A 71,702-nucleotide genomic window follows, 5' to 3' on the forward strand; every position below is an offset into this window, starting at 1 on the left:
GACAACAAGTGAACGCTACGTCAGCTGCCTGCTGGTGATAACATTATTGTGATCCTACTACAAATCTACCACTGCGGACTGATTGGAACTTATCACTCGGAAATTATACAGGGAACAACTGATTAAATTGTGGGCGTGTTTCTGAATCCCATCAGTTCCTGCTGCCTGCTACATATTTGGGTCACATGATTCAGTATCTGTCCATGACGTAAACATGCATATGCTCAGCGCAAGGCTTTTTGTGTGTGTGGATACATCTATATTAAATGGCCACATTCTATGTTGCTGTTATTTCTGCCATAAATTCTTTCAAGATTTAAGAAATTATACGACTGAGCAGTGCTTTTCTTGTTTATTTTTTGTGTACATTTGTTTATTTGTACAAGTTTTTCATGTAAAGCCACTCCTAAACCTAAAACAAATAGACTTTGACTGATAAAAACATGTACATTTTGACTATTTCTATATGAAAACAGATACATTGTGTCTCAACACCTTTCAATGGCAATAACAGAAAATCTTTGACTCATTTTGCAGTTGGTCAGAAATGCTTTGTTGCATGTGGTTGAGGGTGGTTATGCAGTGAAAATACACCTTTGTGGGAGCAGCCTCCATAAAGCAACAGTTCCACAAAAACAGCATGAGTGTAAAAACCTGCTTTAAACACAACAAATGAAAATACAATATTCATGTACGGTTAGACAAATTGAATCTCTTTCAAACAACAATGTTTTTCTGTTCCCAAAACAACATTATAATCATGTCATGGTAACATGCAGAACAATATTAAATCTGAAATAATAGCGAGAAAATATGCACTAGTCTCATATTGTAATATATGTGGAATTAATTGCAAAATTAGCTTATTTGAAGAACTTAGAGTCCTAATAATACTATAACATATTCTTAGTAGATTCTGTTCAAGGTAAAATAATCAATGGAGACATAAAAAATGCAAAGTTCTGGACAGACTGAGATGGGGATTAATCCAATAAATAAAGTGATTATCTCATAATATCATCTAACTTCCAGAAAAAAATTATTTCTGTATCATTATCTCCCAAAGCACTGACTGACCATTTTATTATTGAAACATATTTAAACTGTGAGGAATCTGACTTCTCTGTTTCACTGAATATCATCTTACAGTGATTGCGACAGCGTAACATGTTCCTCAGGTACATGGATAGTCAGAATCTAGTAGCTTCTGGTATCAGCTGGAAACGTTTCGATTACATAACAGATCTGAAAGTGTGACACACTGCCATCCTCTGGTGAGACGGAGGCATTAACGCCCACGTTGAACCTAAGACTTCCACAGTAGTCTTCTGCCCTACACATGCTTAAGTTTGACCTTTAGAAATTTTCTGCAATTCTGGGGTGTATCCACCTCTCCTGATGCTTCATAAATGCACTGCATGTTTAGTATAGATATAATGATGTGTAAATATGACAGCATTCCATTGGTTTCCTGTCCAGCCTTCTCACACCTGTGAGCCAGAATTTCTGCTTGACTGACACAGTGTAAAGCCAGTCCAGTCACATTTTTGTTAACTCAGAAATACTGTCATAAGATCAGTTCTACATTTCATGACACTGAATAATGCTCGATACATTACTGCAGTGCATGTCCAGATTGTACGGTATGTTTTGGCCCACGCTGCTTCAAGAACAATCCAGTTTTAACATCATGTTAATAGTCTGAACCCCAGAGTAGGGCCTATATGGCCAAACTATTGAATCTATACTGTCCCTCGTATTGTCTCTGTGAACCATAGAAAGGCAAATATCCCACAAAATAAGCAATAATTTAACAACAAGACATTTCATGGTCACTGATTCTGTTTGCAAACACAATTGACCAATGATAGCATTCAGATGCAACTGAAAGGTCCAGAAAGTTCTAGTAAGTGGACTGTGTTCGGAGTTTTATTTTTTGGGTACGATAATAAAGTAAAGAAAACAGTAAATGAAAGTGTGGTAAAAACTCTAAAAGACAAAGTTCATGTTAGTTCAGTTTTATTTATATAGCAACAATTCACAGCAGAAGTCACCTCAGGTCTAAATCTTACGGTATCATATTACCAATTACCATTATCAATCAATCAAATAGACTTTATTTAGAGGTAAATACACCTTGAAGCGCTTTGTGGATAAATGATTGTGTTATTTATTATAAAGACAAACCATGTGTTTCTTTTCCCAGTGAGTCTTTTAATTGGCATATTGACTTTTCTGAGATGCACATGAGTTACAATGATCAGTGCAGCTGCTAAAATAGGCAAAATCTCAAGATTCACTCCAATCTGTCATGCCAAAAAAGACATAGGCCTGCTATCCATAGGAAGCTCTGTTGAATTCCTCCTGTGTCCAACTCCACAGCAGCTGATAGCAACAGTAATGCACAACTGTGAAGCTTAAATGGGGGGGGGGGGCTATCAGGAAATCTCTCGATGTGAGTGACAGACACTCCTTGTGACTCTGTAGCCCTATAAGGGCACATAAACCTTAGGGCTCTGGTGTCGAACTCGCCACCCCTTCTGGGCCTTTCCTTCGCGGGCACCCTCCCCTCACTGTAGTGAACGTATCTTCTGGAAGCTTCTGAATGGGGGCTTCGAGTAACCACCCCAGAAGTATAAAAAGACGCTGGCATGCTGTGGGGGCTGCATAGAGCCAAACGGCACTCAGGGTACTGCCCTCAGCAGCAGCAGTGAAGCACATTTGGAGCTCTTCAAGAAAAGAAGAGAAGCTCTGAGATTCATTTAACCATTTTCTACAAGAAGTGACAGAAGACAAAGATCAGACTCAAGGTAAGACTGGAAAAAATTTTAGTGGTTTTTGCAGAACAAAGGAAAACTTTACAGGACATGAGGTGCTTAAAGAACAATAAGAATAACTTACAAAATAACTACACAAAGACAAAGTGACTCATGTTTAGTATCATTTTTTAGTAGAATGGCAGAATAGCCTGTTCTTTACCACCAGGACCTTAATGATACTGTAACACAGACGAAGCACATGGCAGGAGGGGTGACCCTGAGAATGGGAGCAATGGCAGATGAGCAGGAAAACCAGCTGGCGCAAATGGGAGATGCAGCAAATTCATATTATATTACAATAAAATCACAATCCTAAAGGCAGTGTTTAAACATGAGTCAGCTTTCGTCGTCTATTTGAAGGCCCCACTGAACAAATGTTAGTACAAGGCCAAATAATTTAGTGCTAAATACATGCCTCACACATGAAACGGTTAAAAGATCTGGTGAAAAAACAAAGTGAGTTATTTTTTTCATGTTTTAATTGCAAACTACTATTCATTCCTTTAACTAAATCGTGTGAAATGACACATGCTGAAGCCACTGGGGGCTGGGAGAGCATCAGAGCTCCACCCATTCTCCAAATGCCAAGTCTTTGATTGACAGAAGGAACATGTGGTCATCAGCCATCACTGCCCCCCTTAAGCCATGTGGCTGTCCTAGCAAGAAGGAGATTTACACTTTAAGATGAAGAAAATCCAAACTGCATAGCAAATAAAAAGAGAATACAAACATGCATCAAATTATAAAACATAACATAATATGTGCTTTATTTTAGATGCCTGAGAAAGCTGGACACGTTATGGAGGAGGAGGTGGAGACCTTTGCCTTCCAGGCTGAGATCGCTCAGCTTATGTCTCTGATCATCAACACTTTCTATTCAAACAAAGAGATCTTCCTCAGAGAGCTTATTTCCAACTCCTCAGATGTAAGTAAAGTCAACACTTTGACACCATATGATCTCTCTCTTTAAAAAAAAAAGCATTCCTAATGGTTACACAAACATTTTATCCCCCTCTGGACAGGCCTTGGACAAAATCAGATATGAAAGCTTGACAGATCCTAGCAGACTTGAATCCTGCAAGGACCTGAAGATTGAAATCCTGCCTGATCTGCACGCTCGCACCCTGACCCTGATCGACACAGGTATTGGCATGACCAAGGCCGATCTGATCAACAACCTCGGCACTATCGCCAAATCTGGCACCAAGGCTTTTATGGAGGCTCTGCAGGCTGGGGCAGACATCTCCATGATCGGTCAGTTCGGTGTGGGTTTCTACTCCGCCTACTTGGTGGCTGAGAAGGTGACTGTCATCACCAAGCACAACGATGACGAGCAATACATCTGGGAGTCTGCAGCTGGAGGCTCATTCACAGTCAGACCTGACACCGGTACATTTCCTATTACTCTAATCGATAATTTCTGTATGAATATATTTGATTCAGTACCTGACACTGCTCCTTTGTTGAATTGATTGCCACTTTTAGGAGAGTCTATTGGCAGAGGCACCAAAGTGATCCTTCACCTCAAAGAAGATCAGACAGAGTACTGCGAGGAGAAACGTATCAAGGAAGTCGTGAAGAAGCACTCACAGTTCATTGGCTACCCTATTACACTCTTTGTAAGTTTATAATAAGTAACAATAGCAAGTAATTCCCAAGATTAAAAAAATCTTCTGATGGTACAGTAGAACCAAAACTCACAACCATTTTCTTATATTCAAGGTAGAGAAGACAAGAGAGAAAGAGGTAGATCTTGATGAGGGAGAAAAGGAAGAGGAGGTTGAGAAAGACGCTGCTGCGGACAAGGACAAACCCAAGATCGAGGATGTCGGCTCCGATGAGGACGAAGATTCAAAGGACGGCAAGAACAAGAGGAAGAAGAAGGTCAAGGAGAAGTACATTGACGCTCAGGAGCTCAACAAGACCAAGCCCATCTGGACCCGTAACCCAGACGACATTACTAATGAAGAGTACGGAGAGTTCTACAAGAGCCTCACCAATGACTGGGAGGACCACCTGGCTGTCAAGGTGAGCAAAAATCCATCAATATATATACTAAAACAACAAGTTCCTGAGCTGAGTTCTTTTGAGTTAACAAAATGTCCAATGCCAATGTCCCCGCAGCATTTCTCAGTGGAGGGTCAACTGGAGTTCCGTGCTTTGCTGTTTGTGCCCAGAAGAGCTGCATTTGACCTCTTTGAAAACAAGAAAAAGAGAAACAACATCAAGCTTTATGTGCGCAGAGTCTTCATCATGGACAACTGCGAGGAGCTGATCCCAGAATATCTCAGTAAGTAACACATTATTAATCCTTTCTGAGATGTCAATAGCCTGTAATTCATAATCACTGTCTTGTAAAATCAGAAATTCAGTGGTTCACTGAGCAGTTCTTACCTTCTCTATGTAGATTTCATCAAGGGTGTGGTGGACTCTGAGGATCTGCCCCTGAACATCTCCAGAGAGATGTTGCAGCAGAGCAAGATCCTGAAGGTCATCCGCAAGAACCTGGTCAAGAAATGCCTGGAACTTTTCACAGAGCTGTCCGAGGACAAGGACAACTACAAGAAGTACTACGAGCAGTTCTCCAAGAACATCAAGGTACGCTAATCCATCTAAATTAAGTTCTTTAATCTCAAATCTTCAGATGATACATGCAGGTTTAATTCAGAATCATGAAGTAACACATCATTTTATGTTTCAGCTTGGCATCCATGAAGACTCCCAGAACAGAAAGAAGCTGTCTGAGCTGCTGCGATATTACACCTCAGCCTCTGGAGATGAGATGGTTTCCTTGAAGGACTACGTCTCTCGCATGAAGGATAACCAGAAGCACATCTACTACATCACCGGTAACTTTTTGGACTACCATTCTTGTAGTTTTCACTTTGATTTAAACTGGTTTATCTAAACAGCATTGATTAAATGAATTCAAAACAATTTTCAAAGGTGAGACCAAAGACCAAGTAGCCAACTCCGCCTTCGTGGAGCGCCTCCGCAAAGCCGGCCTCGAGGTCATCTACATGATTGAGCCCATTGATGAGTACTGTGTGCAGCAGCTGAAGGAATATGATGGCAAGAACTTGGTTTCAGTCACCAAGGAGGGCCTGGAGCTGCCCGAGGATGAGGAGGAGAAGAAGAAGCAGGATGAGCTCAAAAACAAGTTTGAGAACCTTTGCAAGATTATGAAGGACATCCTCGACAAAAAGATTGAGAAGGTAATCCCTCTCCTTGTGGAAATGTCATATGATTTTAAACAATATTCTGATAAAGTTGGTTTGACCATGTTCAACCATGATAATAACACTGAATTTAATTACTTACAGGTTGTAGTTTCCAATCGCTTGGTCGCTTCCCCCTGCTGCATTGTCACTAGCACCTACGGCTGGACGGCCAACATGGAGAGGATCATGAAGTCCCAGGCCCTGAGAGACAACTCCACCATGGGCTACATGACCGCCAAGAAGCACCTCGAGATCAACCCCTTGCACCCAATCATCGAGACCTTGAGGGTGAAGGCAGAGGCTGACAAGAACGACAAGGCTGTGAAAGACCTGGTCATCCTCCTGTTTGAGACCTCTCTGCTGTCCTCAGGATTCACACTGGAGGACCCACAGACACATGCCAATCGCATCTACAGAATGATCAAGCTTGGTCTTGGTAAGTTTGACTCTCCAAACATTACATGAATTAGTTTGTTTTATAGATCAATAAATGAAAGTATTTGAATGTTAATGAATGAACTCTTTTTCACAGGAATCGATGATGATGATTCTGCAGTTGAGGACCTCATTCAGCCCGCTGATGAAGATATGCCAGTGTTGGAAGGCGATGACGACACGTCAAGAATGGAGGAAGTTGACTAAAACACTTAGTAGACTATCTATAATTATATTTTTGTAAGTTATATTGCTTCTTCCAAATGGACTTCTCATTTCCACACAACTCCTCTTTCTAAATAGTATTACCTATTCAATATCTACAGGTAAACCTAATTAATGCAGACCATAGGGTGGCTTTATTCGATATAAATTGTATAAGCTGCTTCTATAAAACTACTGACAACCATTAAGAGTAATATAAAGTCACTGGAGATTTGACTTATGCCTCTTTTTGTAACATTTTTTATGAAAAGTATTCAAATTTGTAATAAAATATATTTAGAAAAAATAAATGCAGTCTTTCTTTTGTCTATTGCATGTTTAATTTGATCAATTTTGCTGATTCTTACAAAAAAAATCAAATTATCAATATACATTACTCACAGGGGAGCACAACACAGCTATAATAATAACTTATTTTAGGATTTATTCGCTTATTCCATTATGTTAATGGCTGTTCTGGAATTTTAATTGAACACCGTATGGTTCATTCCACTTCCTCACTCCCTGCTTAAGTGCCGCCCCTCTTTGCCATGATAGGGCAGAGAGGCGCGCATCCAACAGGATCGACAGCTGAGCGGACCTGTCAGAGACCTCAGTGGGGAAGATTCCAGATGGTTCTGGAAGCTCGGGTCAGGATTTCTCGAAGGCTCGGTAAGGCTACAAAAGCTTCACAGCCACCGTGTCTCTCCGGTGGAAACCATACTAGTCAGGCTGTGTCAGACTTCGCAACGACCTCCACGCTTCTCACTCCGGGGTGTTCGATTCACTGAGGACCAAGGTAAACGGACGGTATTTATATAGCATTACAGCTGCTGAAATAATTACTAATATCGGTTTGACATTCATGGTTAACGGTAGCTGATGTTAGCTTAGTTGTCTTAGCGTAGCTGCTTCCCATCGAAGCTAATATTTGATAACTTGTAGATGATGATTAAATATTCTAATATCCTTGCCTGCACAGAAATAGTGATGACTTTGGTGAAACTGGCGTTAAATGTTGATAACGTACTTGGTGTTATAAATATTGTTACATTACGGTAAGTATATGTTAATGATATTCATACTAAGGCTTATAACGGTCGTGAGATAGATTGCTCTTGGCATTTTAGCTCATCTCTCAACTTTTTGTCACACTATCTTGACATTCACTCCTCCCACATCCCCATACTTGGTACTATACTCATACTGGGGAGACACCAGCCACATGGCAATCAGAGTGCACTGATTAGGACGGATTTAAAGAACTTAATTAATTAAATTCCCTGCGCAAGAGGGATTTCTTTTCCCCCTCAGGTTTTCAGTGCATCCATTCAATGCAATATCAATGAGGCACAGGGCGATCATTCACAGATTCTCTTCAGATGCCCGAGAGGAGGAGCTTTGGATTCCTATGGAAACTGCTAGAGAGTTCTATATTCCTCTCTTGGTACGTTCTAGAAACTTGCATTTCATCCGGGAAACCGACAGGTGGAGGCATTTCAGCCGATACTCGTATGGAATTCAAGCCATGTGCTCCTCTCCAATCGATCAATTACCAAGGGTAACACTGTATGTACCTGGAGTGGCATGCAGTTATGGAATCTAAAATTACAAATTCTTCCTAACTCCTGAATAAAATCATACTTCTGCACTTAACCACGTGTACATTTCAATGTATTTGTGCCTCTCTGAAAAAGTTGCTTGAATGCAGAAGCCAGTGGATTTGTCTTATTTGCCAAAGATGGATTATAGAGCAGGTGGAGCAGTGAGCAGGGCTGTACAGTCTGTCACACCACCTGCCAGAACAAGCATTATATGCCCTTGCATAATATATCATATTGGTACTTTAAAAGTATTACAAATGGACTGATGTTAAAGAATTTTTTGACAATATCAAACACAGATGATATACAATATTTACTGTATAACTTAAAAGCCATGAGGCACGGATGCAACTAAATGGTAGGTGTTGAAAGTAACACATTGTGGTGTGTTGACGGTGCTGCAAATTCCAATATTTAGTAGGTATAGAGTCTGTTGGAGGCATTGATTTCACTATAAATTGTTTGTTGAGATTAATAGTGTGGTTAAGTCCATTACATAATATTAACAATCCTTAATAAGGATAAGGAGTAACTGGGACACATTACTTGTAGGGAATTGGCAGTGTTTGGTGCAGGTCTGCCAGTGTACTATGTTATTGTGTTGGAACTGAACACAAGATAGTATTATCTATGTAGATAAAATGCAGGGTTTTTTCTGCACAGTGTTTTTTTTTGGCTTTTAGCCATCACTTTAAGGGAAAATCACCAGTTCCAAAATATTAATCAATCCAGCTTTGTATGTTTGAGTTATTTAAGCATAATGAACATTTTTGTTGAAGAGGGTCAGAAGTAATGATAAAATGCGCAGATCTGTGTAAAATAAGGTAAGACAGACTTATTGCTTTCACGCTACACAGACTGATCATGCGTGTTGCCATGCAGTGTCTTCCCCCAAAAAGACCGCCCTTATCCTGGAAAAACCCTGAACTGCAAAGATGAAATTAAAACAAACTCATGGTCAAATTCAATGTTACGAAAGCATGCAACAACATTTTCTTGCAGCAGGTCAGTCAATTCTGTAATCTCTGGCAAATATTTGTGTGCCAGTGTACATTGTGCATTTATTTTGTGTGTACACGTGTAATCCATGAGACATCCTTTTCCTAAAAACCAATCAATTTGTGTGTCTCCTCTGCTTAGATGCCTGAATCACATGACCAACCGATGGAGGAGGAGGCTGAGACCTTTGCATTCCAGGCTGAGATCGCTCAGCTTATGTCCTTGATCATCAACACTTTCTATTCCAACAAAGAGATCTTCCTTAGAGAGCTTATCTCCAACTCCTCAGATGTAAGTTTGCCATAGTATTAGGCTGTGTTCCTAATATAAATGTGCTTATTGAGTTGAGTTGTTTTAAGGCGAGCATTCTTATATAATGTGGCTGTATAACAGCAATATGCTGATAGTTATCGAATCGAAAATGATTAATAGTAAAAACTGTGCATTTCTGTGAAAATATATTTGCTAATGGGGTTTTTTTGTTTTCTTCTGTCAGGCACTGGACAAAATCCGCTATGAGAGTCTCACTGACCCCTCCAAGCTGGACAGTGGCAAGGACCTCAAAATTGAAATCATTCCCAACAAAGAGGAACGCACCCTTACCTTGATCGACACTGGTATTGGCATGACCAAGGCCGATCTGATCAACAACCTGGGTACAATTGCCAAGTCTGGCACCAAGGCTTTCATGGAGGCTCTGCAGGCTGGAGCCGACATCTCCATGATTGGTCAGTTCGGTGTGGGGTTCTACTCTGCCTACCTGGTGGCTGAGAAGGTGACCGTCGTCACCAAGCACAACGATGACGAGCAGTATGCCTGGGAATCCTCTGCTGGAGGCTCATTCACAGTCAAAGTAGACAACTGTAAGTAATATAAACATAAAAGAAACAATGCTGTAGTTATTTAATGTATGATTACACTGACATGTTTTTTCTTCTATGTAGCTGAACCAATGGGGCGTGGAACTAAGGTGATCCTCCACCTGAAAGAAGACCAGACAGAATACCTTGAGGAGCGAAGGGTCAAAGAGATTGTGAAGAAGCACTCACAGTTCATTGGCTACCCCATCACACTCTTTGTAAGTACCAGGACTTTAAATTGCACAGAAGACTAGTCTTTAGAATACAGAACATTTATTTCACAAATGTATTGATGCGACAATGGAGCTTTAACAATTAGTTGTAAAATATTAAAGTAAACGCCAACTACTTTGATATTTCATTGATTTTACTGATTCTTAAGAAAACAAAATAATCATATTGTACCTCTTCAGTTTGAATATTTTCTAATTTCTTTCCTCCTGTGACTGTACATGTAATTGCTTTGAGTTAAGGGTCTTGCCTTTCACTTTGGGGAAAAAATGATTGACATTTTTCAAAGTTTTAAACTCAATTTTAATTGATTGATGAAGAAAATAATTGATAGATAAATCGATAGTGATACTAATTGTTAGTTATAGTCCAATTAAACAGGAATTTAATGTTTTTTTAATTGGACATCAAATGCCCAAAAATCTGCAAAAATCAACCTTTATTTATACCTATGACTTACTGTTTTTTTTCTTTTTTCCTTGAGGTGGAGAAGGAGCGTGACAAGGAGGTGAGTGACGATGAGGCAGAGGAGGAGGAGAAGGAAAAAGACAAGGATGAAGAAGAGAAGGATGAGGACAAGCCTGAGATTGAGGATGTTGGTTCAGACGAGGAGCATGACCATGACAAGTCAGACAAAAAGAAGAAGAAGAAGAAGATCAAGGAGAAGTACATCGATCAGGAGGAGCTGAACAAAACCAAACCCCTGTGGACCCGTAACCCAGACGACATCACTAATGAGGAGTACGGAGAGTTCTACAAGAGCCTCACCAATGACTGGGAGGACCACCTGGCTGTCAAGGTGAGCCTCTTAATACCTGTTGGTTGTTCGTATTGGATATTTTTTTATTTGTTTCAAGTATAATAATGACTTCAACCTATTTCCCTCACAGCACTTTTCAGTAGAAGGTCAGCTGGAATTCCGCGCCCTCCTCTTTGTGCCTCGTCGCGCCCCCTTCGACCTCTTTGAGAACAAGAAGAAGAAGAACAACATTAAGCTATACGTACGCAGGGTCTTTATCATGGACAACTGTGATGAGCTCATCCCTGAATATCTCAGTGAGTATTGATCCAAGTGTGAAATTTGTTACCAGCTCATTTGGTTTAAATAACAAACATATAATTATCGAAATGTTGATGTATTCTTGACCAAGTTATCTTTATCCTTCCTGTCAGATTTCATCAAGGGTGTGGTGGACTCTGAGGATCTGCCCCTGAACATCTCCAGGGAGATGCTGCAGCAGAGCAAGATCCTGAAGGTCATTCGCAAAAACCTGGTCAAGAAGTGCCTGGAACTTTTCACAGAGCTGTCCGAGGACAAGGACAACTACAAGAAGTACTACGAGCAGTTCTCCAAGAACATCAAGGTCAGTGTGTACGACCTTGCACAGCTGCAGGTTTTCTTTAATCTTGTCTCATTGAAAGTTTTGGCAGCCATCTTGTGTTAAATCCTTGAAATCTAGCAGGATAGATCTTCGAAATTAGCTTAATGTGTAAAGATGAACAACAAATGGGTTTTAGTTAACTATTACCTTTGCACCTCTGACCTTTTTACTCAGCAGCCATCTGTCTGATCCGCCAGCCATATTGTATGTAATGCAAAGCAGCTTTAAGCCCTCTATAGAGCGCCTTATGGCCATCTTTGTTTAAATTGAGGCCCTCATGATGTTACACCTAGTAGTTAGCTGTTAGTTTTTACATGTTATCGCGCTTCAAACACACTTAGTAAAGATAGTGAGGAGTACGTATTGCAAGTACCAGAACTACATGTCATCTCACTGTTTGAATGTTCTTGTTTTTCCAGCTTGGTATCCATGAGGACTCCCAGAACAGAAAGAAGCTGTCTGAGCTGCTGCGATATTACACCTCAGCCTCTGGAGATGAGATGGTTTCCTTGAAGGACTACGTCACACGTATGAAGGATAACCAGAAGCACATCTACTACATCACTGGTGAGGATTCTTTTTATCTTATCCATCAAGAAGCATCATAAATCTAGTGAGCTGAACTGTTCAACCTGCTGCTAAATAATAACCTGAATGTCCATCTGTATTTCAGGTGAAACTAAAGACCAGGTGGCCAACTCTGCCTTCGTGGAGCGCCTTCGCAAAGCCGGCCTAGAGGTCATCTACATGATCGAGCCCATTGATGAGTACTGTGTGCAGCAGCTGAAGGAGTTTGAGGGCAAAAACCTGGTGTCAGTTACCAAGGAGGGCCTGGAGCTGCCTGAGGATGAGGAGGAGAAGAAGAAGCAGGAGGAAAAGAAGGCTCAGTTTGAGAACCTCTGCAAGATCATGAAGGATATTTTGGAGAAGAAAGTGGAGAAGGTGAGAAGATGGAAAACTTAAACAGCATTTAAACAACCCATGAGGTGCTGAATTGCCATATTGTGTATATGATATCCTCAAAACTGTGTTAATTCTTTTTTTTTAGGTCACTGTTTCAAACCGTCTAGTCTCTTCCCCTTGCTGCATCGTCACCAGCACTTACGGTTGGACGGCTAACATGGAGAGGATCATGAAGGCCCAGGCTCTGAGGGACAACTCCACTATGGGATATATGGCTGCTAAAAAACACCTCGAGATCAACCCAGACCACCCCATCGTGGAGACTCTGAGGCAGAAGGCTGAGGCAGACAAGAACGACAAATCTGTGAAGGATCTGGTCATCCTCCTCTTTGAGACTGCCCTGCTGTCTTCAGGATTTACCCTGGACGACCCCCAGACCCACTCCAACCGCATCTACAGAATGATCAAACTGGGTCTTGGTGAGTATCTGTAAAGCTATAAAGCTGCTTGCAAAATATGGTTTATTGTGCATCATGTCTGCCAAGAAAATTACTGAACTGAGTCCTAATCTGCCTCTCTGCTCCTCCAGGTATCGATGAAGATGATCTGACATCAGATGAAACCACCTCAGCTCCCACTGAGGACATGCCTCCTCTGGAAGGGGACGATGATGACACGTCCAGGATGGAAGAGGTGGACTAAACCTGCTTCTACCTCCTGCTAGAGTTCAGAAGTAGAGTTATATAGAACTTCAAGTTTAATGTTGTAAATGAGCCTGGAACACCCTCCTCCCTTCCCCCGTTTAAGTCCTTTTTGACCGATGTCACTTTATTTCCAGTTACACTGACCACATGCAGGTCAGATTCATTCCTTCTAGGAGTTTACGTATTTTCAAATTGTTGCATTTTGTATCTTGAGTTATATCGATGCATTTGTTTTTGTATTTATTGACATTCCAAAGGTCTGGTCATTGTTCAAGATTGTGTGTTCTTACTTTATCTGTAAATAATATCAAAATTGATACTGTAATTTCAAACGATGGGATCCATAAAATAAAGGTTTACCATGTTAACAAGTAACATTTTGTTCGGTTTTATTGATGACTTTTATTTTTATGCTACTTTGTAATTTGGATGCACTACGTTACAAAGGAAAATACTATTGTGTTTTCTGCTCCACTACATTTGTATTACAGCTTAAGCTACACTATAAAACCGTGGTTATGTCAAATTAAACCAATTAACAGCATTCAAAATGAGTAAAATCCGTTCTCCCTCAGTCACAAAATAACTTAAAGCTTTTTTTAGTAGTTAAATGAAGTTTGAAATTGAACACATTAACTTGTATGTGTGTTATGTTTTTAAATTCGCAGTACTGCTACTTTTACTGAAGTAAAATATTTTAATACTTCTTCCAGCATTGGCTGCAGGTAAAAAAAAAAAAAAAGTTAAATCGCACAGATCAAGTGTCATTCTGTGTCAAAGCAGAATGACAAAATGGAAGTGAAAGGAAGAATACAGATGAACCTTAAGACTTGTTTTGGTGGAATTTGCAATTTCAATTTAACTGATGTCAGGATACATTAGCGGAGACTATTTTGATAGGTGTTTAGTCATAGTAACTCAGATATTCCAGTGTAAAACATTTCAACTGATTCAAAGTAATAGAATTTAAGATGAGGAGTATTTGGATTCTTTCGAGGATGTTTGATTTTTAGCTGTAAACTTGCAACTGGAGGAAATCAAACATTGTAGAAGAGACAGTAAAAGTCCAGTAGATGGCAGTAGAGCAACACAGCAACGGGAATTCTGCATTACAAAAGCTTCTCAATTATTCTAGAAAATTATAGCAGCGTCAAAGGAAGTATTCATATTTTTCAAACCAGCAGAGCAATGTAAAAATACTTCAATGCAAGTTGAAGTCCTGCAGGAAAAATGAGTAAATGTACATGGCAGCGCAATGTAGATAAAGTGCTGCAGTAAAGTCTTGGTTTAGTCCCTCTGACTGTTCAGATTTTTGCTTATGAAGCACAAATTTGTTTTCAATGTGTCTCTATTTTTTTCAAACTACTAGTTTCTCTTCAACTACTTATTAGTTTTAAAGGTTTACTTCACCCAAATAGTGCTTTCTCTTGGCATTTTTTACTTTCTATTATCAATTTGTGATGTTAAATGTTTACTCCATTTAAAATACTGTTTTCTGTCTTAACATTTATAGTTTTAAAAGAATTATTCCACCCAAAAAGTGCTTTGTAACTCAAAACTTACGGTTTTAAAGTATTACTCAACCCGAAATACTTTCTGACAAATGAGTTATGGCTTTAAATGTTTATTTCACCCAAAATACATTAGTTTATTCCACTAAAATAGTATGTTACTGTAATATACGAGACATGGTTTTTCATTGGTCTTTTTCTTGCCAGTGTTTGTGGGTGAGAAAAGGCTCGCTGTCCTTTCGAGAAAAGTTTTTTAAAAGGCTTTTTTCATCCAGATAGTACTTTCTGTCCAAGTACTTGCCATTTTTAAGTTTTATTCCACCCAAAATACTGCTTTATAAGAAAATAATTATGTCTTAAAGGTGTATTCCACTCATAATACTACCTTCCATTCAAGTACTTACAGTTTTAAAGGTTTTATTCCCACCAAATAGTAGTTTTTAACTAGCAAGGTGTGTTTATAGAGGTTTATTCCACCCAAGTAGCTAGAAACTTAGAAAGTATCTAACTCACAGGTTGCAGTTTTACAGGTTTATGACACAAAAATACAACAAGTTCTTATAGATTAAAAGGCATATTCCTCTCAAATAGTATTTTTAACTAATACGTTTTAATTTTAAAGGTTTATTCCACCCAGAACACTACATTCAGTTAAAGTTTTATTTTCTACTTAAAATAGTACATAGATATTTTAGCTAGCTGCCCATTGGACAAAAGCATTTATGATTTTAAAGATTTATTGCTTTTAATTAGCACTTTCTGTCCAAGTACTTGCAATTTTGAAGGTTTATTCCATCCAAAGAACTACGTCGTGTCCAAATACTTACTGTTTTTAAACGTTTACTCAACCTCAAATACTAATGTCCAAGTGCTAAAAACTGTACATAGTTCTTTGTTGCAAGTATCTGTGGGCTAAATCTACCTCCCCTTTGGAGTAAACAATGTTATCTAGCCTAGAAAAGACAGAGTAGAAGAAAAACAATGATACTTTACATACAGATTCATCTGCTGCTGCTGCCTCCTGTGCTGTAATTACCGCCTCCCGCCTTCAGGAGGTGCCCGCCGCCAAGCATGTCGCCCCGGTCAGCTGACTGACAGCAGCCAATCAGAGGCCGAGGACGGACTAAACCGCCTTGCAGTGTGTGGTGCCCTGAGAGTTGTCAAGGTTTTGGTTGTGGAGTATCTGAGAGGGGAGCAAGGGCGGCTACGCTTGTACAATGCCGAATAAAACGAAAAAGGACAAGGTGAGTTTGGGAATTCATCTTTTATCACTTAGTAAACTTTACTTGGCTGTATTTAGGCGGTTTTTATTGATAAACCGGCCGCATGAGTACACGTTTAGCTCGCAGCGCAGTGTCCCATCACGTTAGCCAACCAGCAATCATTACCAGCTAACCGCTATCCTACCGGGACGTGCTGCTGGCGCATTTAAATCCGTTATCCGGAGGTGTAATAGTCCACCGTGGATGCATTTGTTTCCCCAGAGAACGTGTGTGACAATTAGGTGTGAATTTACAGACTTTTTGGAGCTGAAATCCCGCATCGTGTGAATGAATGTGGAGAAACGTTAGCTAGCTAACAGCAGACCAGTGTGTTCAAACAGGAGACTGGGTGGGCAGGCAGGGAGGCTATATTTAGCTGGGATTTGTGCAGGGCGGCACACACATACACACACACTGTGATTTATTGCTCACCGATGTTGCAAACCTGCTTCCAAGTTTACAACTGAGTGATTAAACTTTTTTTTTTTCTCTTGCAGGAGTCTGTTAAGTCTGGCAAAATGGCAAAGAGTGGAGGACAGGAGAATTCAGAGCATGAGGTAGGCTGACCCCCCTAAACACTTCTGCAAGTTTACATCACACTGAGATTGCATTGTAGCTGGGGAAAAATGGTCTGCAGTTTCAGGAATTTACATGATGATACTCAGATGACATAACATCATGCCCTCAATTCAGTTAATACACTGAGTGTGGTGGACAATTGTGGGAAAAATAGCTGTATTTAGAGTTGATATTAACTTGTTAGAACTGCGTAACATATTGTTCCAACGTAAAGTAAGGGAAATTAACGCAAACACATCATACTGCAACTTTTTGTCCTGCTTCATTCAAGAACAAATCCTGCACATTTCTCATTTTCTGTTACTAATCTACAGGAGAAGTCTATCGGATACAACATCATTTACTCTTAATTCATATTTCTTACATATACTGACCTTTTTCAGCTGTGTTTAAAAGAATTTGCTGACAATCAGGCTTCAAATGTGCAAAACAAAATGAGCAAGGAACAGGAGACACTGAAAAGGAACATTCGGTTGCGAAAAGGAGCACAAATTCAATTGTATTGAAATATTTCAGCAACAGAAAAGATGATGTTGACCAAAAGCAGGCTTTAGAAGCCTTTGTGATATGATGCAACACTAGCAAAAAACTTATATATTTTTTGCTTTAGACTGCGTTTAGATATTTTCTTTGTCTTACAGAGCTTTGTTGTGCAGATTTAATTGGTTAGAAAAATTAGTCGTGCTGTCTGCTGTTGTGGGAACAATTGCAAGACACTGCTGACAGACTACTGTTTCTCAGCTTCTTTTAAAAAAAATGTTTTCTATTTAAGGCTGCACTCCCTTAAAAATATCCCCACTCATTCTTGATTGATTAATTCTTTCCAGATAGAGATATTGAAGTCATCTGGTGCAAATTCCTGTACTTGATTCATATTGCAATATATATCGCTGAAAAAACCCAAACTTTGCAGTGTCCGTTTGTTTTTTTCCAATATGTGCGGCCCTTTTTGTTATAGGTTGATTGCGTAAATCACAGTTGGAATACCTCTTCACGATAATGCAATCCACCTCAATAACCCCCACCATCTATGGATTTTATATGGTGTTGTTTTTGAGAAGTTGTTCACTTCTCATGTAATAAAGTAGGTACATTTTCAGAGGGCAGGAAGCCTCCTATAGAGTGGAACAACAAGAGTTCAGTTGGCTTTAGGCCTTGTGGTTTTTTGAATGTATTCATGACATCAGACTTTGCAATTGAGTTTTGCTGTGTAGCAAGTAAGATGAATTTTTGATTCATTGTTGGAAACATTATCCAGCTTCGTGAGCTTTAATTTATCAGACTTTGCTAACGTACTATTACTGAGTCAGATTCAGACCGCATGCTGGTGTGGTGTGTTTCCCAGCAGAACGTTGCTCTGTAACAGAATGATCAATGTTATTCACTTCACCTTTCAGTGGTTTTAACGTTGTGGTTGATCGGTGCATGCTAGTGCTTCCTGCTCCTGACATCTTGATCTGTCATCTTGTGTTGTGAGAGAAAAATCGCAGGTTTTGACATTTGATGTTCCTTTTTGTGAAACCAGTGTTGCGGAGCTGCCATCAGAAAATTAATGACTGACCTCTAAATCAGAATCTTATATAAATGCGACATGCAACGGAGCATGAACTGATGCAAATTGAGTTGTGGCTGTTTGTTTCTAACTTCATAACAACTTACAGATGACATAAGTTGAGAGTATTTATTTGCCATGCTAAGCTTTTAGAACAATGAGTTTTAACTTGAAACACTACATTTGCATTTCCTAATCCTTTCTGAGTTTAGAATATTTTGCTGTATGCAGTTAAATACTAAATAGAATTGAAGGTACAATTATTCTGAGAATCAACCACTCAGTTTGTGAAACTTTTAAATAATAAAACAAGTCCAAATGCCCAGATTTCAGCTTAAAACTCTTGATTATTTTCTAGTTCCTTTTCACCTCAGTAAACTGTAAGCTGAATATCTCTGTGCTGAGAATAAAACAGGACATCATCTTGGGCTTGGAGAGATGAATTGACAATGAAAATAATGCTTAGTTGCAGCTTGTCTCCATAGCTAATGCACCAATATATGTAAATTAAACAATTAAAATAGTAATAAGTTCTGACTTTCCTGTGACTTTTTGCCTACATCTAGAAAAAGGTACCTGCAGCCCTTTTTGCAAACTGTTAAACCCTGTGTTGGACCTGCTGCTCAGGCATCTGGTGTGAAGCATTATGTCACATTACCGCGCTGCAGGATCGTATATTGTGTTTCATATCAGGCCGTTCAATGGGACCAGGTGCACAGTGTGGTTCAGACGGCGTTCTCGTATGATACTCCAAGATAAATGCACCTGCTAACAGATTAGAAAAAGCATTAGAATCAAGGCAAACGTCTTCTTCACCACATCTAAACATCGCCGAGCCACTATGGAAGGATATAATGACTTCCTACCGTCTTCAAAGAACTGAAGGCTTTCCTTTGTCAAACATCTCAATGCACTCATTTCAGGTGTGATGTGACAGCTGACAGCTGTTTGTGCTGCTTGAAAAGCAAAAGGCAGTTTTCCTTTTTCTTTCCTCAGTTATAATATTCACATTGTGACTGCTGCTCTCTGCTAGTTTGCCTTTCGTTGGCTGCTGTTACACACAGTCCAGGTTGTTGCCTTGCAGAAATGCACTTGTTAGTTCTGAAGCTTAAAGAAGCTGTCTGCCGTCTATTTTAGGAGCCATCTAAAATGAAACTGTGCATGTTTTATTTAAATGTCTTCCCTCCCATCATAGTCTTTGCCTTCACTCCAGTTAGTTATAAAGAATTTAGATACCTGATCCCCCCCCCCCCCCCCCCCCGCTGACCCAGTGAATTCATTTTTTTCCCCGAGCTGCTGGTTTCAGCCTCCTGGCAGCCTCTTGCCGGTTAATAATCCTGCATGTTGTTGTGAGTCAGCTGCCATGTTGCAGATCTGTGAATGCACCAACCTTCAGTCAAATTAAAATTGCTGGGCTGCAAGCTGTTGTTATCATTTCCCACCCTTCCTTTTGTTTCATATACTTAGAAGTGCTTACCAGTAAAGGATATGTGTGCAATATGTAGGAGGGCTTCATTTGCAGTGCTAGTAACAATCATAACTAAACAGGTAAAGGATTGAATTAGAAAATTATAGATGTTTCCACTGGTTTAATAAACTGAACAAGTGCAGGAGTTCATTCCAAGCTTTGTAGCATGTTTAACCTCTGAACCCCAAAACTCGCTGGTATGTTTGAAAGGCATGTTATTGTCAAGGAATTTCAAAAGTTCCAACATCGATTGGGAAAGCACTATAAATCATTGGATTTTTATGTTCTGACTGTCCTTGAACTGCTCATCTGTGACATTCCATTCCTTTAGAAATCTTGAAACTTAAAGCAAATTTAAGCTTAAAAGCACGATATTTTATCCTCATTGTTTTATTCTACATGTCTCATTGAAATAATTAGCAAAAATATACAATTTTCTGGAACTGGATTCAGCAGAAAGCAAAAAGTTCTGCACTCCTCACTGCAACCATGAAGTTCTTCAGCTGTGACCAACAGACTCGTGACAGAAATACAGAGACTTTACAGCCGAACTGCAGGCAGTGTTTACACAGAGCAGAGAGGAGACAAGTATGGAAGCAAATTAAAAATGTAAAATATAGATTGTCTGTAGAGCCCCTGTTTTTATTAGTAACAGTAACACCTGCAGCCATTTGGAAAAATGTAGTACATGCTGATTCCTGTTTTCTTTTTGCAATCTTGTAAAACAAATAATATAGAAATCCACGTTCTTTCAGTATGATTTATGACATTGTAGGTGTGTCATACTGCTTAAAGACATATTTAAGTTCTCTCTACTTCTAGCCATGGTTGTGCTGTTTCCATAGACATTATATTGCAGGGAAAAATGAGCTTGTAGTGAGTAAAATTGTTACAAGAGCAAAAACCGCCCAGAAACTGCTTGGGGTTCAGACGGTTAAATGTGAAAGCACACTAAAAATAAATGAAATAAAAGAAATTTGTCTCCTGAATTAGTGAGTAACTGTGGTAAATAACTGTTTCAAAATTGATCACATTAGCATTTTGGCCATAATTGTGCAGCTCTTTACACTGATGTGTTATCTAGTTCATTCCAGAGGCCGGCTCCGTTTAATTTTCCACTCTACTTGACAGCTTTCTAGTTGTCCAGGCTAAGCTCTTGTGTTGTCGCGCTGCACAGACTGTGGCCAACTTTAGCTGGGTCTTAAATGAATTTGATAAATCCCCTGTGACTCAGACTGACACAGCTCCACAGCTGCATCTGGTGGACTAAGCTCTGTGCCATCAGGTGTGTGCTGATGAATGGAAGCTAGCAGGCAGGCAGCCGGGAACAGCTGCGAGGAACTGGCTCCATTCAGGTGATCCCACGTCAGGATTCGATCCAAGACTACAAATCCTCAGTTGGATCCACAGCTGGTCATCTTGGTGAATGGAAACCATCATGGTCTGTTTATTCCATGTGAACTTTATGAGTTCCTCATGTCATGTACTATTGTAAACACTGTCTGTACATTAGGTAAACTGAGGTTTCAGACGGTTACACAACGCAGGACTCCAGCTTGATGCGTGAATGGTAACATATATAATTAAACGTACCCGTCCAGTGCATTGCTGTCAAACTGCCTGGCTAGTGGCTACAAGTTTTATGAGAGTCCTAAAGAGGTGCTTGCACTCTCCTTCACACCCTGTGCACCTCTGTTTAGCATGCGCTCGCTCTTTGCCTCGGTGCAACTAATGTGTTTTTTTTCTCTTCTTTCAGCAGAGCTCGAACAGGAAAGCCAGCAATAGTGCTCCTCCCACCACCCAGCTGCTAAAGGGGAAGCAACCAGGTTCACAGACACCTGTCAAAAAGGACAAGAGGCAGAGCTCCTCTCGCTTCAGCTTGAGCAACAACAGGGAGCTGCAGAAACTGCCTGCTTTTAAAGGTATTTACCTGTACGACGAGATCCTTCACCTAATCACTTAACGAACTAAGTGCCCTAGATTGTGGAGCTGTCATATATATATAAATATACACATACACACACCACGTACACAGGGTGTTTCCTGGCTCAGAAGGGGGTGTCTGTGCACAGCAGTAGGCATCGTTGATCTGCACTGTAAGGGCGATGAGTCTGTGCTACCTTATTTAGCAGAAATGTTTGCAATTTAGTTATTTCAATTTTACTTGAATAAATTGAACCCCAAATGACAAAAAATAATCTTCAATCATGCTGGCTATAATCTCTTTGGTGGTGCCAAAAATTTCCTCCCTGCTGCAAGATTCTGCAAATAATTGAGAAAACTGTAGAAAAATACCCTTTGTGGTCAAAAACAATGACTTAAAATGTTTTGTTTCTTGAATTCAAGACACAAATCATCCAAACATACTGAACAATTTTCCTTTAGACAGGTGGGCAGATAAAACACAAGCTTCCTGTTTGTTTTAAACGTGTAATAAATCCCTGTCTTCTCGACGCAGATAAATGCAGTCCTCGCAAACCTGCACTCCGGCACGCACATGCTCGGTGATTCACTCGGTCTTATTTCCCACCGAAACGGCCATCCCTTGCTGCATCACCCCTCGTTTCAGTACCAAGCTGAGCATGACATTACGCAATACAGGGAAACAAACAGAGGACATACACGGCATGGATTTTGTGCTGGATTTAACCCAAGCGTCTATATTTAGTGTTAATCCAGAGATAAAGCTTTAATTCCACGGTCCTTGTGTTTCAGAATGTTGCCAGTGACCAGATAAGAAATGTCGGGCAGCTACACTAACCACTCCTTCTTCTTTCTCTCCTGATGCTCACAGATGTGTATTGGTGTTGACTTTAACGTCTAAATTCGGTGCTGGTTTAATACTTGATGGGAAAGGAAGGGGTGGACATTGTTTTTAGGCCTCTGGGCATATTGTCAGTGTGTGCATGCATGAATACACACGACAATTATGTCCCCTGCCGTTTCCCGGTACTTAAAATAATTAAAATTAATTATCTAACTTGTACTGAAAACAAACAGCTAGATTGGTATTGTAGGCTGTTAAGTGAATATGCAAATAAACATTTAAAAAATAATGATTTTAGAGCTCATATTGACAGTAAGACTGGCAGCATAAGTTAGTTACTCTGTGGCGTGCAGTATGAACTTTTAGCAGCTGGCTCAGAAAATGAAGAGTAAGGTGTTCAAGACGTTCTCAGAAAGTCTTACGGTAGCAAAAGAAATGTCACCAGATGGCTACTGGAGATTGCAGACATGCCTTACTGCTCTAAAGGTAGCACAGAGGGTTATACGTCTCCTCCCAAGCACAGATAGTTCCTGGATTGTTAAATTATTTACAGTTGATGCAACATCAGTGACAGTGTTTATGGGGACTGTTATGACTGGAATTGTGGTGAATGTAATGAGTGTGCCAGATTGACTTCATGGTCTGCTTGCACTGGTGCATCAGTCTTTCTCATTTAGGTGCATCTAAAATTGTTCAGCATGAATACAGTGGTCCAGTGGTTCACTTTTCATGGTCTCACTCTATTGCTGATTTTTGAATTGCATTTGGTATCGTGGATTTTTCACTATATCACGAGATTTTGTGGTGTATAGGTATTTTTATATTCATTTTTGTACCGAGCTGCGTTGCTGAACGATGCAGGAGAAAGAATGTCTGTTTTTATGCACTCTGAAACTGTCAGATGCTTTTATTTTGACGCAGTAAGAGAGCACTTCTATAGAAAATGTGGCAGGAAGTCCTCAAACATACTTCACACTCACGGTCCTGACAACATAACACTTCACCAAACTAACTAGACTGACTAAACCACAAAAACACAATAAAACACAAACACTGTAACACTAACATAAACCACAATAATGACATTTAAACCCCCAACACCTTGAACTCCCATGGTGCATTGCAGCACAACAGTTCAGCCATAGCGACTGGCTCTGCGATCGCTAAAAGCAGTAAAATATGTATCTTCTAGCCTAAAAAATTGAAAACAATTTTTAAAAGATATAAAAAATAATAATTCAATCGTATTAAAATAATATTTAATTGAAATAAAATGCGTAGTGTACTGCTCTGGGTGCTGGATCAACGACTGTAGCATCAGTCTCTTCTGTCTCCTTGTGTAGCAGCATTCATTTTCTGGCCTTGTCCATTTCACATAGACGTCTGATCGCTGCGCATAGTGTTGCTCTGTCGTGTGTGGGGAGGGTTTATAAAGCCTTAAAATATATATAAACAATAAAATAAATATGATTGCTACTTTGCAGATTTCCATCTATCACGGGCGGGGGAGTCGGGGGTCTGGAGTGTAACCCCCGTGATAGACGAGGGACCGCTGTAATACTTTTGAAATGTTCCCATGCACATTGATAATTTTTTATCACATTATGTAAATGGTTGTTAACAGGAATACAGGTGCGGATAAATGTTTTTTTGTTCTTTTTCATCATATTGATCTGATAATGTTAGCAAAGGGCGACTTTTCTTTTGATATATTATAAGAGTACTAAATTTGATTGCTATTTCTGACTGCTTTCGTTTGCTGCTGCAGGGAGGTGCAGTGCCTTGTACCTGCTACTTAGAGACATTGTGGCTCTTTAAATTCTGAACACTGACACTTGAACTGCACAAGATCTGTTTGTGGCCATGCTTTGTCCGCAGTCTTTGCAATAAGTGCGTTGAATAACATCTTACCTCAGCATTTCACACAGGGTGAGAACTTACTTGTGGCGGTGCTGCTTGATCAATGAAGGCAGAAACTTGCGGTTTCGAGGGCAACCGTGTGACCCGGGTTGTTTTATTGAAGCTACAGTCTGCATATGCACCCTCAACACCTCACATGCATACCCTTGGTAAACACTACAATTCACCAAAGTTACCTATCCACCTCACGTTCATCAGTAGATGCTAACTGGTTGGCTGTGCGCAGAGAAGCCTCTAGTCGACACTCAAGTTCTGCAGCAAGCGTCTCAGACAGCTGTGTGACTAAAAGTTACTTTTAGAGGCGTTTTAATGTCAGAATTACCTCGGTTGAAACCAAACGATTTTATCTGATGCACTCAGACAGACTTGCTAAATGTCAGCTGCATTGCTACATCCAGTGAAATACACACAGAAAACTGAATTTTCCTGCACCTGGTCTGTGTAGCAAAGCTTGAACACTTAATGTCATCTACAGTCTCATAGTGTTATTGTATGCGAACTTGAAACAGTAGAAATGAAGCTGCTGTGTGTCTTATAAAAGTGATGAAATGCAGCACCTTTTAGAACTGACTTTGGTATCAGCCTCTAAAATAAAGGTCCAGCAGTGATTTATTGTTTTAGAAAAGAGTGGCTTTGTTTTCACTCTCGCTCTGTAGACACTGAATATCTGAGCACTTTGCAGCCACACATTAGAGCAAAAGCACCATTCCTCTTCAGGGAGAATTCCCAAATGTTGCTTCTCTCTTTGAAAGACTTGACATATAGAACAAAGTTGACTCTCTATTTGGTTGTTGTGTTATTGTGCACCACTTATTCTCCATTCAGTCTTGTTGCAAGATAAGAATTAATAGATACACAAAGACGCGGTCATAAAAATGCTTGGATCTTTACCTGAGTTAGCCATTACCCTTCTACTGTGTCAAGAAACTAACAAGTAAATTTCCGATAAAGCACGCTTACTTCCCACACCTCAATGAGAGCTTTGATAACATTCTGCAAAACATTATCCCACAGTAGCCCAGTAGATGTTATCACTTAGTCGTGTCCAAACAGGCTCCTCGCTTGGCCTGTTTTCATTCCAGGCATGTTCACTACCACCTGATGGAAACACATCTGTGAGTCTGTCCTGCAGAGCCGCAAAGTTGAGGCGAGACTGAAAACCCTGACCAGAAGCGAGCCTTTCCCATGAACTCATCCCAAATCCACATGTGCTTTTAGGGACCGAAGAGAACTGTTTGCATTTGGTGGAACAGCAGTTTTATTTCCTCCTTTTGGAGACCAGCTGTTGTGAATTTCTTTCTGTACGCTTCATAATGTTTTAACATGTAAAAAATCCAGACATTTGTGCATAAATGTTTGCTGTTAGATCTGTGTAACTGCAGCGAGCAAACGGGAGATAAATGCTCCCGACACGTTCCGGTTTCTTTATCGTCTCATTTCAAGTGTCGCATGCCAAAAAGCACAGGACAACAACAGTTGTTGCCTCTGTATGGGTTCTCTTTTAAAGCAGGTGCTGTCCTGCATGGAGCGTCTGTCTCACAGGGTCTGCCGCCACCTGCTGGTTAATGCTGGCCAGCTGGAACATGCTTTTTTCTTGATGAAACGGAAATATATCAAAACCTGAGTCTTATATTGCAGCAGTAATGAAAAAACAAAACTAAATGGGAGGTAATCTTAGTTTAATGCAAATTTGAAACTCTGTTATGAGGGCATAGTGTTATTCTAAGAGCTGTACATGTATGCAGGAAGATGAGTCTTTTATTTTTAGTAGGATGATATTTGACAGGAATGTATCTTATTTCTCATTTTCCACTACATGCAACTATCTTTTGGGTTTAGACCAATTTTGACTCGGTCTTAGACCCAGCTAGACTTTAGATAGACATCTAAGTTCATGGTTTAGTAAATCATCATTAGATCTAGTAGATTTAGATGGTTTAGTTTTTTACTAATTTGCTGTAAATTCTCTGCAAAAGAAAACTTTTTCAAACAAAAAACTTGATTTTTTTCACTCTAGCAAAAAAAAAGTTGCCCTTACTTTCTGCAAAATGTCACATTTACAGGGGCATTTGACTTTAAAAGGATATAAAAAAATGGCACAAATTGCAAAAATAACTAAATTTGACATATACACCATAAAAAAGCTTCAAAATACTATAGAAATGGTGCTGAAAATGCTTACCAATGAAACTCTGAGATAAGTGCTGATTATCTTGTAGCAATGATAGAAATGTGGGAAATGTTAGACAGTAGGTGACAATTGGAGAGAAATAGACAGGTGTAAAATCTGAGCCAGGGTTTTTTTCTGCATGGAAAAACTCTTGGCTGCCACCAAAGATGTTTTAATCACCACTAACAAAATGATAAAAATGAGGATTGAAAACTGCAATTACATTTTTCTGAACAGCTTTGTTAATATCAGCTTCATCTACTCTCATTTTGTTTATCTCACAGCCAGTAAAAACAGGAAAATGCAGATTTCTGCCAAATAAGGTAGCACAGACTTGTCGTTTTTGCTGTATGCAGACTGCATATGTTTGCTGTCATGCATTGTCACCCTCGAGCAGGAAAAACTCTGTGAGCGACACTGACAAGAACCAAATTGCTGCAGGCAGACAACTGGATCGGATCATCTCTGGGCTTGTGGGGTGATTCTGTTGAGCTGTAGTAAACACTAACAAACATGAACCGGCGACAGGCTGATGGGGAATGTGCTGGAACAAGTCTGACGCACGGCGGTTACAGAACTTACAGAACTGAGAGAACTGCGGCTAACATCTGAACGCCACATACCACAGAGCACCTTCACAGGTCTTGTGGAGTCCAGGCCTCAGCAGGTCAGAACTGTTTTGACGTGAAGAACCGGCAGCAGGCTAACGAGAGGTTCTTCTCATAATGTTTTAGCTCGTCAGTGTACAGTCACCTCTGTTTTTGTAGGAATAAACAGTGGATAAGAAGAGTTTATGGGGTCAACAGGGAGAAACAAACGCAAATAACAGGGTTATTCTATCTCAAGTCATCCAGACTTTTCTGCTCATCTCTGTAGTTAAAACTTTTATATCATAAACTACTGACATTTAAGATGGTACCTGTGGAATTTTTGATTGATTTGTCAAGTACTTTAGTAGATAATTAAAATAAATGCCAGCAGACTGGTTTTCAGCACAATTTGCAAGTCCTGCATTGAAATTTGAGGCTGACTTCGGATGAGGATATCTGAGAAACTATTAAAGGTAGAAGCCTGAAATTGACACGAGTAGTTGATTAGGATGATGAACAACAATACTATAATTTAGGGATTTTATCTGCAGTAGTTCCTGAGATATTGTGATTTAAACATGGTGGGAAACTTCAAAGTGCAAAAAAAGGAACGTGGTAAAAGTGGATCGATGAACAATTTTTAAAACAATTTGGAAATTATTTGCTGTATCAAGCTGAAAATTCACAAATATGATAATAAAAACCCGTATTTTATGCTATAAAATGAATGTTCCAGCAAATCAGATGGTCAAGCTGAAGTTAAAAAATTGTGCTTTGAGATGGCATGACCAAACACCAAAAATGTGAGAAATTCAGTTTTGTAAAAGGAATGAAGTTTTGTTTTCTAACAGTTTCTTTGTGATGCTAGTGTTAACGCTACCACAGTTGTTTAAGAGGTTACGAAGAAAGCCTAGGTCAGAGTTGGAATACTAAGGGGAAAAGTGGTGAAATTTTAGGTTTAAAAGAAGTCGACTTTTATTTTTGTGAAGATAGAAAAGTAGCCTGTAGTAGTTGGAACCAATTGCAGAAGTCAGACTCTGCTTAATCACGCTGCCACTCATGATCATGCTCATCATGCTCTTTTTAATATATTACATCTGATAAGGATGACCTGAATGACAGGGCTGAACTATTTGGCGATGATATCAGATTGTGCTTTTTTTTTGACAGACAATACGATTTTATTTGGAATGCATTTTTTTTTAATTTGAAGCTTGTGTGAGAGATTTAAAACACTTCATTTTTTATTTCCACATGAGACAACAAACTGAAGTGTCAAAGAGGATGACATAATTGTAAAACCACTGACATGACAGTTAAAACTTTGGCTCACAAGTGTTGCATAATCTTAAATTACATTTTACTAATTGCATTGCTTTGAATTGCGGTTGAAATCACTTAATTGTTCGACTCATGATGTTTATCATATGGGAAAAAGTTCTGTGGACCTTTGGAATACAAACTGGTTGCATATTAGGTTGAAATATTTGTGTTCACTTTTTTATCATACAAGTGAAAGTAGAATAATAAGTCCTTTTTGTTTTCATCAACTGGAAGAATTTGCTCCTTGCATTAAGTGTAGGATCTTATAAGACTGCTGAAGCTGTTGGGAAACAGACAATGTGTTACATCAGGTACTACAGATATTAGGTCCTGTCTGTAGCATTGTTTGCATAAGACAGTGAGTGCGCTGCAGTGTTTGCTTCGCATGACTAATACATGTCGGTGACACATAAGCCAGACTGATTGTACAAGAAAGCTTAATGCTAATCCCATCTTTGTAAAGTTCTTTGTGCATATTTAAAGTTTAAATTTGTTATCATGTCAAGTTAATACTGGTTAATGCAGTGTCTGCTAGGGTACCAGTACTTGCAGGAATCCCAATACCAGAACTTTTTTTTTTGTCATGGTTGGCAGGATATGAGAAGGGAAATGCGGGTTTTAAGGGAAGGGTTTCCTTGAACATGTCCGCAGGTGGGAGAGGAAAAGGCTCTCAGACCTCATGAAAGAGATTTCCCTTGTTACATACATGTATTTTGCATAGAAAATCCAACTGCCATCATGCTTTTAAAGCTGTGAATGTCATGCAGTAGTTTAGCATAGCTGTTGGTATACACATTATTTTCTGGAAAGGCCTTGTGTAAAGATAAAAAGCAGCCAAATAGATGCTAATAGCATCTTTCTTACAGTTGCTGAGACTAATGGTAGCACACCCAATCTGGTCTAATAGTACATCTATAAATATGCTATTAAACTCTGTATTTTTTCTGCATAGTGACATGATTATTGTAGTTTTTGTAAACAGTAGTTATCACTTTAGTCCTATTTAGAAGGTTTGTGTGGGATGTTAAAATTTCCTAGCTTGCTACCATCAGCCCAGCAGTCCAGTAACTAGTGACTGCTGATATAGTCATAGTGCTGTACAGAACTATTGAAATCTAATGGCTTCAGATCCCATTTCCCAAACAGTGATTTATTGTTGCAGTCCTCCACAGTATGAACATTAACCACTGCATATTGACTGTCTATTTACCGTAATTTCCGGACTATAAGCCGCTACTTTTTTCTCAGGCTTTGTACCCTGCGGCTAATGTATAGATTTTTACGTGGGTGCTTCATGCCATCATTAAGTTTAGCCTCGTCACATCAGACCAATAAAATGACCAAACGGGTCACAGTGGACCATTGACACTGTTCGAATTAAATCAAACACACACTAAATTCTTCAGATCAATCATTCTGCGATTCATGCACACACCCTCATCATGGAAAACATGAAGAAATGCGTATGATGCAGCTGTTGTAGGCCGAGCCTGCTCTCCTTTAACCTAGGCAGGTTACGGTGTGTGTGTGAGAGAGAGAGAGTGTGTGTGTGTGCGAGTGTGACGTGAGGAGGAGCGCTGCAACTGTGTGTGTGTGTGTGTTGCAGACACGAGTGTGAAAACGGAGGCAGAGCGAAATGCACCACGATGATATACAATACAATACAGAAAAAAACTTAGCGCATTGGAGTTGGCAGCGTGAACTGACTCAATGTGTTTCACTGCCGTGTTGCAGTCACTGTTCGGGAAAAAAGTATTTATTTAATTACAAGTTAAATAAAATCTTTCTGTGTAAATATATATCTTATAAATATATATCAAATTGTGTAAATATATATCTTATAGCTGCTAACTAACTTTTGCTGTCCAGGTAACGGTAAGTAACAAATTCAGTCATCCAACCCTAGTGGTTTGTTTGTTACCCACAACAGGCAACAATATATTAACACTGAAATAAGTATTAGTCATTCACACATTGTTTTACTTTCAGCTACAACCAGCCCAAGCAAATTATCAGCTTTTATACATAATTATGGTAAAATAATCCTTGGTGTAACCCAGTTTTACTTGCAGTGTGTTCGGCTTATAGTCACAGGTGTTTCCACTTAGCTTGTACCCCAATTTTAAATGCCAAAGTATTATTCTAAAAGAACCTGAGCTTTGTGTCTCTTCATATAGTCACTTTTAATGTGGAAATAACGGAGCAACAATGATGAGCATGGCAGCTCTAATTTGAATAAATCGTTCAGTGATTTGTGCTGGCGTAAGCAGATAAATGGGAATCGATCCGGCATCGGGATAGAGCTGTGTTTGTGTCACTGGAAGCTGCTTAAGGGGAAAATGAAGTTCACGGGCTGTTAAAAGAGCCTGTGTCCTCCGATCGGTTTGTTTCTCCAAATAGACGCGAGCCTCGAGCGCTCGCTGAGGACCGTGACATTGGAGATCAGCAGACCTGTAAATGAACCACTCAGCTGTGCGTTTCAGGCTCTCCCGCTGCTGTTAATGATGAGTTTAGAGAAAAGCTAAGCTATAACACATGCAGGCATCCCGTCCTGGACAGGCTCATGATGCCTCACAAGTTCACTCTCTTTCCACTGCCAGAAATAGCACAGACACAGCAAAAAAGCGCTCCAGCCTGATGGATGCATGTGCCAGAGCAGCGCTTGGAGAGTATTTGTAACATGTGGGCGTGTTTAGTGTTGTCTTGGTCAGAACAACAGATCGTCAGATGGGAGATTGCCCCATGACTTTGGAACAGAATGGGAAGAAAGAGCCCTTTATATGCTCAGACTGGGCCCTGCTGCTGAAATACACTACTGTTGTATATATTAAGGCGAGCCAGACTTGATGTTGGAGTTCTGCTTTGTGACTAGATGCAGCCTTTGCGATTTTGTGAATGTAATTTAATTGAAGTTTAAAGTCTTCCAGATTGCTCACATACATTGGTGGCTGTTTACACTCGCGAGGCTGCGTAGAGCAACATCAATATTAATAACACTTGAGAGAATCTATTGAGAAATGCAACATCCTAACTTGAACCACCCCAACACCTCCAAAGCAGAAGTACAAACCCACAGAGAGGAGCTGCTGTCTGTCGTATGTATACGGCTTTACGTTGTGAAAACCCTGCAGCTAATTGTTGGGGCTGTGTGTTACTGAGGAGAAAAGTCTGCATCATATCTGTAGATGAACTAAATGGAAAGTTCATAAGTTTGGAACCGACTGAGTGAACTGTTTAATCGACTATGTATCCCACACAGTGATCAGACCCTTGAAAGTTTACCTATAATGCACTTTTTTTTTCAGTTTTCTCTGGTGAAATGATCAGAAAACAGATAACACATCCAGGATAGGAATGCTGGTTTCTATAACTCTATGAAACTGCTGCAGTTTTACTATTGAAATGATGATATATCTCATAATATTTATGCTCTAACTTGGTAACAGAAAGTATCGTGCTGAACAAAACCAAGATTTTGCTTTTAGATTGTGACATGTGGAGTGGATGTAAAATTGACAGATCGCAAATGTGTTTTTTTTAGACTTGTTAATCTCCTATAACTAAGAAATCATAAGGGCTCAAAAATGCTAAAGTCACACAAATTAAACAGCAGGAAATTTCAAGCCACCCCCACGTACTTTGAGGACATGTTATTCTTTTGCATGAATTTGATGAATATATTAAAGTTATTGCACATTAAAAAAATCTCATGGGGTCAGATGGGAACTTTTTTCAGATTTTGTTGTCAGGATAACACGGTGTATGGATGCACACTTTATCCCTTATCAGACAAAGTATATGCAACGTTTCTGCTTTGGTTTGATGATGCTGGTATTTAAAATATTTAAAGGAAAGACTGTCTTTGTGATGGTTTTGGACAAATATTGGCGCTGAATGTAGGAACAGCCGCCCCTAAATCACTTCACACAACTCAAAGTACTTGCTGTACTACTTGCTCGTCTTTTCCGTTGTGTGACTGGGTACAGTTCAGACTCGGGCCGTGTCGAAAGCGATACGGAAATGTTACTAGGTCAGGTATTGTAAGATTTATAGCAGAAAAGTGACCAGTGTGAGAATTCAGACATAAAGCAGGAGGCCGTCAGATTAACAGAAAATAATGCCAATTGTAGTCTCAGTTATTGAAAGAAGAATTGTCCTGTTATCATTTGACTTGCTCATGTAGTCACATTTTGAATGGCTTTATCTCGTATAACTGTCAGCATCTCCGCAGACTTGCCTTTTTCCTGCACGGCTTTACAGTATGGTTCAGGGTTTTGTCCCCGACGCTGCTGAGAAAAAGTGCCGCTAACTGCATATGCACATCCTGTGTTGCTCACATTTAGACTTCCTGCCTTCCTGTTTCTGTCACATACACCTGGGCTCAGGCTGTGCTCCTGGAGAGCCATCTGTCACGCAAAAAACAGACCCACAAAGACAGCAAACACAGAGAGAAGGAAACAGGACTTCTATCTGACGAGTATCATTTGATGGTTCTGCAAAAAATAGGGCTCAACTTTGTGTTTTAGCTTGCGTTTAGTTGCATGTGTACTGTTTTTCTTGTTTTGTTGTGGTGTTTATTGGACTGTTAACCCTCCTGGTTCTTTCAAACAGCCTACATATTCAGCAGGAATGCACATTTCTGGATTTATTATTGTTCTAGTGTTTACATTACACAGAATATGAAGTGAATTAGATTCTGTAGTCTGTGCTTTTAAAACTCCTGACAGATGTAGCTGCTCTCGCCCCAATCACAGCCACCGTCCCACCCCTTCCCCCTCAGCCCACCAGCCAATCCCTTCCCTCATGTTTATTTATTCTGACAACACGCCCATGTGATTTGCAGCCAGCCAACCGGGCGGCTGCAGCGGGGGATGACATCACTAACTAGCTGGTTCCCTCCAGCAGCAGGGGAGCTTCATTTTCTGCTCCGAGTGTTCGTGCTAAAATGGAGGCTGGCTCCTCGCCTTAGCCTGGGCTGCCCTCTTCTCCCCCATCTCCTGCCTCAGCTCCCTGATGTTGGCATGTGCTAGACCTGCCAGTGGGATGGTTCTGGATGCACTCAGTTCCAATGGGCCTTTCCAGCCTGTGGCCCTCATGCATTTTAGAGGTGAGAAACAGGATACTTGCCTCTCGTGCTGCTGCTGCTGCTGTGTTTGTGTGTGTCAAGGGGGAGATGGGCTATAATGTTGTTGTCATTTAGCAGCTGCAGCTACTAATGCGGATTTTAAACAGCGACATGTACACATTAGATGACTTTTCTGAAAGTTGCTGCAAGAGACTGAGAGCATTTGTCCTGCACTGTTGTTGGCACGAGTGATTTTTGGAAGAAGAAGCAGGTGATTGTGTTTGTATGTCAACGATGAAGGGTTTTGGCAAGACATTGCATAGCTTAGCTTGAATCAGGAGGGAGGGAGGGTGAGAGAGGCAGAACAGAGTGTTAGTTTGGACTCTCCCCTCCCCCATCAAGACTAGTGATGTCATAGGAAGTGAGGTCAAAGCTTGTTGTGAGTTTCTGTGTCTGTATTGTAATGTATATGCATATCTGGTGTAATTTGACACTTGTTAGTATTCTGCTTGTTGTTGCTCCAGCAGGCATCTGAGCTACTGTTGACTCAGACATGCTTGGAGCTGGGAGATGCAGTTGCGTTGGACTGGAAAACAGAAACTGATTCTGGATGAATGCTAACAGCGCATCTGACTGCGATTTAGTGGAACGAATTCAAAACTTGCGTCTGTTCATGTCTATTCTTTTCAATCCACCTTTCACCAGAAACAAATACAGATGACAGGGCATATTTTAACATGCAGCCTAAGATAGGATGGGCGATAAACCTACAATATTTATCACAATCAACAGTTTCACATAGACACATACTTTATTGATCATTTGCAGGAAACTTCTTTATTACACAGCAATATACTGTCACAAGAACCAGCAACTAACACTAAATATAAAACATTTCTGGCCCAAAAACTATTCGCAGAAGTAATTAAAGGTCCTGAGGATTTGGAGCAAGTAATAAAAAACATTTGTAGTATGCAATGTGCAAAATCTATACAGTATAGAAAATATGCAGTGTGTAGAAAATCGAAACAATACATAATATGCCGTGTGCAAAATGTCTTTTATTTGTATCCGCATGTAATAATTTTAATGGTAACACAACACAAAGTGTATTCTCACGTATAAATAAAAACAAACAAGGATAAAGGACTGACCTCACCTTGATGCACATTAAATACGGAAAGTAACTAAAACCTGGAAGTGCACACAGGCCTTTGTGGTTAAAGATGCTACTCTGTGCTGAGGTTACAGATGCAAGCCACCGGCCTACAGTCAATGACTGGTAGACACTGATGTGTACCTCCATGGCGAGTCCCTCAAGCCTTGGCTGCTTGGAATGTGTTGCTTAGGTTTAGGTTGAGGTGATGGGGAGCATAAAGTTGTGCTGTTTTACAAACGCAAGGACTGGCTTCCTACAGATGAGGTTGACGAAAGACTCTGGTGGCCACAGACAAGTCTGCATGGAAGCCACAGGGAAAGAGAGATATGACCAGCAGCTTTTCAACCATGGAGTTAGCATGTTTGGGGGTTTGTTCATGCAACCAAACTTTGTGTTTTCAGTTTGTGCTTTCTCTGGTACGTGTAGCACAAACTTGCTACCATCGCCAAGTTGTTAGTTTCATGGCTTATATGGGTGCTAAAATGGCCTTGTGACATTTAAATCTATTGGGATAATTGAAGCCGAATGATGCACAAAAGCACATGTCTTAATTAGCATTTTATAGTGCGCAATAACTGTCAATGTGTAAGTAATTTCCGGCCGTGACACCTAAATAATCACCTCATGACAAATTCAGCAGTTGACAACGTTGGACTCAAGATTTGTGTTCATTCCGGGCTTCCTGTGTGCAAGCTGGAGCCTTTAGATGCGTAAAGGTTATTTGCCCGTCCATGCAGAGATGCCTGTGTGTGAAGTCTGTGGTTGCACAGCACGTCTCTTAATATTTTAGGCCTTTTCAGAAACCCTAGTGCTGTTGTGTAACAGGAGCTGGTGGACCTCTTAGCACTTGGAGGCTGATGAGATGAGGTGCTCAGGGGTGGACCCTTGCTTCAGCTCGTTAGTAATGCACATAAACTTTCGAGAAAGAGGTTTACTTAACCTAAAATAAAGTCGACACGTCTTATTTTTGCACAGGTGCTCCTTGTACTACCTAATGAGGGTAAAAAAGTATTTAAATTAAGTTTCTTCCGTGAGGATTTTGAGGCTTTATTGTAAAACAGGTGAATACTTGCAAGTAGACAAGTAGCATGTCAGTTGGATAGCCTTGTTTTTCATTTTGACACTGAAGAATTTCTCTGCTTTGTGTCAAAACAAGGATACAAACTATTTAAATGCACTGATAAAGCAGCAGGTTGAGCAGAGGTACAGCAATTAACACCGAAAGCGGTGCAAAGCTTCTCCTCTCAGAAAGTTGCTCAGCTTAGCTCGGCTTCACAGCTGAAAACTGCAGCTCGTCTGTAAAGGAAGTGAGAATATAAGTATGTAGCTCACTGTGCCTTACATAAGCTCAGTGCAGAAACATAAAACAGGTCTCCATCAGAATTCTCCACGGATGGCCAAAGATCAAGGGTGAGGCAAATTGCCAGCTGTTTGACCTTTTAATGTGGTCATTTAGATCCCGTTTGAAGTGTGACACTACTGAAAAGCTACTTGACTATCTTCTGCACCGCATCTGAATATAGATGGCAAACTGTTTTGTAATGTGTTGGCTTGTTGTTCAGAGGCACAAACAAGCCCTGAAGGCCAATACAGGCTCAAAGAACAAGTTGTCTCCTTCACCGCTTCAGGAAACCCAAGTTGCGAATACTTTTTAGAGCGTTCTCTGTTGGGGTATTGTAAAGTAAAAGTATTTTTGGTGTGACAAATCAATAAGTAGGCCACAGAAAAGAAAGAAAAGCACAGAGGCAGCTGCTGTTTGGTGTTGAGAGCCAGATATGACTGATGTGGAGGTGGAGGGAAAGTCTGTCTGGCAGTACTGTCAGTCGGTGTGCACAATCTGCAGTACTTGACTTACTTAATCATTGCGAAGTATGAACATTTTTGAGTGCTATCAGCTCTGATGACAGGTACAGGTGCCTCTAAATGCAGTGGAGATATTATTCATAGTGTTAGTGGTTTGTTCAGTGCAACAGCAGCTGCTTGATACGTTTTTATATCTACTACTTTTTTCTTTAAAAAATGTTACATGTGTTGTGTACCAAAAGCTACATGAGAAATCAGTTGATTGTGGGAATTTATGAAGAGATTTGTGATATCATGTAACTTATTTTTTATGCAACAGTAGCAGAAGCAACTTGGTCTCCTGGTGTTAGTTCTACCTGCTTGTGGTTTTGTGGTGCACACTCTGAATTGACATGACCTCCTTTTTTGCGAGGTGCAGAAAGGTTTTCTACAATCAGCATTTCTTACACAATCCTGTTGACAGACAGCAGTGAGGAGTTACTTCTTAAATCTCAATTCAGAGTTGCAGTGGCAAGATGCAAAGCAGTTGTGTGTTCACATTAATGAGACCTATTGAAAACAGTTGATAGTGACAGGCAGAGTTATTCAAGTAATTCTTCACACTTTGCTGTGCAGTCCTTTTTGTAGGATGTGCTTTGTTGTTCATTTGGAATTTATTGTCATGATAGCTGAAGCTCGAGGTAAAGCTGTTTTTAACCTCTACTTAGTCTTACTTTACCAACCCATTTTAGTACTGGATGGATGGAAGGATGGACAGATAGATGAATAGATAGATGCTTAAATAATCCTTTGCAGGATATTACAGTGCCACAGCAGTTTCAGGACTGACATAACACCACGCATTTCCTCAAATATCTTCCATACATACTAAATAAAAAACAATGAATAAGTGCCAAAAAATAAATAAAAAATGCAAAGTTATTTTTGTGCATTTTAAAATCTTAAAGCAGTAGTACACCTCAGAATCATTCTGCTATAGGGAAGAAGACGCTCTGACTTGTTTGTATTTCTTTACACTGGTCACAATTGTCTTGTGTGAATCTGAGCAAATGATTTGACCTTGGTGTTCCTTCAGATCAGTGGCAGGTGGAATTGTATTGTTGGATTTGCATGCAAGGAGATGAGCACTGTCATTAAAATGTATAATCTACTGACAAAACCTAGCAGTGCTGCCTCACTGCACGATTCAAATCCTCTGCAAAGATGACTTGAAGTTTTCAGTCTGGTAGGTTGCTGGATTGGAAGTGGTTGTTGTTTCCTGCAATGAAGTGAATTTTGAAAACAGTAACAGTGTGGACAATGATGGGCTTATACCTGCAGCTTACATCAGGTGAGTCTGACTAGTCTACCTGGCCAAATTTCATACCTGCTGAATTCTTCTCTGCCTCAATTTTTGTGAGCGTGATGACACATGGATGGATGGATGGATGGATGTATTGGGTTTCTTCTGATAATAGAAAGGTAAATTTGTAGCATTAATCTTATTGAAAAGCACTTTGGGTCATCATGTGCTGTTTTTCATGTGCTATACAAAAACGGTGACTGGACTTGACAAACGGTTACTTTACATGACCTGATTGTGGTTGGGTTTCTTCTTTACTCTGTTGGTTTTATTCATGTTTTACAAGGCCAGTTTGGCTGACGCATCTCTGCTGGGATCAGTAAATCAGCCACGTTCGAGTCCACTGTAAAACCAGCAGCAGCCTCCGTCCATCTCTGATTACTGGTGGTCACCCCGTGGTCCAAAGTCCCGTCTCTGCCCGCCGTCGCCATGGTGATGTATGGTACACATGCAGACTGTTAAACAGAGAGGCAAGACTGATTTGTGAATCACAGGCCGTGACGAACAGATTAATGCTTCCCCACAGGTAGACTTTTATGAGGTGACATTTAGTTTTAAGTTGCTAATCCCAGGTTGGACGAAAATGAATGAGCTACAATGTGTTTTGGTTTCAGGGTTCTTTTGGTAGATCGGAATCGAACCCGTTGAGGCTAATTTGCCGGTGAAGCTGACTCATGTCATCGTTTACAGTCTGCTCCTGACATTTAGGTAATTTCAAAGCAAAGGAGTTCCTCCATCAGCGAACGAGGTGTCTCCCATTGCAGTACTTAAGCCAAAACAGAGTGTATAATACTGCTGGTTACTCGGTGCACTGTGGACTACTGTGGATAGTAATGGTGTCATATCTTCCCAAAAAAGCTGCAAGTCAATTACACTTCATGCACACTCCTGAGCACTGACAAGAACTGGGAGAGGGAGCACATTACAGCTATTTTAAAACAGCTGAAATAGTTACCTGTAGCTTTGGCATGCTCCTGAAGCCTTTCTCCTTCTTTGTAAAGCTTTTACACTTTATATTCTTGTAAAAGTTTGGATGCATTCATTGGAAAATCCCTACAGGACTCCTGGGAAGCAACTTGAAACACTTCCAAAGCTTCTGTCTGCTTAACTGTTGGCTCTAACCCTCAGAGAATCTGAGAATTGATTAAAATCTTGATGAATTTTAACAATTTGAGCTGATGGCACATTATTTCTGTGCCACTTATTTAATAGTAAATACAGTTGTTGAAATTAAATCCATACTGTGTTGAGTAAAGTGTTCTCATCCTTCACTCCAAACATTGATTTATTAGAGGATTTATTGCATGAAACAGAATGGATTTGGCTCACTGTGTAGTGTGCTTGCTGTGAAAACCTGTAATGATTTTATTAAAATTGCCAGTTAATGATGACACAAATGTGGCTGCATATTCCCAGAGGCTGATTAAGGAGCCTTGCATCATTAATGTTGTGGTAGCACCGTCTTTTACATGTTACTGATTCTCATGGCGTTAGGCAGTACTTTGAAGTGTGTAAGTCATTACCACCTCAAATGCAACAGAGAGGGTTCTTACTGAGTGTGAAAAAGTATGGAATTTGATTGGAATAGTTTACAGCTTGAGATGTGTTTGGTCAACATAAAAGAGTGTATGGAAAAATATTTGTTCTTGGAGACTGTTTATTTTATTCTCTTTTCTAAAATATAAGATTCTGAACTTCAAAACTACACTGATTATAGAAGCAAAGCCTTCTTCAAGCAGACAGCCAAAGTGTTGACAACTGAGCGAGAGAGTGCAAGTCAGAGCGAGCTGGATATCTTCGAAAGCAACGCAAGGTGTATGGCCTGCCACTGATTGCATACTCCTACACAGAGCCTGTATACCACCTCTGCCCCAAGTGCTGGATAACTGCATCAAATCCAGACACATGCAGCCAAATACATTTGAAAATAAAGATGCAACAATATCACAACACAACAGTGTGGCTCTACAAACGCTGAAAAGCAGCAAAAACTTGTAGTCTTTACATACATTTCCAAAAATGTATTGTAGATGAGCTTTAGTAGCTGGTTGCGCATCTCGCTGTGTAATACTGACCAGAGGAGGCGGTCACTCGAACTATGGGCAGTTTATGTTGGCAAGCAGAATGCGTTGTAGGAGTTTAGCTAGCAACGGGCACCATGACAAAGATTTCTGTGATGGCTAATGACCTCTGTTCAGAAATGATGTGTTTGAGCCAGAAATATCTGTCCGTTGACTTAAACAGCGTCACCAGTAGGGCTGGACCTAAATATTCGGCCGTTACGGTGGTATCCGAATATTTATTTTGAGATCTGAATATTCTCATACATCCCCCTTGTTGGACAATGTCGCGCAATCAGTATTTGAATCATTTCTTCGTCCCACTCGCCGGACGTTATGATTTGATACAAATATTCAGATATTTGTCATTAATCGGGGCCGAACATCCAGATCGCAGAAATTGCTATTCAGGCTAGCCCTAGTCACCAGCACAGTGTAAATGTCCACTGTCATCAGTTTGTGGTATCAGATGATTAATTACTGATTGATAATACTGCTGACCTTGTCTGAAGATACATGAGTAACAGTACGTAGTAATGTTTGTCTGTCAAAGCCCGATCTTCTTATTTATCAACCACACCTTGTACATTTTTCAGAACATCTGGCCTTCCAGTTTTATTGCAAAGCAAATTCCAATATCTGTCAGAAAAATTGCAGTCTCATATTTTCCCCCAAATCGTTCAGCCATACTGCAGACAAACTTGGACAGACTTACATTTATCAGTTGTATGATTGTCTGCTAAAGCATAGTAGTTCATCAGAATGACAGTATCACAAAGACCTCCATCAGTCTGTGAAAGCTCTGTTAGTGTGAAAAACAGTTTCTCTGATAAATGATTTTTTTGGATGTTCCACCTCACCGCTCTCCTATCTGATGGTAAAATCATTAACTGTCCTTCTTGCAATGAGAATTTGTTTCTGTTCGTTTCAGATAAATGTAAAACCTTGGCAGACCTATTAATTCCAGCTTTTCTTTCCTTTTTGTTTTGTAGACGTTCCCCCTGCAGAGCAGGAGAAGCTCTTCATCCAGAAGTTGCGCCAGTGCTGCGTTCTCTTCGATTTTGTCTCGGACCCACTGAGCGACCTAAAATGGAAGGAGGTGAAACGAGCAGCGCTGAGCGAGATGGTGGAGTACATCACCCACAACAGGAACGTCATCACCGAGCCCATCTACCCAGAGGTGGTCCACATGGTCAGTATTAAACTGGCATGAAACCAGTGTAGCTATTCTTATCAAACAGTTTTTTCTATGGTTTTATACAGATGTAAGGCTGCTGCTGCTCTTGCTTCAGAACTAGAGAAAAATGTTTTGGTGCATTTTTGTGAATAGTCACATTGTCTTTCGAGACTCGTTTGGGCAACAGGTTACGCATTTATGTCTGAATTAAGTTTTAATATTTGATTGAGTGACTTTACAAACAGTTTCTGTGTTGTAAAAAGTACACTTGGCTTATTTTTTTCAATGTGTACTGATTTCAAAATGGCAATTATACAGTGCAAAGTACTGATTTGTAACTTACAATGTACACAGTTAAATAAAAATAGTATACGTCTCCTATATACTGTGTACTAGATATATCATAGTGTTCACTAACCACAGTATTTTGTATCTGAAGTTATTCCTTAAGAACTTGTATCACATTATCACCATTTCCCACGTTGCTTTTCTTTGTATAAATGAGCAAACTGGCAGCCGTAGTTACAGACTAAATTTTTACATTAGTCACACTGGTGCGTCTAACTTTTGTAAATAGTTGCACTAGCTTATAATTTAGGTGCAGCCACAATTTTTCAGCATGAATAACCGTTTTTAAGTGTTGCCTTTTGTTGTCAGTTCACGTACACATTGGTAACATTATATCAGTGATTGTAAGCAGGAATACAGGATCAGGATTATCTGGGGCTTCAATGTATTCAAAGCCGTAACTGTCACGGTTTCTCAGAGCCATTGTGCTTTTTCAGTTCAAATCTTTGTCGCTTTTTCAGTACAAGCTCTTTTCCAGGCCGTGCTTTGGTCGCACGCTTTGCCATAAATGCATGATGTTCGCTGTTTTATCTCGTCAGACTTTCCCATAGTTTGAGATTTTACTAATGGTGGTGGTTGGTGTGCATGTAGAGATGAATTCATTCTACAGGGACAAGTCTACAGGTTGTGATTTAGAACTTAAATTTACTAGTTAGCTGTGCACAAAGAAGCCTCCAGTCTCCGTCAGTTGCTGCAGCAACTCAAGCAGGTGTGAGACAAAAAATTTGTCAGAATGAGAAAAATAAAAGAAGGCGTTTTAATGTCAAATTTAACCACTGAGTGATTTAATTTAACAGGTCAGGCTGCCTAAAGACACAAACAGATCTGCTAAATGTCAGGCGCACCGGTGCGACTAATGAAAATGTTTAGACTTTGTAGTTGACAGATTTTTAGTTTGAGCCCTTTGATGATCAACCCCCAACTAGTGAAATGACTCTGCAGATAATGTAAGCCAGTTTTCCATAAACATAATACATTATATGAAATATTGTGCCTTTCTCTTGTCTGTGTAGCTCAGATAATTGCAGCAGTTCAGGAGGTTGTTTTGGTTTTTAAATGTTCACTTCAACGAAATCGCTGAATTACGTGCTAATGAGTTATCGTGTCTCACTGAGGTGATGATTTTCTCTTATTGTCTATAAAGTTCTCTGAGCTGTACCTGTGAAAAGGCCTCGACTCAATGCTTTTGACCTTGAACAGGCTTCTGGCTCATTAGATTGTAGCTGCTGCTTTTCTTATTCCATTAACCTCAGTGGGTTAATGGAAGAACCTCAGTCTGTTTAAAAGGGTAGATTTTATTCTTCATCGTTGGTTTTTCCCTGCAGCGTGGGATGAATAATACTGTGGTTTCTGCCGTCAGAAATATTTGCTGGTTTCATACCCATTTAGGTTTTATTTTTTGGTTCTCATCGGAAACTCACATCTCTCACCTCAGTCTGAACCCAAAGATCTGTGCCACATTAACATTCTGCAGCTGTTTCAAACCTTTAAATCACTGGTAAAGCATTAAGTGATCCATTTTTGCTTCCCTGGCTGAGCTGTGTTCGCGTACAGATTGTTAACCAACACTTAAACCATTTGTACCTGTGCAGCTCTGAGCTTGTTCGTTCAGTCCGGCTGTTGGCTGCTACTGAACATCCACTGGAAACGTGCTCCTCCAAGGTTGTGATCTCGGATGTGTTAGCGGTGCCAGATTTGCTTTTCCCAAGCCAAATTAAAAAGCCTTTGATGTTAATCAAAGCCCTGCCTCAATGCCACATGGTCAACTGCAGATGATCAAGGTGCAAATTTCCCCCCCTCCCGTCCTTCTTGTCGAGGCTTTATTTGATCAGTGCAGCAGAAAATGCAACCGAGCTGCCAAATCAGCATAAAAATATACTCTTATTCCTGGCAGCCTCCTTTTGTCTGCCCCCTTCAAGACACGGGCTCTTTGAAGCCCACTGAAGGCTTTCATCATCAAAGTATGGAGTGTGCCACGACAAACTCCTTTATGGAAATAAAGAGTGTATTCTTATGTTAACACTGTGCGCATTATTTTGTCCCAGAAGCTCTCAGCGCTGAAGCTCCAGAGCTGTATGTCAGCAGACCTTGGGATGACACGGCAGTAGTTGTTCCATTAGTCCCGTTCTCAGGGGGGTCATAAGAAAGAGTTTCTGCTAAGAATATAAACACGATGGTGAGTGAGTCTTGACCTCTGGTTCAGCGGCGCTCTCCAGGGACTCTGTAAATGCACTGTCTCGAAAGTGAGAATAGACTCGAAGGGAATGCTTCCCAGTTTTAGGAGATTGTACCGCCACAGAAACAGGCTGTTATCTCAGACCAGCACAAGGAAGAATGTTCATGTATTTTTCATTCAGTCTTTCTTATAAAGAAAACATTTTGAATGCAGATTTAGCTTGTTTTTCTCATGGCTTCTTTGGTAAAACAGTTGTGGGTAATAAGTGGATCAGACCGCTACCAACGTCCCCCAAAAAAGCAAAATAAAATCTAATAACAGAGGCTATAGAATACAGAATGAATAGCTCCCGAATCCCACTTTTCTGTTTATTTTTGCATGACAAAATTGCTGTAAAGAGACTCATCAGTTAGTTCCCTGGCAACGTATTGATTATTAATGTTGCTATTGTGGGATAAGTGTCTAATAAACAGCATTTTTTATCTTCTCAAACACTGTGGCGAAAGCATTTCTTCTATTTTGTTCATTGTTTCAGCCACATAAATGTGATTTAGAAGCAAACATTCAATCACTGGTTGCACATAGAGCAGACAAACAGCCAGACTTCATGCGTACAAAGCTTCAGCAAAAGCAACCGTGCAGAATCTTCAGCTAAATGCAAGATAAGATCCACTTTGTGCATTCAAGATAAGCTAAAGTTCTGCACCTGAATTGCCCTAAGGATAATAATAAGTTACACTTTGGATGTTTTTGCATGTTTTTCCAAATTACAGGTGCAAAGTGAGTGAAGCTATAGTGTGATCCAGTCATTTGAGCTTGTTTGGTGAGGGCCCATATTAAAAGACGGCAGTGAAGTAATGTAAAGGGGAAAAATAGACTTGATTTATGATTTTTGATCTGCAGTGTTGGTTGTTTTGCTGTGATAAGTTTATAATTGACTTTTTGGCCATAAAAAGCAGCCACACTGATGACTTCTTTGCCACGATGTCCGTTAGTTCGGAGCCAACATCAAGTAAATGTTGAGTAAGTATTAAGTTAGATTTGGCAGCTTCATTAGGTTGAGAAGTTAAAAAGGGAAAAAACACCAAGTTGTTTGTAGATCGTCTGTTTTTCCTTCCGCCAAAAGTAATTGCTTAAGTCTGTGGATGTTGTTGTTTATATTGACAGAACTTCTTATGAAGGCAACACTGGAGATTGTCTGACCAATCAGAAATTGTTCGGATAAGAGCTTATTGACCAGTTCACCTTGACTGTTCAGCCTACAGTCCTGCCTTTTCAAGACACAAATATCACCTGTTCTCTGGGTCTTAGAGAGAGCTACAGCTGCCAGACATAGGTTTGACACTTTGCTGTAGTCCTTTGACTCCTTTGTGACATTTTTGTATATATTGCGTAGCAAAATAAACAGACTGAATCAGAAATTATGATATGATACGGCTTCATTAAACCCACAGTGAACAAACTTTTAGAAGTGATTTCAAGAAAGTCACTCATTCTGGGAGTCAATCTTTAATTTAGTACCGTGTTGGTAACTGAAGAAGTTAAAACATGGCTACATGATTACTGAAACTCCCTCCTTTTGACATAAAAAACTGTGAATTTCTCACCTCCCAACTAGTTCAGAGCACAGCACTTCGACTTCAAACTGGTTTTTAGCAGTCAACATCACATCACTGCTCTCCACTGGCTTCCTGTTCATTTTACGATTGATTTTGAGATTTTATTGATCACTTTTAGGTCTCGTCTGGCCTCAAGCTGAATAGCAGAAAAGCTGACCTATTAGCCAGCTCAGTGTTGCTGTTCGAAAGTAGAAGCTTCAGTCTCTGACTTTTGTGTTCTTGTTTTAACTTTATCCTAATTTCACTTTGCTTTCTTTGGCCTTATTGTCTGACTTCCTGTTGTTATTTTGCTTTCTGCTTTCCTTCCTTTGTAAACGCTTGTTTTATACAAGTACAGTTATTAATAATATTATGAATCATTACCTGAAACTTTTCTTCTCTGTCTGCTCCTCAGTTTGCTGTCAATATGTTCCGAACATTGCCACCATCATCCAACCCCACCGGTGCAGAGTTTGACCCAGAGGAAGACGAGCCCACGCTAGAGGCTGCATGGCCACATCTACAGGTACAGAAATACACTCAGAAATACGTCCTACCTTTTCACCGGAAACTGATGTGAATAAATCCATTCAGCTGCTTCTTTCAAGCCTTTTAACCTGAGCTCTTCTTCTGCTGCAGCTCGTCTATGAGTTCTTCCTACGGTTCTTAGAGTCTCCAGACTTTCAACCAAACATAGCCAAAAAGTATATTGACCAGAAGTTTGTAATGCAGGTGAGCATGTCGGAATTAAACTTGTGTATGCGCTTTCATAATATTTGAGATCAAAATCGCTTTCATTTGCTCATTGTCTCACTAACCTCCTTTTTTTTGTTCTCAGCTCTTAGAACTGTTTGACAGTGAAGACCCCAGGGAAAGAGATTTTTTAAAGACCACTCTGCATCGCATCTACGGCAAGTTCCTGGGCCTGCGAGCGTACATTAGGAAACAGATTAATAACATATTTTATAGGTGAGTGTGCATTCCAGTCGAATCACTTTGTGGCTCTCGTGTTAAATAGGTCACCAGGATGAACACACCATTGTGTTTGCTTTTTTTCTTGCTTTTCAGGTTCATTTATGAGACTGAACATCATAATGGAATAGCAGAATTACTGGAAATACTAGGCAGGTAAGATACTGTGGTGTGACGCTGCGGTTCAGAAATCAGTTCTGCTTCCTTTTTATCAGCAGTTTTTATGGGTTAAGTTAGTAGCAGTTGCTCATACTGATACACAGAATTAAAGCTGATGTTTCCCTAATTATGTCCTTTGTTCTTGCAGCATAATCAACGGATTTGCGTTACCGTTGAAAGAAGAGCACAAGATTTTTCTGCTAAAAGTCCTGCTACCTTTACACAAAGTCAAGTCTCTTAGTGTTTATCACCCACAGGTTTGTCAGTGTTTATTTGCACTTTGCTGTTAACAAGACATTATAACGAGGGATGCTCTGATACCACTTACCGTCTGACTTGCGCTTCCATCTGGGTACTTTGTGACATCAGTATGAGTATTTAATAATAGCTTTACAGTTCTAACGGTGAGCTGTTATATCATCATATATACCTGCCACGGCTTTGCGAGTGTGTGAATCATCAGAACTTACATTTGCATGCAGACTTCAATCCTCATCAATCCGCTGAGCTGCTAAAGTGACACAGCTTGTCGAAATCCGAGTAGTGAAGCTGAAGAACAAAATGTTCTGCAACAGGACGAAGCTGTGCTTTTTCACAAAGTCGAGCTGTTTCGTTTGCATTTGTTTCAAGTAGCTGTTAATTCAAGCTATTAGTGAACTAGTGTTTGCACATTTATTACATTAGTTTATTTAAGTAAATATAGTTTTTTGGGCACATAACAAAATGATTTGTGTTCCAAGGCTGAGAGAGAATGTTGTATGTAGACTAACACTGTTAACACTGTGCTACATTAACATGAAATACTAAATGACAGCTAATACCAAGGCTTTAATACTTTACGCTCCAAACAGTTTGAGGTGGTTTTTTACTCATGTCACATTGTTCCTCACTATGGGCTCATTTTTCACTGCACTATAAAGTCCTGCACCTCTGTGGAAATAACACAGCCGTGACTGGAAGTAGAGAGGAATCAAATACGCCACATGCACCAAAACAGAATTTTAAAGCCAAATGTCACAAAAACAGCAAAACAAAAATGGAAATTCTTGGATTATGAATTTTTCATTTGTAAACGCCTGGAGTCAACATTTTTCCAAGTGCTCACTATACTGTATTATATTATATATATGTCTCATATCTGCTCTGCTTTATTTTTTCAGATGTTTCAGTTTTGATTAAAAAAAATCTTTTAACCCAGCATCAGTTTTGGGGGTTCAGAGGGTTAAAATATGTGTTGTCTAAGTACACACATAAAATAAGCCACAGCAACCTCAGCAAAAATGGTAACGATTGTATGTCAGAAAACACAGCAAGGAGACTGAGCATTTTATGAATAGACCTAATCATATTAGTAACCTTGGGTTGATAAAGTGCTGCTGGGGAGCTTCTCATCCTCGGCAGTTCATAGAGACTATAGGAGCCGACAGTAATATCATCGGTCACCAGCCGCCTGTGAAAACAGACACTTGGTCTGCTGGACCATCAAAAAATCCATGAAGCCTGTAAATTTACCAGTCTTCTCTGTTTGCTGCCAGTTGAGGTGACGTAAGAGTGTGCTGCTTGTACCAAGACTGGATTAGTTAACCTTACCTGGGCCGATCTGTCAGTTTGACTTTCACCTTCCCACCTGATCCACACTTTGGATTTCTTGCCAGCATGTTGTTGCCGTCTCATAACTGCAGGAATCGGCTGCGTTTTTTCTTTTTGGATCAACCAACCAGTCAAAACTTGGTCCACTAAGACTTTTTTCTTTAATAAGCTGTTTATGGCTGCTCAACTAGTGGTGAAAGCTGGGAAACTCTTACTTTGACTCCAGTAATGCTGAGAAGATGATGAAAATCATGTGTTACCTAAAACTGACACTGACTGGTCATTGAGAGGTTTTGTTATTTCTGCAGACTGTGTCTCATCTCTGGATATTTTCTCCTGCTTCTCCAGTGTTTTCTGCAAAAAAGGCTGCTGCTGTTTCCCGATGCAAACATTAGCAAACTCATTAAACTCTGCCTTGTGTTGGTTTTGCACATTGTGAATCAAATTGTTTGTGTTAAAGAAGCAATTTTTCACCCCTCTTGACAATTTAATTAACAATTTCGATGTTGTTGCTTCTCCGCCTACCTGCTCAGTCAGTTTTTCAAGTGTATATTCACAGCACTGTACTGATGATCTATACTATTTGTGGTATCAGTGCATCACTAATTAGAAAATCAAAGTTTATGATGCTGTCATTTCGTTAGAAGTGAAACATTTTTCTTGCTTTCTCAGCTGGCCTACTGTGTGGTACAGTTCTTAGAGAAGGATAGCACTCTCACAGAACCGGTAAGATTTCATCTACTAATATTGTTTTGCCATTTATGTTGTTGATTGAATTTCCCCTCAGCATCCTGTCTGCTTGAGATGACTTAAATCCAATATAAACCCAAGAAATCTCCGTCTAAAGTTCATGTTTTAGTAGTTAATTAGTAAAACTGCATAGCAGTCGTCAGGCGCCCTCAAACAGAACATTGGATTAATCAAAAATATGTCGTCTTATTATATAACCGTGTGTTTTACTTTACCAATGCTAGCTGGAAAACAAGCTTTATCAGATTTTTATGTTTCAAATAAACATCTGAGGAAGTGTGTGACGTAAAACTTCATAGAAACCAATCAGCTACAGTGATTTAAGTGTTTCTAAATGTGATGTTTTTTCCTTTTTACTGTTCCTAATAAATCCTGCATGTTTTTGTGTCTGCAGACAGTCATGGCTTTGTTAAAATATTGGCCAAAGACCCACAGTCCAAAAGAGGTGATGTTCCTCAACGAGCTGGAAGAGATTCTGGACGTCATCGAGCCTTCAGAGTTCGTCAAAGTCATGGAGCCGCTGTTCAGGCAGCTGGCCAAGTGTGTGTCGAGCCCGCACTTTCAGGTGTGTGTCTCGGTTTGTGTGCAGAGGTGTGTGTTTTGTTGCTTCTGTGGTTGTGTTCTGTGTGTGACCCTGCTACGAATCTGTGCTGTCAGGTGGCGGAGCGGGCTCTCTACTACTGGAACAATGAGTACATCATGAGCCTGATCAGTGACAACGCTGCTAAGATCCTGCCCATCATGTTCCCGTCGCTTTACCGCAACTCCAAGACCCACTGGAACAAGTGAGTCTCTGCACAGGTTTTCCTCCGTATCCAGTGATGGGTTGTGACGATATTGTGAACTTCACTGACCTGTGGTAACCTTCGTGTGTCTGCAGGACGATCCACGGGTTGATCTACAACGCCCTGAAGCTCTTTATGGAGATGAACCAGAAGCTGTTTGATGACTGCACTCAGCAGTTCAGGGCAGAGAAGAGCAAGTAAGTCATCATGTGTGTATTTATAGTGCAAATGTTGTTCGAAATGGAAAATCTGACGTAAACTGAACCGCTTTAAACAGTTTGCGCAGAAGAGTTTTGTGATGTCTGTGTGTTTGAGTAAACGTTCCTGTTTGAGGAAGCCTCTCATGATTTTATGTGCTTTGTTTGTGTGTCAGAGAGAAAGCCAAATGGAAAGAGAGGGAAGAGGCCTGGCTGAAGATTGAGAATCTAGCAAAGTCAAACCCACAGGTGAGCAAAGACACCGTAACTAGCAGGGCCAGGATTTACAAATTGGTTAAAACTGCATTTGATTACATCTGTAAATATCTAACATGCACGGGGATTTTATGTTTCTGTGATCGCCCACTAATAGTGTGACAAGTGCTAGGTGGGAGTAGGTAGATTCTCCATTTATGTGCATGGAGCAAAAGAAGTCTGAATGGGACACTTTAGATTTAAAGTCAATAATTTAGCACGCGCTAGAAAATGTACAGTTTGCAGCAATTCGTTTCTTTAAGCCGTTGCGCTTCAGTGTCCCGTCCGCAGTACACTTTGAGATCTGCATAAGCAATTTGCTAAATGTCTGAAACTGCAAACGCGATTATACAAACACTATACACTGATGGAAAGCTTAGATTCTCATGAATCCGCCGGTATAAACCACTTTCAGATGTGATTACCACAGCGGGTAATATAAACACATTTGTCCGACAAACAACGAATATCCATCCAGCCATTCTCTATACACGGCTTTAACGTACACAGCGTGACTCACATTTCCGGGTTCATTATTACACACAGATGAAAATATTCCACAAAAAACGGCCATAATCCAACCTTGGACATCCAGACGAAACAAGCCAGTAAAATATTTTGTCCAAAACATGTCTTGAAGTCGGTATATACTCCACGAATAGGTCGTTTTCAAGGAAATGCACCTCGCGATATTCCCTGTATTTCTCGTCATATTTTTATTTACAAATAAAATATTAGCGATTTTTTTGTACTGAAAATGGCTGGAATTGACTGCAGCTTATAGGGTTAAATTGACACCTATTTATCCATAGATTGCCGAATGACTGCATTAATAACAGTATAGTAAAATTAATCCATGTGTCCATTTCCAGCCTGCTGATCTTGGTAGTTACATAAAATAAGTTTGCCATTTGTTAGGCTGCTATCCTTCATCCTCACTTTTCCATGGAGTCGACCACATCAGCTGTACAGGAGCTCAGGAGGTAACAGCGAAATGTTCTGGCAGAAAAGACAATAGCTGCTTGTTCTGATTTAATCCAGAGAACCAAGCTTAGGAGACACAAACTGAGAAGTTTATTGCATGGGCTGAATGGGCCATAGTATGTTGAATTTTTGCTCTTTACTCACATTGAATTTGTCTGCTGTGTTTTTTGTGGGGTTGTATCCTGTATCAGTCGTGTTTTTTGTCAGATTAAGAAACCTCAGCTCAACTGCCAGCAGCAGCTACAACTTAAGTTCATATTTTTCCATGTTCTGTAGGAACAGTAAGCTGGTTGTTTCTAACTTTTCCTCGTCTTCTGTTCTTCACTTGCAGTTTCTGATGTACGTTGACTCGATAGGATCAGGCAGTCCGATGGACTTGGACACGGACGGGCTGCTGCTAGACGACGTCAACATGCTGAAGAAAACTGTTGAGGAAGAAGCCACACAGGTCAGTGCAGCAGGGAAATATGTAGAGAAAAATTTAGTTTAATTCTAGGCAGGAATAATAACAGAATCTTTACAATACACTGACATTGATCATTGATGAGATACAGTGAATTCGTCCTGCTCCAGGCTGACTCTATGGAAATGGAATTTTTGTAAAACTGCAGGAATGTTTTAGTGAACTACTTGTAGGAGTTAATGTGCAAATATTAGTCATTTTTACTGTCTTGGTATTGTTGAAGATGAGTCGATCAGCAATCAGGCAAATGACAGAAAAATATTCAACTATATTTTGAGACTCTTTTTTTTCTTTTTGGCTAAATATTGGTAATTTAACCATCAGTCTCTAGTATAAATGGTCTTTTTTTTGTCTTAATCATACAGAAAGAACTTTACAATTGTGTGACTGGGCGACAGACTGAAATCATTTTGGAGCTCACTCACAGCTAAAACATTCGAGGTTACTTCGGGTAATATTACTCACCGGGAGAAAAACCAGGCACTCGGTCTTATACATAATTTCCTCTGTCAAGACGATTATTCCAACTATTCAAACAGAAATGGGTTACATGATTCACAAATTATCATCCCAGCTGCCTTCCAAACCCAGAAGAAATGCAAAACTGGGGCTTTTCTTTGCCTTATACTAACGTGTTTACATGAGATTGGACTACTTTTCTCATTTTAACTTTTTACATTGTAAAATCAGATTTGTCATAGTCACTTTTAGACACTTTTGTTTTGTTGGTGAACCCATAATGTGACAGTTGATGAGGTGATATCTTACTGTAAAGGCAGTTTCATCATGTGTGGGACAGAGGTACCTGTAGAAGTAGATGTTTTTGACTAGACTGACTTTAAAAATACAGAATTAAAAGTCACACTGTTGAACATGTCATGCAGCTTTCTGTGGCTTGGTGCTGATTCTGTGGATTGTTCTGTGTCCAGATCCTAAAAGACCAGCGCCGAGAACGCCCGCTGATGAGGAGGAAATCAGAGCTGCCCAAAGATATCTCCACTGTCACGGCCTTGGAGTTGCACCGAAGAGCCGAGGAAATGTTGACGACGCACGACGGCCACTAAGAGACCACTCCGGATCCACCGTAAACCAGCAGCATCCACAGAGGAACCACAGGCCCGCCGAGGCCCAGCACAACAACGAACTCCGCTATCTCAGTCCAGCCCAGCACAACACAGAACTGAACAGTCCCAGCTCCACCTGACACAGAAAATGTCGACACATCTGAAGCCTGGTTTTGGCTTTTTCGGGGAGAAGCGGTGCTCGGTCCTGACTGATCCCCGCCTCCCTCCACCTTTTCCCACCTGGTTCCGGTTCAGCAGACGTCGGCAGCGCTGGACGGTCCTGCATGACCACGACATGCACCGTTTCCTGAACTTCACCAGAGATACTGTATTGTCGTTTTCTCCTTTTTCCACTCTAGTTTTTCCTCTTCTGTCCTCTGGGTTTGTGTTTTCGGGCGCTCTGCTGCCCCCTTCTGCTCATTTTTCTCAGGTGTTCTGTTCTGTGTGTGAGCTGTCGTCTCTTCTTGCCTCTTCTTTATAGATGTCAGGTGCTTGTACAAACAATATGAGCTCCACAACTCCACAGAGGACTCCTTTGGTTTAACTAAAAAAAAAAAAAAAAAAAAAGCATCAGTTGGTGAGACGATTCCACTTGTTTCTATATATTTAATATTTTTCTCATGACGTTTAAACTAGACAGCTGTTTATATTTTTCCCTACATAGTGTATTAGGAGCTCTTCTCAGAGTAAAAAAAAAAAACAAAACAAAAAAACTTCCTATATGTCTAGCTGTTCTGTTGCTTGCTGTTATTTCACTTTCCGTTAGCTGTGAAGGTTCAGTGATACAGAATTACCAGAAAAGATTATTAAAAGTAGAGCCCGACTGATACTGGACTTCTGATGCAGAACGAAAAAAAAAAGATTTTTGATATTCATACATCAGCTGATAATCTTTAGATATATATATATTAATATATATACACACATTAGGTATGTGAAATTATATTTAAAAAGATGGGATCATCATAGTGCATTTCACAACTTTCCGTGAAGACACTGTTTGACTCCGCACCATCATCTGCTCAGCTACATGCGCTGCAGACAGTGCTTAGAGGACTGATGTCATTCATAGCTGCTGTGCTGGACAAACTACACCTATGTATGCGGAATATATTTTTATGCACATTTTGAAGTAGTAACATGAGAAAAAGAAAATCAAAACTGCAACGTCCTGCAAAAAATATCCCCAATTGATGTTTTTGAAAAAAAGAGCTTTGTAAGAGATGGAAACACGTTTTTCCGTTAAGTTTTGACTTCGTTCGAGTCTTGCTAGCACGAAACGTGGCCAATACCGGCTGACATGAAAGAATAATTCAAACTTTGATTGGTTTTATTTGTTTCTTCTTGTTTCCAGCTTCTTTAACTTTAATTATAGTCATGCAACCCATAGCGCCACCTTCTGGTGACACTATGCTACCACGTTTCTTTGCACAAAAACAGTCCATGGAAACAAACCAAATTCACATTTTGTTTTCTCAGTGTTTATTAAGTTTGATTCAGATCTGCTTGATTATTTTCTGAGACTATTTTTAAATGATCTCGGCCATCCTTTTCTGCATTATGATGTGTTTCCGTATCCATCTGCGACAAACCAGTATGGTTTGGGCTTCGATTAAAAGCATCATAGTTCTGTTCATCAAACAGAGCTGGTCTGACTGAGGTCCAGGTTCCACATTTTCCATCCTGTGAGAAAGCCGAGTTTGGTGCCAACTTCTCTCGTTCATTTAGCTCCTTTCTTTAAAACAAACAAAAAAACATTTTAAAAAAAAGAAGCTTTTAAATTGTGTAGGCAATAAGTCAGCACAGGTCCTGCTGAGTGTCTGTTCAGATCCATTCTTCATTCCCTGGAACGGTCGAGGCCCTGTTTGCTGTGCCGGGCTACACGACAGGGGGATTGTGGGATTTATTTTTAGTTGCCCCTTCACATCCAGCCATGGTCGGAGTGTTTAATGTGGTCATTAGCATTCAGTACAAATCGCTGTCATTCATATGAGGCTTATGAGAGGTTAGAGAGATGTCTGGGATCTACCCGGCGTTGCTGTGCGTCGACAGGAGTTCAAACGGGGGCCGATCGATTCTTTTCTACTCTTCTTGAGCAAGCGAGACCCTTTTTTTATTTTTGAAACACTTGGTAGAGATGCTTCATAGAGGAGGTGTGTTTGGTTTGAAGAGGTCAAACATAAGCCTTTCTTTTCACAGTGCCTTTTGTAGTCTAAATGGGATGTTTGCTCAGCTAAGAATCGAGTAGTAGCATGAAAGAAAACGGCAGATAATTTAAAAACAAAAGGAAAAAAACAAAGGTCAGGTGCGGCCGCTTGGACTCCAGCACATGCCTTGTTGTGGATAAAGAGTCGAGGCAGCGTGGTCGCCCCAAACCACTTCAGCAAAGAAGCACTTCCTGATAAAACTTGAAAGAAAAATAGAAACACAACTAAAAAAACAAACAAACTAGTAATCCGTGATGCTGTCTGTCTTGGTGTGTGTGTCGGTGGAGGGTTTCGCCTCCCCGCGGTGCCTCCAACACGAGAGGAATTCGCCTCCTCATTTTCCATTCTGGGCCCCCGCTGTCCCATTCCAGTTTTTCTTTCTTTTTTTTCTGATTTGTACCCTTTTGTTTGAGCCCTCCTGCCCCAAAACCTGCACACCTGCTTCGGTTAAAGGTGGAGTCTGCGATTCGAGTCCAAAACTCAGTGAACATCTCCTCACTTTTCTTTGTAAAGGCTCAGAAATCTCTGAAAATAGAGAAAGAGTCTTGTGTACATTTAGGCTCCTTTGTGTTTTGTTTAAATCGCAGACTTCACCCTCTGTCAAACCCTCCCACCCGGCAGGGCTTGTTCCTAGGTTTCCACCCATTCGATCTGCTTCTGGATGCTTGCAAAGTTCTTTTCGTTGTGGTTTTTATTCTTCCTTCTGCCTGCTGAACCTCTTTCGTCAGTGTTTCGACTGAATGTGCAAATTGTAAATATTACTGCAGTCGTGCTGTTCTGTTTCTCTCTCTGTCTTGAAGAACAACAGTCACCAAAGGCTTTTTTGTTGTTGTTATTGTTTTAACCAAACCCTCTGGTTATTATTTGATGAAAGGAAGAGCGATTCCATCCACCGAGTGATCTGCAGCCTCTCGATGGTGACTATTGTTCTTCTCCAAATGGCTTTAATATTGGCTTCTTTGGAGCTCTCTGCTTCGTTTTACATAAGCTTTGTTTGCTTTTTCTTTGAAAAAAAAAGTTACTATTGCAAGTGTCCTTTAGTATTCGTCTCATACTAAATGGCTTCATCTAATATTGTACATATAATGTACTTTTTGTGTTATAACTATTATTAAATGGTAGATTTCATATTTTGTACAAACTACCCTGTGTACAGAATACAGAGGTTATTAGCAGCTGCAGCAGACGGTTGTATGTGGCACAGAGTTCAGCACACGGAACTGATTTACATTTAGAAACCGTATAGAGGTCGGATAGTTTTTTATCTTTGTAATCGGACATCTTTTTCCTGTTTTTTTTTTTCACCTCCAGACATGTGTTGCTCCTACATACATGAGCTTTTTGTGTGCTTTTATCCAAATCTCCAGTGGTGTACATGTATCTATATACAGCAAATAAAGAGAACATGTGAGTTTTATATTTTCATCCTAAAAAACCAAACTGTTCTGTGAGTTATTATTGGTCACTTTCAGTCTGTTTGGACTCGACTTTGGTTTTTAGTGAGACAGTGGTGACGTGTTGCAGCTTTTTTTTTTTTTTAATCAGGTTAGCAGCATGAGCATCAGTTACTATCTCAAAGCTATGACACAATTTAACCCAAATTTGAATTTTTAGTGAATTTTTTTTTTGGCCAACAGGTTTGTTCTTGCTGAAAATGACTTAAACAAGTGAGAAAAGACGGTAAAATGTTGTTTTAAAGATGTGAATGATGATTTTTTTTTTTTACATTTTCATTCAAAATTTTTCATATCTTCCGCAATTGTTGCAGGGTTTTTTTTTTATTAGAAAAAATAGCATTCCTTGCTAATTTTGAGAACAACTGAGCAGTTGGTCTCTCGTCACTTACTGGTTAATTGCAAGTTCACAGCTAAAACCAACAAGTTTAGTGAGCGTGTTATTGTTATAATTAGTATTAGCACCAATAGCACTGTTATCGTTATTATTCTTATAATTAAAATGATGCTTTCTCTTCAGCCATTTCATTATTATTTCCACCTGAATCGTCTCTGAAGCAGCAGGAGGAAGTGTTTTTGCCGTGCTGATAACTAACCAAACAACATTCAACAAGCTAAAAAAAAACAAAACAAAGGAATTTCTAAAACAAGTATAGAGAAAATTATATCTTGCGCCAAAATTAAACTTAAATCAATTTAGCAAATCAGTTTAATTCAGTTTAGTAAATTGAATTAGTATCTCAAGAGAAAGTTGGAAAACATAATCATCAGAGACAAAGTCGAGGCTCAAAAAACAAAATGGTGAGCTCAGATTATGTGACCTGAGTGTCCAATTAGATAGAAGAACAGAAGGAACGATCAAATCTGCACCTTGTTTACATCGAAGTTGTGCTTTAAATGCAAGTTTAATCTTGTGCCTGTTAAAGCACTGAAGTATATATGTTTCTCTATATATAACACTGTGGAAAGATGCTCATGCCTCAGCTGTGACTTTTAACACCTTCAATGTCTGACAAACGTGTTTTTGTGTTTTTTAGCCTCTTACTTCTTTTTTTTTTTTTTTTTTTTACTTCCTTTGAATGACTTTTCTGCTGCACTTTGCAGCTATGTACCAAAACCCCTCAAATTATTGGATTACGACGCAGTTTCCAATCCAGTTTTACTGACTGTGCGGCTGCAAACAGGAGCTAGACAAGTCCTCAGTAGATGGCAGAACCATGGCAATATGCCAGAAATGTGCTAAGTGACCCCTGTGACCTTGACCTTGATCTGCTGACCTCTAACTCCACAACTGAGCAGGGGACCTTAGACAGATCGTCAGTGCCAAGTTTGGTCATCCTGACTTCAGCCCTTGTACAGATATCTGACCGGACATACACACACACATACATACATACATACTTACCCAGCCAGCCAGCCACATACCGAAGCGAATGCAGTAACCCTGATTGCTGATTTTCCTTTTTATTATTTTATTGCTGATTTAGTCCTAGTTTTAGTCCCATATGCTCGGCCTCTACCTCAGAGCAGTTTTAAATAAATTTGACATTGCAGAATGTTCCCACGTATTTTCGTACCTTAGATTTCTGCTACAAGCTCACATAAAGACGATATATATTTTTTGTAATTTATGTGATTAAACATGACTATTTACAGACGTAACTAACAACTGGAAGGGAGGGACCAAATGACAAAATAATGTAAATAGTTGAACAAATTGACCGACTGAAATGAAAAAGCAATCCTGTGCTGCCACCTGCTGGACAAACAACAGTCAACATTCAATGTCTGAAACTCCCTTTAAAAGTCTTAAGGGTACATCAATCCATTATTGACACACCGCTTAATCTTCACTAGGGTTGCAGAGGGGCTGGACTCTATCCCCGGATACCTGCAGACAATTTAGAATCATCAATTAACCTCAGCATGTTTTTGGACTGTGAGAGGAAGCCAGAGTACCCGGAGAAAACCCATGGCGACTGGAGATTTTCCAGCTGTGAGGCGACAGTGCCAAACACCGACCACTGTGCAGCCCTTCAGAGTTCAGATATTTAAAAAGTTCAGTTTGGGATTTTTAAGCTCCAGTGCCTTGTTCTCCATAATCAGGTGATACATGTTACCTTTGAGGTTGTTTTCCACATCATTCCTAGATTAGAATTTCCCTGATCCAGATGCAAATGTTTCAAGATTGGGTCAATAGTTGACATTTTTGGAGTTTTCAGGCCTAAAGTCAACATGGCCGCCTATAACCAAACACCACATGGCATTTTAAAGAAAGATTCTTCTAAATATCATATACACAATTGAGTAAAACTGAAATTGAAAATTATTCATAATGATACTGTAGTAAACCTGTTGACTACTTTATATTAAATAAGTCAGAAAGCCTTGGAGTCTTGTCAGTCTTTTCTTCAGGAGGAAATGACATCATGTGGAGCAGGTCATGTGATCTGGAATTAACACACTTCCTGGAGAGGTGTTTTTGTAATGGAAAACTTAGTTGAAAGTGATTTCGCCGAAACAGATACAATTTATTGTTTTCCATATATATCTGTTACGATTATCTCAACTTGATAAAAAGAGCACAATCAAAACAATTTTTGAATAAACTCATTTTAATATTGTTTAGCTACTTGGAAGGTGGTTGTTTAGTTGACATTTTAGTGATATCCAGTCATTTTTTATTATTAAGTGATCTTCTCCATAAAAAATAATTGTATTTGTAAAGACATGATCATAATGAACATAAAAAACATTTTTTTTTTTTTTTTTACTTTTATTAAAAATGTATGCAAGATAAATCCCATGGACTTCAAAAGTCCCTCAATTATATATTGTCCCGATTACTAAATCTGGATTAGCAGTGCTCTAAATGGGACTACATATTACAGTGTTGGTTAATAATTGGCAAAGAAGAACCGGTAGAACAATGCAACGAAACAGGACCAACTTCCCCTTTCATTTTTGTTTTATTGTAAACACACAGACTTCACTTTATTCCCAAATTCACTGTGGACATTTATGAAGACATGTTATGAGTCATAAAAAGCCTAAATGTCCAGTTGTTAAGAAAATAAAATACACTTATTAGTTGTTAATTTGTGGAGAGAGCAGCCTTTTGAAACTCTGTTTTCAGGAAATACAGTGACACAGATGAGTGTGTTGCTGTCATGAATACACAGAAGACTGTTATATGAGAAAAAAAATCATCTCTTTTTTGCACTGAAAGGCTGAATAGAGACTTAATGTCTACTTTATCTACTGTCACTGTTACTGTTGAGCAGATCAAGTGCAAAATACTAATAAGTGTATTTATATACCACATATTACAAATATTATTTGTAAACAACATAATCATGTTTTTTTTTTAATATCCTGATAACCCACATACTGAAGGTTAAATCCAGATCGAAACCAACACTGACATTTATTTGATCTAATAATGATAATAATTTCCATTTTCCAAATCTTTTTTAAGTTTTGGCAAAATATGATCAGATAATGTCTGAACAACAGGGTCAAAATGATTGAAACCTATACCCAAGCGTTTATTAATATTGCAGTTGTAGTGTAAAATATTCTGCAATAATAAGATTTTTTGAAAAAGCTGAAATCCTTATTTGAAGATTAAGGCCAATTTTTGGTAAAATCTCATTTCCAATCAGATTACAGATTATTTCATTTTTCATTTAGCATTAGATAAAAACACATTTTCAAGTCAGTGTTTAAATATATAACTATAATATATACAGAATTTAGAACAAGCCTTATTGTGTTTTAGTTGAGTTGTACATGTTACTTGTTGAGATTGCTTTTTTTTAGATTTTTAAATGTTTTTTTAACAAGGAAAAGGCTACAGATGTACATACATATACATAAGTTTACACATTGCATTATGAATTACAGCATCATAAATTCACAAAAATATATGTGACAAACAGTCAGTGTTGATTATCATGCAGGGCCAGTGCATATGTCTGCAAGGTTTATGTCTTTTGTGTCTGTTTTACTTTGAAATTGGGTGTTTCATCGGTCACTTTACAGACTAAACTGCTGTCATATTCCAGTTTAAATCACCAGAAGTCATATTTCCTATTTTCAGTTGTTTTCCTTTAGCTGTTTGTTGTTTGTCGCCCCAACACTCTCTAAATTGGCTTTGTCTGAGGTCACTTAAGTTCCTCTATTCATTTGAAGACAATTAGGCAAGCGCTCATCCTCTTGTGTCTAGCACCCCTGCTGGGACCCTGAACCCAAATGAACCTGCAGGGTTTCAGAAAACAATACAGTCTCTCACATTTTCCCCCCTGATACACAAACGTTGGCCTGCTGCCGTGACACCGATGATGACACGAAGACGCCGCGTCTGTCACTGAGAATGTAAATACTGAGCTGGTTTTCAGGATCAGGCACAAATTTGCACATTTAAACCCATAAATGTACAAAATGTTGCAGAGAAATAGCCCTCATCCCTGAATGCCCGCCCTAATGAGGATGCAAATTGTCTCCTAATTTGCCTCATCAACACTTTGCAGCCCAATTATCTAAGAAGAAATATTCCCCTGGGCTGGATGCGTCACTGAAAAATCACAACACGTCAGTGGTTTTTTTGTGGGTAGTTAAAAGGCTCAGTGTTTCTGCTCTCAGAAAGGTCGCACGGGTTCATTGTTTTCGCCTGTTGTCTTCACTTGAGATGTAATGTTTTTTTCATTTTGATCAGGACGCTCTGACAGCCTTCCTCGACTGTCAGTGTTCAAATCTCGCTGTGTAAAATTAAAAAAACAAAACAAAAGGATAACAAAAACCCTCCCTGGGTCCTCGCAACCAAAAACATCTCGTCACGACAGGAGATGTCAGAACCTATTGCCATGGAAACAGTGCTCAAAAGTTTGGAGCGTAGACCCCCATTGTGACTCCATCCAATCAGATTTTAGGAAAAGCTTTCAGCTGCGTTAGTTTAGTCGGAAGTCTGAAGTGTGTGTACATCTGTGAGGACCTGATGCTGCAACTCAGTGTGTGTGTGTGTCTGCTGTGTTGTTTGTGAGTATTAGGAGCCAGAAAGTGACTCATCTGGACTCACAGGGGGGTCTGAGATCCAGCTCAGCTCTCTGGTCTTCTATCCGCATTTTTTTCCCCTGTGACGCTCTGTAGCAGCTGAAGTCCTCTTCAGCAAAGCGACAGGTTGCACCTTAAGCTTCGGCGTTTCCTCCCCCTCTGGAGGATGGAGGGTTGGGGTGAGGCCCAGTCCTGCTTTCTTTGATGCTCGACACCCGGCTTCAAAGTCTTCGGCATCAAAGCTGAGGACTTGGGATGAGGCCCGGCAACAGCAGCCCACCGTCCTCGAGTTATGCGCACAAACAGAGCTTCGTCCATTCAGAGCCATCCCGCTTTAACAGGACGAGCTTCCTTAGAGGAGCAACAACGAGATGAAGGTGGCGAAGTCAATGAAATGATTGCACATTTCTGAAAGAGCAACACTTCAAAAATTCCACCGTTTCACGCCACCAATGTTGTGTTTTGTCTTCATTGCAGGCTCCTCTGAATGCAGAGTTTCATGTTTCTAACCTAAAATGACTGGAATCAACAACTTCTAAAGTATTTATTGTTCTCTTATGCATTGTTTGTCTATTTTCTACCTGTCATTTGGTTCTTTTTCCACCTTTACCCTCACCCTGACTGGTGGAGGCAGATGTCTACTCTACCTAAGCCTGGTTCTGCTGAAAGTGCAATAGCATTTAGTAAAATTAGTACTGAAATGTGCATGTTCTACTGGACCAAAGGTTTAATCACCATATTCTTTGGCGAAAATCTCGTCATCATTTGTCAGGTTTCCTCACTTTCTCCTTAGATGTATCTGTCACCTTTGCACTAGGCTTGAGTCTTCTCTGTCTTGTCGTTTCTGTTGTTGTTCTTACTGCAGGTTTGTGATCTGTAGTTACTGCACTCACCAACCTTCAAAGTATTTCTTGTTCTCTTATGCATTGTTTATCTGTTTTCTACCCGATATTCAGCTCTATTACCCTCACCCCAACCGGTGCAGGCAGATATATGCCCTTCTTGAGGCTGGTTCTGCTGGAAGTGACGTGAAAATATACTTGCTTTCTCAGGTTTCCATCACAACAAATGATAATTTTCATTTTTTTCTGGCATCTTTTCCTTTAGGTTTCTGATTAGACTACATTTTCAGCAGCCTTGATGTGACTACTTTTAAATTAGCAAATGTTTCATGTTTGTATCTGTAATCTTGACTATTTTTAAATGATTTTTTTTTTTTTTTTACTGCTACTGCTTTTATACGTTTAGAATAATTACCATGAATTTGAGGGCTTTTGTGTTTTTTGTTTCTGCTACATTTTCTTCACTGTGGGCTCATTTTTCACAGCAGTTTAAAGTACTGCACCTCTGTGGAAACCACACAACCATGGCTAAACTCAAAAATGTCTTCTGTGCATCATGATGTGGTTGTAACGCCATAGACACAAAAACAACCCCGAACGATTGAATTTTTTGACGATTCATTTTACAAAAATATAAAATATAATCGGGAATCAACAAGTTTCCACAGGTGTTACCAATACTGGAAAAAATAGTGGCTCTGTATGCTACAGATATTTTACCGCTTACATTATTAATTTGCTTCATCCATTATCTATTATGTGAAAACACAGCCTGCAGTTCAGCTGAAAAGTCTATGATTTTTTCCTATGTGACTGTTGGTTCCAGCAGAATCACTCATGGCTTCATAGATATGCTGTGGAGTGTCAAATTTTTAGATTTTTATAGAATGTGTTTAGAGCACACAGTTAGATTTTGGTGAATCCTTAAATGGAACATGATTTTGATTAAACATAACAGTTTCAGGCTTAGTTTTGGCTATTTTTTCTAACTGAAGGGCATATTTCAGATTGGAAAGTTGAAAATGTGCTGATTCTTTGTGTTTTCCACAGTTCTTGGCTCTCATAAACTGTGCACTTTGGGTGTTTTTTGAAGACGACATGCCTGTTAAACATACTGGTTTGTTTTGGGGTTCAAAAGGTTAACGGCACATGTGTTTATTCGCTGTGGACTCCGGACTGATGTAGTTCATGGAGTGTACGCTGGTTATTGCCTCATGATGTATGTGTACATTTAGCTTTATTATTACCAAGATCCTGGTTTAACCTCACGCTCACAAGCTTGTTAGTCTGCAAATGAAGCCAATCATCCATCTGTAGCTTCAGATAAAGACCCACAATCAGCTTGAAGACTCACCAGAAATCTGCCCGATCAGAAACATTTAAGATGAAATAAGCTGCAGAGCATTGTTAGTCCACTTTTCACAAACATTATTGTGTGTGTGTGTGTGTGTGTGTGTGTGGGGGGGGGGGGGGGGGGGGGGGGGGGGGGGGTGCTCTCCACGTGCATGTGCGTGCACGTGGGAGCTAAAGCTGTGTAGCCTCTCCTGCAGTAATCCTGCTGCCTGTCAGTCTGGGCACAGCAGAGTCGCCACAGGACGGTTTTTTCCCTCTGCGACCGTCTGGAACATACACACACAAAACCTTTATTATCTCCCGGTATCTGGGCCACCTGGGGACAACCCCATTGTCCGCCGAAGCCACGCAGACACATGAGGGCTCAGTCTGTACAAGAGACGCAGGTAGCCGTCTGACTGTATGTGGGGCAGATGAAACCAGAGCAGCGCGGAGACGGCAGCCTCACCTGACCGTCTGGAAGCCTCGCTGCTCTCATCACACAAGGTCAGAGCACGTTTGAGGGACATGAGGGGCAGAAAACGCTGAGAGTCAAGCCGCCACCCGCAAGACTGGCTGGCTGACTGGCTTGTGTTTGGAAATAAGACAAGCAAGAAGGACGAGGGAGGGAGAGAAACTTGACAGGCTGAGAGGCCTTTCACACTCTTTTGCTCTTTTTCCACATCGGCTGAGCGATCGCAGAGAGTGATGGAGGCAACCTTTCTGCAGAAGGGGATGTTCGGATGAGAGGCACGGCAAGGCAGCTGTATTTGTGTAGCACATTTCGTACACCAGGGCAACTCCTGTGCTTTACATTAAACATTTTGGAAACATTCAGACTCGCATAAAGAGCACAATTAAAAGGACAAATATAATAAACATAGAAAGTAAAGGAAATCATAAACATATTGAAAATAAAATTACAATTAGCATTTAAAACAAGTCTAAATATGCTATAGTTGAAAAGCAGTGGCAAACAGAAAAGTCCTTGAGCTATGATTTAACCCACCTGTTGTCCTCATTTGTGGGCACCACAAATATTGTTTCCTTGTCTGAAAAAAAATATTCTGAAAATTTGGCAATAATTCCTTAAAGTTTCACTTAAAAGTTTTATTTCAAAAATAAAATTGGACAAGAAAATTCTTGTAAATATTTTTTTTAAAAATCCTAAAAATCTACCAAAAAGTCCTAAAAATATCTAAAGTGATTGTATATATATATATATATATATATATATCAGCAAAACTTGTAATATTTCTTTAAGAACATTCACATAAAAATCTACCAAAATCCAGTGATTGGTTGATTTTTTTTGTGAATGTTCTTAAGAAACATTCTTGACATTTCTTTTTTCCACCAAAATGTTCAAATATTTCCCAAAAATGTCGAAAATGTGGACATCAGCAGTTTTTTCCCCACATTTTCAAACTTTAAAACGGGCCAATTTGGACCCACAGGACAACACGAGAGTTAAAGGAAGTGAGTGCTGGAGCAGACCTACAGCTTCCAGATATGTGGAGCTTAAGAAGTAAACACTGCTTCACCATGTTAAGTTGTAACTCTGAAAGCAGAGCAGTACCTGATGACCTCAGAGGTCGAGATGGTTCATAAAGTGACAGCAGATCAGCTATGTATTTTGGGCTTAAATCATTCAGTGCTTTATAAACAATCAGCAGGATTTTAAAGTCTATTCTCGGGCAGACAGGAGGCCATTGTAGAGACCTAAGAACTGGAGTGATGTGATCTACTTTTTTGGTTCTTGTTTGGACTCACTCCCAGCAGCAGCATTCTGTATGAGCTTCAGTCGTCTGATGGACCTTTTAGGGAGTCTAGAGTTTAGTCTAGTTTGCTAAGATAAACGTATGGACCAGTTGTTCTAAGCTCTACTGAGACATTCGTCCTTTTATTCTTGATGTAATCTTGAGGTGATGGTAGGCTGATTTGTGATTGTTTTAATGTGGCTGTTGAAATTGAGGTCTGTGAGTCTGGTGAATGATTTTCCCAGCATGTGCATGGATCGATTTGTATGCACTTGGTGTTTAGTGCTTATTGTGTAGGTATCTGGATTAAGATGATTCGCACAAGTTAGCAATTCCAACTCATCTAACCCTATAAAAAAATATCCCCTTTCCAGACTTCAACAGATCCAGTTTCAAGCCCATTTGTCGGCCTTGTTATACACATGAGCTCCATACATTAGTACTGATTTAAACATCAACTTCTAGGGATTCCTGCGTGTAAACATACGCGTCATGAAAAAGAACAAGCACGCAAACTCTGACGTGATTATACCGAGAGTATTCTGCAACTTAATTGCGATTCTTTCCATGACAAGTCACGGAGCTACACGTGATGGAAGCCTCTTGCGCTTCATCTAACTGAAAGGTGCTGGAATCTCGATGCGCTTTATAGCAAGTGATGTCAAGCTGATTTAGGGCAACTCAGTCTCTGGAGTGTCTCACACAACACAGAAGAATCTGTCTTTATTGATTTTTTTTTGCTGTATGTGGCCGAGGACAGATAATCTGCTGGATGCCGGCACTCAGAAGATGAAATATGTGTTCTGTCCTAGCTGCTGCCCGCTGCCACTTTTCTAACCCCTCCAGTTAATTCATGGGTCACGGTTGTTTGCTGTCTTGTCCGCACATGTTTTGTGGACCCAGAGAACACTTACGAAAACATGTTTCCTTAGGCAACCTTGGGAGTCTTGTGAGAAGAGCTGCAGGTGATCCGTTATGTACGCGTCTGTGGTCAGGACTTCAAGGTGCATTTGAGGTCTGGAGAGAGTCCAGTTTGGTGAGCAAATCATTTTTATTGACTGAGTCTTATGCACCATGTTGGACTAATTATCCAAGCCTGAGAGGGTTCATACTACACATGCTGTTTATCATTTCATGTGCATAAAGAGCCACTGCAATCCAAGTGGCACTGGTTACATATCAGCATTCCTGTGCATAAGTAGAGGATAAAAAAAAGTTTGTCCACGAAGCAGCAGATTAAAGCTCACCATCCCTTGATACACACGTGGACAAAATTGTTGGTACCCCTCAGTTAAAGAAGGAAAAACCCACAATTCTCACTGAAATCACTTGAAACTCACAAAAGTAACAATAAATAAAAATTTATTGAAAATTAAATAATCAAAAACAGCCATTACTTTTGAATTGTTGATTAACATAATTATTTTAAAAAACAAACTAATGAAACAGGCCTGGACAAAAATGATGGTACCTCTATAAAAGATTGAAAACTATTTGACCAGAGTGACATGATTAACTCAGGTGTGTCATTTAATTGACATCACAGGTGTTTCCAAACTCATAATCAGTCAGTCTGCCTATTTAAAGGGAGACAAGTAGTCACCCTGCTGTTTGGTGAAAAGGTGTGTACCACACTGAACATGGACAACAGAAAGCGAAGGAGAGAATTGTCCCAGGACATCCGAAAAAAAAATTATAGACAAACATCTTAAAGGTAAAGGCTATAAGACCATCTCTAAACAGCTTGAAGTTCCTGTGACAACAGTGGCTCATATTATTCAGAAGTTCAAGACCCACGGGACAGTAGCCAACCTCCCTGGACGTGGCCGCAAGAGGAAAATTGATGACAAATTGAAGAGACGGATCGTTGGAATTGTATCCAAAGAGCCCAGAGCAACCTCCAAAGAAATTAAAGGTGAACTCCAAGGCCAAGGTACATCAGTGTCAGATCGCACCATTCGTCGTTGTTTGAGCCAAAGTGGACTTCATGGGAGACGACCAAGGAGGACACCAGTGCTGAAAAAAACTCATAAAAAGCCAGACTGGAATTTGCAAAAATGCATGTTGACAAGCCACAAAGCTTCTGGGAGAATGTCCTTTGGACAGATGAGACCAAACTGGAGCTTTTTGGTAAGGCACATCAACTCTATGTTCATAGACTCAAAAACCAAGCATACGAAGAAAAGAACACTGTCCTACGGTGAAACATGGAGGAGGCTCAGTAATGTTTTGGGGCTGCTTTGCTGCATCTGGCACAGGGTGTCTTGAAAGTGTGCAAGGTACGATGAAATCTGAAGACTATCAAGGCATTCTGGAGAGAAATGTGCTGCCTAGTGTCAGAAAGCTTGGTCTCAGTCGCAGGTCATGGGTCTTCCAACAGGACAACGATCCAAAACACACAGCCAAAAACACCCAAGAATGGCTGAGAGAAAAGCGTTGGACTATTCTAAAGTGGCCTTCTATGAGCCCAGATCTGAATCCCATTGAACATATGTGGAAGGAGCTGAAACATGCCATTTGGAGAAGACACCCATCAAACCTGAGACAACTGGAGCTGTTTGCTCATGAGGAGTGGGCCAAAATACCTGTTGACAGCTGCAGAACGCTCATTGACAAATACAGAAATCCTTTAATTGCAGTGATTGCCTCAAAAGGTTGTGCAACAAAATATTAAGTTATGGGTACCATCATTTTTGTCCAGCACTATTTCATTAGTTTGTTTTTTTTAAATAATTATGTTAATCAACAATTCAAAAGTGATGGCTGATTTTGATTATTTAATTTTCAATTAATTTTTATTTATTGTTACTTTTGTGAGTTTCAAGTGATTTCAGTGAGAATTGTGGGTTTTTCCTTCTTCAACTGAGGGTACCAACAATTTTGTCCACGTGTGTAACACCAGAACAGACACTTTGACAACAAGGGATTCTGCACAAACAAATGACAAATAGGCCGCTACTATGTGATGCTAATTTGGAGATTGTTGCAGTGAGGACAAACTCTAATGGTTTTAAGTATGCTGCCGACCTTGAAGGTTCTCATTTACTACCCACAATCTGCACATGTTCACTTGCATCAGCCATAGCATTAAAACCACCTGCTTAAAATTGTGTGCAAGCTCCTCAAAAAAACATATAAGCATTGGTTTTTCTATAGGTTTCTTGTTTTCATTGACACTGGGATGTTATCATTGGATCCTTTGGGTCCTGTGGGTTGTTGAGTGGAACATCCATAGATGGGGATCAGGAGCTGTGGAGTTTGGAGGCCGGGTCAATGCCTCAGGGTCTTTGTCATGTTTCGCAAACATGACAAAACTGCTCAGGCACAGCAGTTTTTGAGGTGTGGCAGGGTGTGTTTACCTGCTATGGGAAGCTGCTGCCATCGGGGAGTTTTGTTCTCTACATTGTTTTTAGTTGGTGGGCCTTTGGAACTAAAAAATTGAAAGTAACATGGAAAAAACAAAAAAGTGCAGTTACTCAATTGTCCACTAGAGGCTGCTTCTAAAGAGAGTCAATTCCCATGGATCTCCATTTCAATATGTTCAGCTTTCCGGCAGAAATAAACATGTTTACAGCCTGGTACAGAAAATAGTTTTGGTCTCTGTAGGTAATTTCCACCTTTATAACAACTGTATGAATGGTGAATTTGAACATAATTCACCCATGTAATTTGTATTCAGGTTTAAAGTTATGTGCACTTAGTCATGTGGTTGCTTTGAGTGGCAAGAGGGTGCTGAAATATGACAGTCCATGGCCCACCTGAGTTCCACCCATGCTCCATCGCTTTGCTTGTTGGATTAGCCAGGAGTTAGAAGGAGTTTAGCACTACCAAGATGGAGATGGATAAATCCACCATACTGAATTCTGCAGGAAATCTCTGGGTAACGTCAGAAAGGGTTCAAACATCTTTGTAAACTCAATTTCAATTCAATTCAATTTTATTTCAATAGCACCATTTCACAAAGGAAAGACAAGAAAGAAAAACTCCAGCTACATATAGAGTTTATGTTTACGATGCCCATGCTTTCTTGTGTCATATATAGATTTAAGGAAAGGAGACACCAAGGGACCCCATAGCCATTGTAGGCACTAAGATTTGCCTCTTTATTTATACACTAATCAGCCACTATGGATCCCTTAGTTCGTGCTTGTAGTTGGGTTGTGCCTCCATGAATAAGGCTGGTTCCACAGATTCCCATTAAGACTACAACTCGGTAAATTTTGTACTTTTTGTCATGTCACAGTTTTTGTGGAGTGTTAGGGCACATTGTACTGCATGAGGAGGCCCATAATGTCATGAAAGTTTGTGTGTTTAGTCTGGAACAATGTTTAGGTTGGTACTGTGTGTCAAAATAACATCCACATGAATGCAGGCCTCGAGGTTTCCCAGCTGAACATTACACTCCACCTGTCTGCGATTTTACCGTTGTTTCTGATTATTGCAGTACAAGCATCTATAAACAGAAAAGCATCATTTTACAAGCACATCTAATGGAAGCAGAGCATTTCTGTGGGCAGCGAGTTGGTGTGGAGTCCATTTGTATATATGCTGAGCTCCCTTGAGAGTTGCTGGATAAAAGTGATTGAAAATCAAATCCGACGAAGCGAGAGCCGTTGCAGTGCTTTGGTGATTAAATCTGTTCACGCGCTGTGATCTTCGTATAGAATTAGACTCTGCTGATATTGTTTTAATGCAAAAATGAAGTGAAAATAAGTGAGACGAGCACTCGAGGAGAACCGAATGATTGGAGTTGAGTCAACGGACTAAACAGTGGTGTTTGTACGAGCAGCAGCAGCACGAACACTGGCTCCACTGTCGGTTCCACTTTAGTCTTTCCGTACACTGCCTCTGCTCAGTCAATCTGTTGTTACATGATGAGATAATTAAATCCAATGTCAACATAAAAATGTGAACAGTATCAGCCTTCAATAATACACTGACCATCTGCTCGACCGTGTGTGTGTTGAAAACAGGCATCATTCAATAATAATGAATAAACTATTTCAGATGGATTCTTCTACCTCAACAGAAGCCTTCAACCCACTCATTCACAGAAAGACAGCATTGTTGTGGCAGAAAATGGTTCAAAAAATCTGCACTCAGCATTTCAACTAATGGGTTGACACCATGTCCTGAGGAAATTAAACAGGCAGCATGTGAAACCAACACGGTCTCACGGGGATTCGTGAAACTGTTACGTAAATTTTTTGTTTCTTTTTCGTGCGCACCAACACGATTTCGTCATGTTTTTCGTGCCGCTCACCACGAAATGTTTTTCGTGTTGCTCACAACGAAACCCGCTGTGGTAATCACATCTGAAAGTGGTTTATACCAGCGGATTCATGACGATCTAAGCTGTCCATCGGCGTATACTGCTTGTGTGATCGCGTTTGCGGCCGCCGGACATTCTTTAAATTCCTATGCAAATTGGTAAGTGTACCACCGGGTTATGGTTAGGTTATGGTTAGGTTATGGTTAGGGTTATGGTTAGGGACAATGTCATGCAAAATATAGCGTTGGATTCGCCATGGTTTTACATTAAAAATATAATACACACATTCGTTTGAAATACGTTCTGGGTGGCACGAAAAGTCCGCCGTTTAAAATACATTGGTGCGCATTTCGTGGTGAGCGGCACGAAAAACATGACGAAATCGTGTTGGTGTGCACGAAACCGAAACAAAAATTTACGTAACAGTTTCACGAATCCTCGTGAGATCGGGCTGGTGAAACTGATATTTTTGTTGTAAACATGAAACAATCCTGCACAGCAGAAGAGACTCAAACAGATGGTCATTTACGGTCTCGTAAATGATTAAGACAGTGTGCAAAATATATACATACAGACACTCATACATGGCTGGTAATTTTACTGAAGAAATATAACTTTATAACTGGCCTTGTATTTAACTTATTTATCCTCTTTAAGCCTGTTCTTAGCAAAGGTTTTTTTTTTTTTTTAAAAAAACAACAACAACAGAATTTAGTATAGCTGTGAATAAAACAACGGTTTCAGTATCTCTCTTCTCTCTCTTCTGTGCTCAGTTCTGTCATAAAATGTCAACATAAGGTTCTAACCAGTGACACAAACACAGTGTCTGTCTTAAAGTCTAAAGGAATATTCGACTCAAACTTAATCAAAAAACTTAGACCTGCTGCAACTGCAAGTTAATCAAAAAGACACAACTGGATGCAATATAAGTTTTTTAAATAAATGGACACTTTATGTTAAAGTTTGAGTGTAATACTTTTATATCTCAATGTACAGTCATTAAATTCAAGCCAAACATGTTCACACAATGCTGGAATACCATGGGCACTGTTATTTTGAAGATTTGTGCTTTGAAAACAAAAACAACTCCAATTGGGTCAGATGACTTTCAAAATACAGTGACAAAAATGTTGCAACTATTTCAGAGCTGCTGTTAAAGCCACTCAGCTGCACGGTAACATTGCTAACTTTGGTCTAAAACAGTGTGAAGTCCCAGACAGTGTATGAAAGATTGATCCATCCATCCATTCTCTATACACCGCTTTATCCTCACTAGGGTCGCGGGGGGTGCTGGAGCCTATCCCAGATGACTCGGGCGAAGGCAGAGGACAC

General features: G+C 39.9%; 3 protein-coding genes across 5 annotated transcripts; all 3 read left to right on the top strand.

Annotated features, from left to right (window-relative positions):
* The first annotated feature begins 2,655 nt into the window (after positions 1–2,655).
* hsp90aa1.1 (heat shock protein 90, alpha (cytosolic), class A member 1, tandem duplicate 1) lies at positions 2,656–6,978 on the top strand. The gene is made up of 11 exons (XM_022200517.2): positions 2,656–2,810; positions 3,595–3,744; positions 3,842–4,208; positions 4,305–4,438; positions 4,542–4,847; positions 4,944–5,109; positions 5,227–5,417; positions 5,521–5,668; positions 5,766–6,034; positions 6,143–6,476; positions 6,573–6,978. The coding sequence occupies exons 2-11, from the start codon at positions 3,595–3,597 to the stop codon at positions 6,680–6,682; spliced, it is 2,175 nt and encodes a 724-aa protein (XP_022056209.1). The 5' UTR covers positions 2,656–2,810; the 3' UTR covers positions 6,683–6,978.
* Positions 6,979–7,315: 337 nt separating this feature from the next.
* Positions 7,316–13,737, top strand: hsp90aa1.2 (heat shock protein 90, alpha (cytosolic), class A member 1, tandem duplicate 2). Its single transcript, XM_022200516.2, has 11 exons — positions 7,316–7,478; positions 9,424–9,573; positions 9,779–10,145; positions 10,227–10,360; positions 10,858–11,172; positions 11,264–11,429; positions 11,547–11,737; positions 12,175–12,322; positions 12,429–12,697; positions 12,804–13,137; positions 13,248–13,737. Exons 2-11 carry the CDS (start codon positions 9,424–9,426, stop codon positions 13,358–13,360), a joined length of 2,187 nt encoding a protein of 728 aa, XP_022056208.1. The 5' UTR covers positions 7,316–7,478; the 3' UTR covers positions 13,361–13,737.
* Positions 13,738–15,995: 2,258 nt separating this feature from the next.
* On the top strand, positions 15,996–56,098 carry ppp2r5cb (protein phosphatase 2, regulatory subunit B', gamma b). Of its 3 annotated transcripts, none has more exons than XM_022200520.2 (16): positions 15,996–16,117; positions 16,633–16,692; positions 21,491–21,656; positions 40,926–41,125; positions 45,648–45,758; positions 45,872–45,964; positions 46,071–46,201; positions 46,301–46,360; positions 46,512–46,620; positions 48,626–48,679; positions 49,098–49,268; positions 49,361–49,488; positions 49,584–49,685; positions 49,862–49,934; positions 51,256–51,372; positions 52,317–56,098. In XM_022200520.2, the coding sequence occupies exons 1-16, from the start codon at positions 16,091–16,093 to the stop codon at positions 52,449–52,451; spliced, it is 1,737 nt and encodes a 578-aa protein (XP_022056212.1). In that variant the 5' UTR covers positions 15,996–16,090; the 3' UTR covers positions 52,452–56,098. The 3 variants fall into 3 exon arrangements, with proteins under 3 accessions (XP_022056212.1, XP_022056213.1, XP_022056214.1); XM_022200521.2 differs by having other exon boundaries at positions 21,494–21,656; XM_022200522.2 differs by lacking the exons at positions 15,996–16,117; positions 16,633–16,692; positions 21,491–21,656 and adding an exon at positions 33,385–33,611.
* The last annotated feature ends 15,604 nt before the right edge of the window (positions 56,099–71,702 follow it).

This window comes from Acanthochromis polyacanthus, chromosome 16, assembly GCF_021347895.1.
Source record: "Acanthochromis polyacanthus isolate Apoly-LR-REF ecotype Palm Island chromosome 16, KAUST_Apoly_ChrSc, whole genome shotgun sequence".
Classification (NCBI taxonomy): Eukaryota; Metazoa; Chordata; class Actinopteri; family Pomacentridae; genus Acanthochromis; species Acanthochromis polyacanthus.

Excerpts from the sequence above, each read along its gene's own strand:
- hsp90aa1.1 (XM_022200517.2), top strand. The coding sequence starts at position 3,595 with ATGCCTGAGAAAGCTGGACACGTTATGGAGGAGGAGGTGGAGACCTTT. Across the intron at positions 4,439-4,541 it reads GCTACCCTATTACACTCTTT|GTAGAGAAGACAAGAGAGAA; the intron begins GTAAGTTTATAA and ends CTTATATTCAAG. Across the intron at positions 5,418-5,520 it reads AGTTCTCCAAGAACATCAAG|CTTGGCATCCATGAAGACTC; the intron begins GTACGCTAATCC and ends TTTATGTTTCAG.
- hsp90aa1.2 (XM_022200516.2), top strand. The coding sequence starts at position 9,424 with ATGCCTGAATCACATGACCAACCGATGGAGGAGGAGGCTGAGACCTTT. Across the intron at positions 11,430-11,546 it reads GCTCATCCCTGAATATCTCA|ATTTCATCAAGGGTGTGGTG; the intron begins GTGAGTATTGAT and ends CCTTCCTGTCAG. Across the intron at positions 11,738-12,174 it reads AGTTCTCCAAGAACATCAAG|CTTGGTATCCATGAGGACTC; the intron begins GTCAGTGTGTAC and ends TTGTTTTTCCAG.
- ppp2r5cb (XM_022200520.2), top strand. The coding sequence starts at position 16,091 with ATGCCGAATAAAACGAAAAAGGACAAG. Across the intron at positions 41,126-45,647 it reads ACCCAGAGGTGGTCCACATG|TTTGCTGTCAATATGTTCCG; the intron begins GTCAGTATTAAA and ends TCTGCTCCTCAG. Across the intron at positions 49,686-49,861 it reads TTCAGGGCAGAGAAGAGCAA|AGAGAAAGCCAAATGGAAAG; the intron begins GTAAGTCATCAT and ends TTTGTGTGTCAG.